Source organism: Carcharodon carcharias, chromosome 14, assembly GCF_017639515.1.
Source record: "Carcharodon carcharias isolate sCarCar2 chromosome 14, sCarCar2.pri, whole genome shotgun sequence".
Taxonomy (NCBI): domain Eukaryota; kingdom Metazoa; phylum Chordata; class Chondrichthyes; order Lamniformes; family Lamnidae; genus Carcharodon; species Carcharodon carcharias.
Genome location: NC_054480.1, coordinates 7,352,858 through 7,411,091, shown reverse-complemented (window position 1 = coordinate 7,411,091; position 58,234 = coordinate 7,352,858). Strand labels below are relative to the sequence as shown.

General features: G+C 46.8%; 2 protein-coding genes across 5 annotated transcripts in view; one reads left to right on the top strand and one right to left on the bottom strand.

The window, feature by feature from the left end:
- Positions 1 to 6,088: 6,088 nt before the first annotated feature.
- On the top strand, positions 6,089 to 43,903 carry tomm34 (translocase of outer mitochondrial membrane 34). The gene is made up of 7 exons (XM_041205424.1): positions 6,089 to 6,311; positions 16,234 to 16,333; positions 18,107 to 18,259; positions 18,674 to 18,831; positions 25,490 to 25,637; positions 27,277 to 27,403; positions 41,543 to 43,903. Exons 1-7 carry the CDS (start codon positions 6,170 to 6,172, stop codon positions 41,645 to 41,647), a joined length of 933 nt encoding a protein of 310 aa, XP_041061358.1. The 5' UTR covers positions 6,089 to 6,169; the 3' UTR covers positions 41,648 to 43,903.
- Positions 43,904 to 48,790: 4,887 nt separating this feature from the next.
- LOC121287113 (embryonic polyadenylate-binding protein-like) overlaps positions 48,791 to 58,234 on the bottom strand; it is a 104,830-nt gene continuing 95,386 nt past the window's right edge. For 2 of the 4 annotated variants that reach the window (XM_041204668.1, XM_041204670.1), the window contains 3 exons: positions 54,567 to 54,697; positions 49,784 to 49,865; positions 48,791 to 48,861 (listed from right to left, as the gene is read on the bottom strand). In XM_041204668.1, the coding sequence (XP_041060602.1) occupies positions 49,788 to 49,865; positions 54,567 to 54,697 (209 nt within the window). In that variant the 3' untranslated portion in view covers positions 48,791 to 48,861; positions 49,784 to 49,787. Of the gene's footprint in view, positions 48,862 to 49,783; positions 49,866 to 54,566; positions 54,698 to 58,234 lie in introns of those variants that run through there. The other 2 variants (XM_041204669.1, XR_005945150.1) reach the window with 2 other exon arrangements.

The window sequence follows — 58,234 nt, the reverse complement described above, 5'->3', positions numbered from 1 at the left end:
AAATAAAAATATATCCATTCCCCGGATCTGGGTGTTAGTGGCAAGGCCAGCATTGATCACCCAGACCTCACTACCTTTGAGAAAATGGTGAGCTGCCTTCTTGACCTGCTGCAGCTCCAGGATTTTGACCCAGTGTTCCCAGTCAGGATGGTGTGTGTCTCAAGAGGGAATAATAATAATCATCATCTTTTAACACTTAATTTTTATAACCTTGTGATGGTATGTGGCTCAGCTGGTATCACTCTTGCCTGTGAGTTACAAGGTTCTGGGTTCAAGTCCCACACCAGGGCTTGGTTACCAAAATCTAGGCTGACGGCCCTGTACTAAGGGAATGCTACAAGGTTGTAAGTGCTCTCTTTCAGATGAGACCCTAAACTGAGGTGCCATCTCAGAGAGATAGTAAAAGATCCAACATGACACTATTTTGTAGAGCAAGGGAGTTATCCCCAGTGTCTTTACCAATATTTATCCCTCGGTCAACAACCCCATCTCTGACCCTTCCCTTCCTTGACCTCTCTGTCTCAATTTCTGGTGATAGACTGTCCACCAATATTCATTACAAGCCTACCAACTCCCACAGCTACCTCGACTACTGCTCCTCACACCCCGCTTCCTGTAAGGACTCCATCCCATTCTCTCAGTTCCTTCACCTCCATCGCATCTGTTCCGATGATGCTACCTTCAAAAACAGTTCCTCTGACATGTCTTCCTTCTTCCTTAACCAAGGTTTTCCACCTACGGTCGTCGACAGGGCCCTCAACTGTGTCCGGCCCGTCTCCCACGCATCCGCCCTCACGCCTTCTCCTCCCTCCCAGAAACATGATAGGGTCCCCCTTGTCATCACTTATCACCCCACCAGCCTCCGCATTCAAAGGATCATCCTCCGCCAACTCCAGCATGATTCCACCACCAAGCACATCTTCCCTTCACCCTCCCCCACCCCCCAGACGGCATTCCGTAGGGATAGTTCCCTCCAGGACACCCTGGTCCACTCCTCCATCACCTCCTACTCCTCAACCCCCTCCTATGGCACCACCCCATGCCCACGCAAAAGATGCAGCACCTGCCCCTTCACTTCCTCTCTCCTCACCGTCCAAGGGCCCAAACACTCCTTTCAAATGAAGCAGCATTTCACTTGCATTTCCCCCAATTTAGTCTACTGCATTCGTTGCTCCCAATGCAGTCTCCTCTACATTGGAGAGACCAAACGTAAACTGGGCGACCGCTTTGCAGAACACTTGCGGTCTGTCCTCAAGAAAGACCCAAACCTCCCTGTCGCTTGCCATTTTAACACTCCACCCTGCTCTCTTGCCCATATGTCTGTCCTTGGCCTGCTGCATTGTTCCAGTGAAGCCCAACGCAATCTGGAGGAACAGCACCTCATCTTCCGACTAGGCACTTTACAGCCATCCGGACTGAATATTGATTCAACAACTTTAGATCTTGCACTCACTCCTCCATCCCCACCCCCTTTCCGTTTCTTCCCCCTTCCTTTTGTTTTTTCCAATAATTTATATAGATTTTTCTTTTCCCATCTATTTCCACTATTTTTAAATCTTTTATGCCCTGCTAGTCTTTCCACCCCACCCCCACTAGAGCTGTACCTTGAGTGCCCTGCCATCCATTCTTAATTAGCACATTCGTTTAGATAATATCACCACCTTGTTCTTTTGTCTGTGACATCTTTTGATGATCTGCTCCTATCACTGCTTGCTTGTCCCTACAACCACACCACCCCCTCCCACTTCTCTCCCCACCAACCCTCCCAGCTTAAACCAGCTTATATTTCACCCCTCTCCTAATATTCACTCAGTTCTGTTGAAGGGTCATGAGGACTCGAAACGTCAACTCTTTTCTTCTCCGCCGATGCTGCCAGACCTGCTGAGTTTTTCCAGGTAATTCTGTTTTTGTTTTGGATTTCCAGCATCCGCAGTTTTTTGATTTTATCACAAAAGAACTGATGATCTGGTCATTATCACATTGCTGTTTGTGGGAGCTTGCTGTGCACAAATTGGCTGCTGCGTTTCCTACATTATGACAGTGACTACACTTCAAGAGTACTTTATTGGCGTAAAGTGTTTTTGAGGCGTTCGGTGGTCATGAAAAGCACTATATTAATGCAAGTATTTTTGGTATTGCACTAAAGTGTCAGCCTAAATTATGTGTGTTGACTACAGTAGAGAAATAAAATGGGTGCAGTCTAATAATTCAATGGAGTCTTCTTTGTTCTTTCACCAAAGATCGAATTTGCCTCCGATATGACTTGGTAGGGACACACTGCACTGTGTCTTTTCACTCCAATGTATCTCATACACCTCATGGAATCAGTTTCACATCCTGTAAACCATCTTTTAAATCCACATTACAAAACTTTATTTTAAAACTTGATTGATCTAGGTGAGGGATATGAAAAATTTGAACCCCTATTGGCAGTATCCAATACTCTTGAGCCCATTTAGACCCAAAGTAAACCCCCCCCTCCAATCTAAGCAACATGTTGTAACTCCCTACCTCAGAACAGCACAACCCTTACAGAAGGGCTTCTTTGAGAAAGTAAATCGGTAGGTAACCATGGAACATAGGCTTGTGTTCATTCGGAGCAGGAGGAGGTCATTCAGCCTCTTGCGTCTGTTCCACATTCAATGAGATGATGGTTGATTTGTATCGTAACTCTTTGGTTCTGTAACCCTTCATACCCAGCCTAACAAAAATCTATCATTCTCAGTCGTGAGATTTTGGTAAAAGAACAAGAGGCTGGGGTGAGGGGTGGGGCAATGAGAAAAATGTTTTTTTATGCAGCAAGTTGTTGAGAACTGGAATCCACTGCTTGAAAGGGTGGTGGAAGCAGATTTTAAGAGTAACTTTCAAAAGGGAATTGTATAAATACTTTAAAAGTAAAAATTTGCTGGGCTATGGGGTAAGAGCAGAGGGAGTGGGACTGATTGGATAGTTCTTTCAAAGAGCCAGCACAGACATGATGGGTTGATGGGTTGAATGGCCTCATTTTGTGCTCTATCATTCAATCATAATTTCCCACAGCTGACTTCTTCATGCCTTTTCAAATGAGACTGCAATTTTAAGGGAAGTTAAAGGTATATTTGTGCTAGCCGTTCAAAAATAACACAATCATGACCCACTGGCGCAACAATGACTCCCTTCTTACACCCACCTTTACTCTCAATTTGTAAGAAGCTATTTACTTGAATTGACTGGAGATTTATTATCTTGTACATCGACCTTAGACTCTATTCCTGTGTACTTTTGATAAGTTACATAGCCTCTGAAAGTATCAATATCAGATTTACAGGAAAATGAAACTGAATCTGTTTCGTTTCATGTTTGTTTCAAAAGTAAAATGTTAGGTTTCAGATTCCAACTGAGGGATTTTGTAAGTTACAATTTGTTGTGGAAATGAGGAAACACCACTTCTCACAGGACAGCGATAGTGGAGCCATGTTAGAGATATAGGACCCAGGATAATAAAGAGATTTATAGCAACAATCTGCATTTATATAGTAAAGCAACCTAAGGTGGAGGAAAGCAACCTAAGGTGCTTCACAGGAATATCATAGAAGTAGGTATTAGAAGGGTCAACGTTTGGTCAAAAGAGATAAGTTTTGAGAATAGCCTTAAAACAGGACTGGGAGGCACAGTGCTTTAGAGGGGACTTCCAGAGTTTAGCGTCCAGGTGGCTGAAGGTAGGGCTGGACTGAAGGGAACAGTGGATGTTTAAGAGGCTAAAGTTGAGGAGTTGAGGCAGATTAAAGCATGGGAACACCACCACCTGCAAGTTCCCCTCCAAGTCACACATCATCCTGACTTGGAAATGTATCATTGTTTTTCACTGCCATTGGTTGAAGATCCTGGAACTCTCTTTCTAACAGCACAGTTGGTGTACAGCCAGCGCATGGACTGCAACAGTTCAAGAAGGCAGTTCATCACTACCTTCTCAAGGCACTTAGGAATGGACAATAAATGCAGGCCTAGCCAGCACTGCTCATATCGCAAGATCGAATAAAAAATACTGCATCCCTCACCCCTACGTGGCTTCTGTTTGAAACATGTACCCAACATCTGTCATGGTTCCTGTGGCAGTTCAACAACCAGCACTGAGTCTCCAACAGGGCGGGATGGCAGGTTTCCCTTCCTACTTGCACAGGTCCAGTTATCACCTACATTCCCAATAAAAACTTGCAATTATATGGTGACTTTTATGTAGTAAAACCTCAGAGGTGCTTCACAAGGGAAATTATCAGACACAATCTGAGCCACCTAAGAAGGTATTAGGACAGATCACCAAAAACTATGGGACTACTCTGAAGATGAGCAGAAGAAATCCACCTTACGCTCTGGCCAAAATGTATCTCTTAACAAACATCCCAGGAGTAAGACGATCTGCTCATTATCACAATGCTGTTTGTGGGAGCTTGCTGTGTGCAAATTGGCTGCGTTGGTTCCGACATTACACCAGTGGCCACACTTCAGAAGTACTTCAGTGGGTGTGATTAACCCTTTGGGATGTCCCGAGGTTGGGAAAGGCGCCACAGAAAATGCGCAGGCAGCGGATCCAGGGAGCGCGAGGGCGCCCCCCGCTGGCGGAAGGGTGCAGTGACAGCGTGACGTGTTTACACGGGAAATCCCCATTGTAACCCAAGAAGGTAAAGGGCAGGGAGTGGGTTAATGTTAGTGATTGAAATGTAAAAACCGGGATTTTCCTTCCTCCATCTCCGGGATTAATCAGCTTGATTCTGGGTAGCCCGCCCCGCCCGCCAGCCAGCCCGCCCCGCAATCCTCCGCCGCTCCGCTTCCCGCTCTCCTCTCCGCCCCGCCCCCCGGGCCCGGCTCTGCCCCCGTGCCCCGCCCCCCCACCCCCCCCCCCCCCCGTCGGTCCACGGGCCCCGCCCCCATCCCCGGGCCCCACCCCTCCCCCGTCCTCCGCTCTCTATTCACCGTCCCCCAGGCCCCGCCCCCGGTTCCCCGGGCCCCGCCCCCCGCCACAGGCCCCGCCCCCCCGTCCCCAGGGCCCCGCCCCTTCGACCCACAGGCCCCGCCCCCGTTCCCCGCTCTCTATCCCCCGTCCCCCTGGCCCCGCCCCCCCGTCCCACAGGCCCCGCCCCCGTTCCGCGCTCTCTATCCCCCGTCCCCCTGGCCCCGCCCCCCCGTTCCACAGGCCCCGCCCCCGTTCCCCGCTCTCTATCCCCCGCCCCCCCGTCCCACAGGCCCCGCCCCCGTACCGCGCTCTCTATCCCCCGTCCACCTGGCCCCGCCCCCCCGTCCCACAGGCCGCGCCCCCGTTCCCCGCTCTCTATCCCCCGCCCCCCGTCCCACAGGCCCCGCCCCCGTTCCCCGCTCTCTATCCCCCGTCCACCTGGCCCCGCCCCCCCGTCCCACAGGCCCCGCCCCCGTTCCGCGCTCTCTATCCCCCGTCCCCCTGGCCCCGCCCCCCCGTCCCACAGGCCCCGCCCCCGTTCCGCGCTCTCTATCCCCCGTCCACCTGGCCACGCCCCCACGTCCCACAGGCCCCGCCCCCGTTCCGCGCTCTCTATCCCCCGTCCACCTGGCCCCGCCCCCCCCGTCCCACAGGCCCCGCCCCCGTTCCGCGCTCTCTATCCCCCGTCCCCCTGGCCCCGCCCCCCCGTCCCACAGGCCCCGCCCCCGTTCCCCGCTCTCTATCCCCCGTCCACCTGGCCACGCCCCCCCGTCCCACAGGCCCCGCCCCCGTTCCGCGCTCTCTATCCCCCGTCCACCTGGCCCCGCCCCCCCGTCCCACAGGCCCCGCCCCCGTTCCGCGCTCTCTATCCCCCGTCCACCTGGCCCCGGCCCCCCGTCCCACAGGCCCCGCCCCCGTTCCCCGCTCTCTATCCCCCGTCCACCTGGCCACGCCCCCCCGTCCCACAGGCCCCGCCCCCGTTCCGCGCTCTCTATCCCCCGTCCACCTGGCCACGCCCCCCCGTCCCACAGGCCCCGCCCCCGTTCCGCGCTCTCTATCCCCCGTCCACCTGGCCCCGCCCCCCCGTCCCACAGGCCCCGCCCCCGTTCCGCGCTCTCTATCCCCCGTCCACCTGGCCCCGCCCCCCCGTCCCACAGGCCCCGCCCCCGTTCCCCGCTCTCTATCCCCCGTCCACCTGGCCCCGCTCTCCGTCCCTCGTTCCTCCGGGCCCCGCTCTCCATGTCGGGCCGCAGCCGAGGATCGGCCTCTCCGGCCGCCGCGCTGCAGTTGAAAAACGCCGGTAACGAGCTCTTCCGGCACGGCCAGTTCGCACAGGCCGCGGACCGGTACTCGGAGGCGATCAGCGGCCTGAGGCAGTCAGGTAACCCCGGGGAGGGGGGGGGGAGGGGGGGGGAGCGGGCTTTCGGGGAGGAATAGGGCAGGGGGTAATGGGGGTGGGGCTTTAGGGGAGGAATGGGGCAGGGGGTAATGGGGGTGGGGCTTTAGGGGAGGAATGGGGCAGGGGGGTAATGGGGGTGGGGCTTTAGGGGAGGAATGGGGCGGGGGTAATGGGGGTGGGGGTTTAGGGGAGGAATGGGGCAGGGGGTAATGGGGTGGGGGTTTAGGGGAGGAATGGGGCAGGGGGTAATGGGGGTGGGGCTTTAGGGGAGGATTGGGGCAGGGGGTAATGGGGGTGGGGGTTTAGGGGAGGAATGGGGCAGGGGGTAATGGGGGTGGGGCTTTAGGGGAGGATTGGGGCAGGGGGTAATGGGGGTGGGGGTTTAGGGGAGGAATAGGGCAGGGGGTAATGGGGGTGGGGCTTTAGGGGAGGATTGGGGCAGGGGGGTAATGGGGGTGGGGCTTTAGGGGAGGATTGGGGTAGGGGGTAATGGGGGTGGGGGTTTAGGGGAGGAATGGGGCGGGGGTAATGGGGGTGGGGGTTTAGGGGAGGATTGGGGCAGGGGGTAATGGGGGTGGGGCTTTAGGGGAGGATTGGGGCAGGGGGTAATGGGGGTGGGGCTTTAGGGGAGGATTGGGGCAGGGGGGTAATGGGGGTGGGGCTTTAGGGGAGGATTGGGGCAGGGGGTAATGGGGGTGGGGGTTTAGGGGAGGAATGGGGCGGGGGTAATGGGGGTGGGGGTTTAGGGGCGGAATGGGGCAGGGGGTAATGGGGGTGGGGCTTTCGGGGAGGAATAGGGCAGGGGGTAATGGGGGTGGGGCTTTAGGGGAGGATTGGGGCAGGGGGTAATGGGGGTGGGGGTTTAGGGGAGGAATGGGGCAGGGGGGTAATGGGGGTGGGGGTTTAGGGGAGGAATGGGGCAGGGGGTAATGGGGGTGGGGCTTTAGGGGAGGATTGGGGCAGGGGCTAATGGGGGTGGGGGTTTAGGGGAGGAATGGGTCAGGGGTAATGGGGGTGGGGGTTTAGGGGCGGAATGGGGCAGGGGGGTAATGGGGGTGGGGCTTTAGGGGAGGATTGGGGCAGGGGGTAATGGGGGTGGGGCTTTAGGGGAGGATTGGGGCAGGGGGTAATGGGGGTGGGGGTTTAGGGGAGGAATAGGGCAGGGGGGTAATGGGGTGGTGCTTTAGGGGAGGAATAGGGCAGGGGGGTAATGGGGGTGGGGGTTTAGGGGAGGAATGGGGCAGGGGGTAATGGGGGTGGGGGTTTAGGGGAGGATTGGGGCAGGGGGGTAATGGGGGTGGGGGTTTAGGGGAGGATTGGGGCAGGGGGGTAATGGGGGTGGGGCTTTAGGGGAGGAATGGGGCAGGGGGTAATGGGGGTGGGGCTTTAGGGGAGGATTGGGGCAGGGGGGTAATGGGGGTGGGGCGTTAGGGGAGGATTGGGGCAGGGGGGTAATGGGGGTGGGGCTTTAGGGGAGGAATGGGGCAGGGGGTAATGGGGGTGGGGGTTTAGGGGAGGAATAGGGCAGGGGGGTAATGGTGTGGTGCTTTAGGGGAGGAATAGGGCAGGGGGGTAATGGGGTGGGGCTTTAGGGGAGGAGTAGGGCAGGGGGGTAATGGGGTCGGGCTTTAGGGGAGGATTGGGGCAGGGGGGTAATGGGGGTGGGGCTTTAGGGGAGGATTGGGGCAGGGGGGTAATGGGGGTGGGGGTTTAGGGGAGGAATGGGGCAGGGGGTAATGGGGGCGGGGGTTTAGGGGAGGAATGGGGCAGGGGGTAATGGGGGTGGGGCTTTAGGGGAGGAATGGGGCAGGGGGTAATGGAGGTGGGGCTTTAGGCGAGGATTGGGGCAGGGGGTAATGGGGGTGGGGGTTTAGGGGAGGAATGGGGCAGGGGGTAATGGGGGCGGGGGTTTAGGGGAGGAATGGGGCAGGGGGTAATGGGGGTGGGGCTTTAGGGGAGGAATGGGGCAGGGGGTAATGGAGGTGGGGCTTTAGGCGAGGATTGGGGCAGGGGGTAATGGGGGTGGGGGTTTAGGGGAGGAATGGGGCAGGGGGTAATGGGGGTGGGGGTTTGGGGGAGGATTGGGGCAGGGGGGTAATGGGGGTGGGGGTTTGGGGGAGGAATGGGGCAGGGGGGTAATGGGGGTGGGGGTTTAGGGGAGGAATGGGGCAGGGGGTAATGGGGGTGGGGGTTTAGGGGCAGAATGGGGCAGGGGGTAATGGGGGTGGGGCTTTAGGGGAGGATTGGGGCAGGGGGGTAATGGGGGTGGGGGTTTAGGGGAGGAATGGGGCAGGGGGTAATGGTGGTGGGGCTTTAAGGGAGAATTGGGGCAGGGGGGTAATGGGGGTGGGGGTTTGGGGGAGGAATGGAGCAGGGGGGTAATGGGGGTGGGGCTTTAGGGGAGGATTGGGGCAGGGGTGTAATGGGGGTGGGGGTTTAGGGGAGGAAAGGGGCAGGGGGTAATGGGGTGGGGCTTTAGGGGAGGAATGGGGAAGGGGGTAATGGGGTGGGGCTTTAGGGGAGGATTGGGGCAGGGGGGTAATGGGGGTGGGGGTTTAGGGGACGAATGGGGCAGGGGGTAATGGGGGTGGGGGTTTAGGGGAGGAATGGGGCTGGGGTAATGGGGGTGGGGCTTTAGGGGAGGAATGGGGCAGGAGGTAATGGAGGTGGGGCTTTAGGGGAGGATTGGGGCAGGGGGTAATGGAAGGTGGGGCTTTAGGGGAGGATTGGGGCAGGGGGGTAATGGGGGTGGGGGTTTAGGGGAGGAATGGGGCAGGGGGTAATGGGGGTGGGGGTTTAGGGGAGGAATGGGGCAGGGGGTAATGGGGGTGGGGGGTTAGGGGAGGAATGGGGCAGGGGGTAATGGGGGTGGGGCTTTAGGGGAGGAATGGGGCGGGGTAATGGGGGTGGGGCTTTAGGCGAGGATTGGGGCAGGGGGTAATGGGGGTGGGGGTTTAGGGGAGGAATGGGGCAGGGGGTAATGGGGGTGGGGGTTTAGGGGAGGAATGGGGCAGGGGGTAATGGGGGTGGGGGGTTAGGGGAGGAATGGGGCAGGGGGTAATGGGGGTGGGGCTTTAGGGGAGGAATGGGGCGGGGTAATGGGGGTGGGGCTTTAGGCGAGGATTGGGGCAGGGGGTAATGGGGGTGGGGCTTTAGGGGAGGAATGGGGCAGGGGGTAATGGGGGTGGGGCTTTAGGGGAGGAATGGGGCAGGGGGTAATGGGGGTGGGGCTTTAGGGGAGGAATGGGGCAGGGGGTAATGGGGGTGGGGCTTTAGGGGAGGAATGGGGCAGGGGCTAATGGGGGTGGGGGTTTAGGGGAGGAATGGGGCAGGGGGTAATGGGGGTGGGGGTTTAGGGGAGGAATGGGGCAGGGGGTAATGGGGGTGGGGGTTTAGGGGAGGATTGGGGCAGGGGGTAATGGGGGTGGGGGTTTAGGGGAGGAATGGGGCAGGGGGTAATGGGGTGGGGCTTTAGGGGAGGAATGGGGCAGGGGGTAATGGGGGTGGGGGTTTAGGGGAGGAATGGGGCAGGGGGTAATGGGGGTGGCGGTTTAGGGGAGGATTGGGGCAGGGGGTAATGGGGGTGGGGGTTTAGGGGAGGATTGGGGCAGGGGGTAATGGGGGTGGGGGTTTAGGGGAGGATTGGGGCAGGGGGTAATGTGGGTGGGGGTTTAGGGGAGGAATGGGGCTGGGGGTAATGGGGGTGGGGGTTTAGGGGAGGAATGGGGCAGGGGGTAATGGGAGTGGGGGTTTAGGGGAGGAATGGGGCAGGGTGTAATGGGGGTGGGGCTTTAGGGGAGGAATGGGGCAGGGGGTAATGGGGGTGGGGCTTTAGGGGATGATTGGGGCAGGGGGTAATGGGGGTGGGGCTTTAGGGGAGGAATGGGGCAGGGGGTAATGGGGGTGGGGCTTTAGGGGAGGAATGGGGCAGGGGCTAATGGGGGTGGGGGTTTAGGGGAGGAATGGGGCAGGGGGTAATGGGGGTGGGGGTTTAGGGGAGGAATGGGGCAGGGGGTAATGGGGGTGGGGGTTTAGGGGAGGAATGGGGCAGGGGGTAATGGGGTGGGGCTTTAGGGGAGGAATGGGGCAGGGGGTAATGGGGGTGGGGGTTTAGGGGAGGAATGGGGCAGAGGGTAATGGGGGTGGCGGTTTAGGGGAGGATTGGGGCAGGGGGTAATGGGGGTGGGGGTTTAGGGGAGGATTGGGGCAGGGGGTAATGTGGGTGGGGGTTTAGGGGAGGAATGGGGCGGGGGGTAATGGGGGTGGGGGTTTAGGGGAGGAATGGGGCAGGGGGTAATGGGAGTGGGGGTTTAGGGGAGGAATGGGGCAGGGTGTAATGGGGGTGGGGCTTTAGGGGAGGAATGGGGCAGGGGGTAATGGGGGTGGGGCTTTAGGGGAGGAATGGGGCAGGGGGTAATGGGGGTGGGGCTTTAGGGGAGGAATGGGGCAGGGGGTAATGGGGGTGGGGCTTTAGGGGAGGAATGGGGCTGGGGGTAATGGGGGTGGGGCTTTAGGGGAGGAATGGGGCAGGGGGTAATGGGGGTGGGACTTTAGGGGTGGAATGGGGCAGGGGGTAATGGGGGTGGGGCTTTAGGGGAGGAATGGGGCAGGGGGTAATGGGGTTGGGGGTTTAGGGGAGGAATGGGAGTGGGCTTTAGGGGAGGAATGGGGCAGGGGGTAATGGGGGGTGGGGGTTTAGGGGAGGAATGGGACAGTGGGTAATGGGGGGTGGGGGTTTAGGGGAGGAATGGGAGTGGGCTTTAGGGGAGGAATGGGGCAGGGGGTAATGGGCGGTGGGGGTTTAGGGGAGGAATGGGACAGGGGGTAATGGGGAGTGGGGGTTTCTGGGGAGGAATGTGGCAGGGAGTAATGGGGTGGGGGCTTTTGGGGGAAAATGGGGCAGAGGGTAATTGGGGGTCAATGGGGAGTGGGGGTTTCTGAAGGAGAATGGGGCAGGAATAATGGGGGTGGGGGTTTCTGGGTGGGTGGGGCAGGAATAATGTGGGTGGGGGTTTCTGGGGGGGTGGGACAGAGGGTAATGGGGCAAGGGTTTATGAGGGAGAATGGGTCAGGCTGTAATAGGGGGTGGGGGTTTCTAGGGAGAACGGGTAAAGAGGGTTTGGGTTATGGGGAAGAATGTGGGTGGGTGTAATGGGGTTGGGGGTTATGGAGGAGGGGGTGAACAAGGATAGGTTTAGGAAGTAACTTGGGAGGGAAAGATGCTAACTGCAGATTATGGAGTCGAATCCAGTCAGCACCTTCAGCAGGAGAAGCAAGATTGGGACTGGATGGGGGGATAATGGGGGATTGGGTAGAGAAGGGAGACTGGTTTGTGGGGGGTTGGTGGCAGGGCAGTCTGGGATTTATTGGATTTTGCACTCAGTGGGCTGGCAAAGGCATGATGGCCCAAATGACCACTTCTTGGAGTATCAGAATCTTACAGACAGATGGAGGTCATTCGGCCCATCATGATTGTGGTGGTTTTCCCTACTCTCCCAGCCTTTTCCCTATAGCCCTGCACTTTGCCCTTTTGTGTGCTCTAAAATTGTACAGCCTTACAACAAGATTTAAGGCTCTGGTTCAGTCTATTTGATCGCTTTTTGTCCTGCTGAAGGTGCTGACTGTGTTCGATGTCACAAACTGCACCTTTCCCCCAACTATATCAGCCTGATTGCTACACATCAAGCATTAATGTTGAATGCTGGCTAGTTCTAATTTACCGAACATGATCTAGTCCCCACTTAACGTCTGCACACGTTGCACTTCCTGGAAAGGAAAAGAAGGAGTTGCATTTCACAATCTCAGGACATCATAGAAATCTTTACAGTCAATGAAGTATTTTTTTTTTGAAGTGTCGTCACTGTTTTGCGTAGAAAATGTGGTCAACAAGATTCCCACAAACAGTAATGAGGTTATCAGCTGTTAAAAGCAAAATACTGCGAATGCTGGACATCTGAAATAAAAAAGCTGAAAGTGCTGGACAATCTCAGGTCTGGCAGCATCTGTGAAGACAGAAATAGAATTAATTTTCTGTGTCTGTATGACGCTTCGTCAGAGCCGATAACCTGTGTTTAGTTAAAAACAAAAAACTGCGGACGCTGGAAATCCAAAACAAAAACAGAATTACCTGGAAAAACTCAGCAGGTCTGGCAGCATTGGTGGAGAAGAAAAGAGTTGATGTTTCGAGTCCTCATGACCCTTCGACAGAACTGTCTGTCGAAGGGTCATGAGGACTCGAAACGTCAACTCTTTTCTTCTCCGCCGATGCTGCCAGACCTGCTGAGTTTTTCCAGGTAATTCTGTTTTTGTTTTGGATTTCCAGCGTCCGCAGTTTTTTGTTTTTAACTAAACACAGGTTATCGGCTCTGACGAAGCGTCATACAGACACAGAAAATTAATTCTATTTCTGTCTGTCGAAGGGTCATGAGGACTCGAAACGTCAACTCTTTTCTTCTCCGCCGATGCTGCCAGACCTGCTGAGTTTTTCCAGGTAATTCTGTTTTTGAACCTGTGTTTAGTTGTTGTTTGAGGGATAAATGGTAGCCTTGGCTCACCAGGGAGAACTCACCTGCTTTGAATATTGCCACGGACCAGTTTACTATCTACTGCATTTGCGGCTTCTCTACATTGGAGAGAGCAAACGCAGACTGGGTGACCGCTTTGTGGAACACCTTCGGTCTGTCCGCAAGCATGACCCAGACCTCCCTGTCGCTTGCCATTTCAACACACCACCCTGCTCTCATGCCCACATGTCCGTCCTTGGCCTGCTGCTTTGTTCCAGTGAAGCTCAACGCAAACTGGAGGAACAGCACCTCATCTTCTGACTAGGCACTTTACAGCCTTCTGGACTGAATATTGAGTTCAACAGCTTCAGATCATGAACTCTCTCCTCTTGCTTCACCCCTTTTTAAATCCCTTTTTAAAATTTATTTTAATTTACCTATTTTTATTTTTATTCATTGGTTCATCCCCCTTTTTAACCCCCTTTTATCCCTTTCTCTCCAACCACCACCCCCTCTCCCCACCCCACCCCCCCCCAAAAGGGCCACGTGTTACTTGTTCCATGTTGTTCTTTCACAGATTGCTGACCCATGTTCTGCTATTAACACATTCTGCTTTCTTACCTTTATGCCACTATCAGCACCTCCTTTAGCCCTTACCATTACCATTAACATCCCTTTGCCCTTTTGTTCATGACATCTCTCCTTAGCCCCCACCTATCACTGGACTTCTATCCAGCTTCACCTACTCCACCCCCCTTAAACAGTATAAATTTAATCACATTTCTACTTCTCTTTAGCTTTGAAGAAGAGTCATACGGACTTGAAACGTTAACTCTGTTTCTCTCTCCACCGATACTGTCAGACCTGCTGAGTTTTTCCAGCATTTTCTGTTTTAGTTTCTGGTTTACTACTTCTGGTCTTTCCTTCCTAATCCCCTCCCCTTTTTCTCTCCCTATGCCCTTTCTGCCTAAATTGACCTTTGTAAGGTCATATTGGATAAGTATCTTGTAGAGAAATGCATAATCATACATGAGTGTAACAGCAGCAGCAGCAACAAAGGTGGATTAGTTGGGCTTATGGCTGCTTCCAGCTTTGAAATATTCTGCGTTAGATCCTTTTGCTGTCACACCTCCGCAGACCCACACCCCACCTCCCCCCACCCCACCCTCAGGTCCCCTCAGCTTCTAAGGTGATGTCAGTTTTTGAGGCACTGTCAAATGAGCCTACGTTCAAGAACTCTGGTGCCACAACCCACAGACGTGTTTTATTTCTGACATTTGTGTAGCTGTGGTTCAATGGATGAACAGTATTATTTTATGATTTATGTAAAGTTATAAATTAGCACAACGAGTGGTTCAGGTCTGCAATGCACTGTCTGGAAGTGTGGTGGAGGCAGGTTCAATCAAGGCATTCGAGGGCATTAGATGACTATGTGAATAGAAACAATGTGCAGGGGTACGGGGAAAAGGCAGGGCAATGGCACTAGGTCATAATGCTCATTTGGAGAGAGAGTTTAGACACGATGGGCCGAATGGCCCCCTCTGTGCCCTTAAAATTCAATGATTCCGCTGATAGTTTTTCTGATATAGCCTAGTGCTCCTGCTGAATAATGTACTGTTACTAGTTCAATATCAGAAACACTAATAAACTGCATCAAGTTTACAGCACTGAAACAGGACACTCAGCCCAACTAGTCTATGCCAGTGTTTATGGCATCCTCCAGTTCCTCTTCATCTGACCCCAACAGCATAGTCTTTTATTCCTTTCTGCCTCATGTGTTTATCTAGCTTCCCCTTAAATGCACCCATGCTATGCATCCCAATTACTCCCTGTGGTAGTGAGTTCTACATTCTCACCACTCTGAGTAAAGACATTTCTCTAGAATTCCCTATTGGATTTATTATCTTAAATTTATAACCCCTAGCTTTGGACTACCCCACATTAGCTAAGCTATGAGGAAAGATTGGATATGCTGGGGTTGTTATTGTTTGGAACATGGGAGACTGAGGGAAGATTTTATTGAGGTTAAAACATTATAAGGGGCCCGGACAGAGTGGTAGGAAAGACTTATTTTTATTTGCAGGGAGGTCAATAACCAGGGGGTAGAGATTTAAAGTGATTGGCAGAAGGATTCGAGGGGGGTTGATGTCTAATATTTTCAGAGGGAGGTGGGGGTCTACAACTCACTGACCAAAAGAGAGGGAGAAACCTTCACTGCATTTAAAAAAATACTTAGCTATGCACTTGAAGTGTTGTAACTGACAGGGTTATTGAGCAAGAGCTGAAAACTGGGAATGAGCTGAATAGCTCTTTTACAGCTGGCACAAACACAATGGGCTGAATGGCCTCCCTTTTTGTCTTAAATTTTATGTGTTTCTATCAATTCCTCTACAATTACCCTTTTGAATCCTTTCGGAATTTTATGAGGTCACCTTGCAGACTTCTGTGTTCTAGAGCTGAGCCCAACTAGTTAAAACAGAGGATAAGAGACAGAGGGTTACTGATTCGTGAACTGGTCATTCATTCTGAAGATGCTGAACATTGTCCTAAATTGCAAGAACAAAGATTGATTTTTTTTTCTATATATCAGGTTGCCAATGGACTTCCAATTGTCTCTTAACCCCCCTTCCTCAGCCCCCAAATTGCAAATTCCATCTTCCTCCCCTGAAACTGCTGACTCCTTTTGCTTCACAAACATTCCTCTGCTCCCCTTAGCTGGTCACACAGTTGGTGTATATGTGTGTGTGCGTATGTGTGTGCCTGCATGTGAGCGTGTTTTGCTCTTTACATACCTGGCTCAGTGGATGGCACCCTTGCCTCGGAGTCAGAAGGTTCCAGGACTTGAACACAAAAATCAAGGCTGACTTGGGTGCAGTACTGATGGAGTGCTGCACTGTTGGAGGCACTGTTGGCTTTTGGATGAGATGTTAAACCCCTCAAGTGGATGTAAAAATCCTTTGGCACTGTTTCGAAAACAGCAAGGGAGTTATCCCTGGTGTCCTGACCAATAGTTACCCCTCAATCAGCACCACTAAAACAGGTTATCCGGTCATTATCATTATGTTTATGGGAGCTTCCTGTGCTCAAATTTGGCTTCCCCACTTCCTACATTACAATAATGACTACACTTCGTAAGTAGTTCAGTGACTGTAAAGCACATTGGGACGTTTTGAAGTTATGAAAGGCATTATATAAATGCAAGTTCCTTCTTGTATCTGGGTGTTTGGAAAAAATAATATAATTTACTTGAGAAACTGCAAGTCTGTTAGTACCTCCTCTTTCATAAGTCCTTTCTCTTTCCACAGCTCAGCAATTGATTTGTCGGTTATGTGAGGTGTTTTAAATAGACTTTGGGTGCATATTAATCATAAGGATATGCTTTCCCTTCTCTGATTAACCAGGTACAAAATGCACTGAGGACTTGAGCGTGCTGCATTCTAATCGAGCGGCCTGTTATCTGAAGATTGGAAACTGCAGCGAATGTATAAAGGATTGTACTGTGTATGTATCTGAGCTAGCGGCACCACACACAAAAATTTGGTTGGGATTTGCCTCATTCATGCCTTTTCTATCCCTAGACTTGGCTGGGTCTCCCACGTTCTACACTCCATAAACTTGAGGTTATGCAAAACTCTGTTGCCTGTGTCTTAACTTGAACCAATTACTGTACCCCTATCACCCCCGTGCTTGCTGACCTACAGTGGCTACTGCTCAAGCAATGTTTTCATTTTAAAATTCTCAGCCTTGCTTTCAGATCCCTCCATGGTCTCATCTCTGTCATCTCCTCCAGCTCCTCAACCCTCAGAGGTAGTTATGCTCCTCGAATTCTGGCCTCTTGTGCATCCCAGATTTTAATCGTTCCGCCATTGCCAGCTGCACCTTCAGCTGCCTGGGCCCTGAGTTCTGGAATTCCCTCCCCAGACCTCTCCACCTCAATTTTTCCTTTAAGACGCTTAACTCTTTGACAAAGTTAATATCTCCTTATGTGGTTTGGCTGTGTACTTTGTTTTATGACGTTCCTGTGAAGTGCCTTTAAATAGCATTTATACAGCACCTTTATGTTAAAAGGTGCTATATAAATACAAGTTTATAGAAATGTAAAAACTACATATAACTGTGAGTATATGTAAATAAGCAGAAGGCATAAAGATCTGCGATCTAGGAATCAATAGCACTAGGTTCCCTACAATTGCTTTCAGTGACCCAGGGCTAGGAAAATATATCAGCGAGTGTTTGAACTAAATTCAGTTGTGATGGCCCTTTTTATCCAGATAGCCTGGCAAAATTCATTAATTAAACACATGAAAAGTGCTCATTTGTGCCAGATACCGGGGGTGTCCTGTGCCTGTGATACTGTACTTGAGTGCGTCAGGAGAAGAGGTATAAAAAATTGGGGTGGAAATAATATAATGGATGGTGTCTGAGAGTGAAGTCGGAGTTCTAACGTAATAAGGGATATGGGGCAAAGGAGCATTATATGGTCGCAAATTGGCCATGAGTATGTTCAATGGCAGAACAGATTTGAGGGACTGAAGGGCCTCCTCCTGTTGCTATAAGCTTTGCTGCCATATTGATTCCAGCTGATCTGCTTCTGTTTCTCAGGGAACTGAAGTTCGGTGCCTAATGCAAATCTGCAATAAAAACATGTACCATTACTACACTAAATATAAAAATGTGTTTTTATATTATGCAACCAACACAATGAGTGTCTCAATCATTACATCCCTCTCTGCTCCATCCTGGATGGGGGTCCAAGTCAGTGACTGATGTAATGACACACAGACTTGATAGACTTTTTTTTTGTTTCAAAAGATGTTTTTTTAATGTAACCTGATGTTCCACTGGACACTAACTTGTGTCCCTTGGTATTTGAACCCATCACAAACCGAACAGTTTGCCTTCGTCACCTTTGTGACTCATCCATGGCAACTTGTGATCAAGATTATCAAAAAAGTTTAGGTAAATTGTGTTTTTTTTTGTTCAAGGTAGAGCAGACTACAAAGTGACTAAATTCCTCAACCTTCATTGCTCAGCTATACTCCTCCAGCGGTAGTTATTTCAGCTGGAGTCTGATCAATGCCTTGGTGCAACGTACCAGCTCGGTGAATCTGTGGGTCTGCTCATGGGCTACATATTCAATTCAATTGGGAATGGTTTGTGAGTTTTTTCACCTCTCTGCCTCCCTCCTCCTCAAATGTGCACTTGCGTTACTTTTTTCTATGCTGTTACTGCAGGTAGATCGGTTAACCCTCCCCTGTGGCTCACTCTTTCCAGGTCATTGGAGCTTGTCCCCTTCGTGCTGAAGCCCCTCCTACGTCGTGCTGCTGCTTACGAGACCCTGGAGCGATACTCACTGGCTTACGTCGACTACAAAACTGCAGTGCAGTTGGATAGCAGTGTTCAGGTCGCCCAAGATGGTATGAACAGGTAAGAGTGGCCAAAGGTCATCCTGCAGTCTGCGTTCGTAATGTGCAGGAAGCAGGGAAACAAAGGCCAATATTTCTAGCAGGTGTTTTGCAGGTAAAGCTTTTACCCAACTGTATTCGGATTCATTTTATGACTTTTCCAGCAGTTGCAGTTTTGAGCAGGTTGATTTACCAATCTTGCCAAATAAAACACTGAGTTAGAGCCCTGTAATTTGATGCCAGTTAGTGCCAGAATGCCATTGCTGCACCGAAAAGGTTAATGATTCAAAGGTAATAATCCCCTGGTTCCCCCTCTGCACCGCCGCGCCCCCCCCACTACCTCACACACAAACCGCATCCCAGATCAATGTATCAATAAACTCAGGACTTTGAACATTTTGATCTGATTTAGTTTGTTTTCTTCTGACCATTGCAGAATGAGGAAAGTTTTGATCGAGAGGGATGGCAGTAACTGGCGTGATAATCTCCCTCCGACGCCATCAGTGCCCCTCTCGGTTCAGCGTAGATGGGAACCCAGTGCCGCTGGGAATGCAGGAGAGCAAAGGTGCAAGCCGGAGAAAGCAGGAGACGCAGGTGAGAGGGTCAGCTCCTGTTATTTCCACCCTCTCCCACAATCTCGGTGAACAGCTCACTGTCACACCCACACAAGGAGGGTTACAAATAAGCTCCTGTTACCAATCCCCAACTACCAGCGAAAGCATCTATTGCCACAAATCAGTTGGCAGATGCAGACACGCGTTCAACCTTCACCCTCCCCTCTGGTAAACCAGTGAAAGAGTTGGGGATTGATGAATTAGAAACTGGCCTTTCACCACTGGGACCCAAGCCTCAAATCTTTAGGCTACAGAATCAGGCCCCTGACTTCATGCACCCGATTCTGGCTGCCCAGTTTCCTGTGTTGCAGTTCTGGTAGGCACAAGGAGATCACACTGTTGGTATTTTTTTTATTCGTTCATGGTATGTGGGCTTCGCTGGCTGGGCCAGCATTTATTGCCCATCTCTAATTGCCCTTGAGAAGGTGGTGGTGAGCTGCCTTCTTGAGCCGCTGCAGTCCATGTGATGTAGGTACACCCACAGTGCTGTTAGGGAGGGAGTTCCAGGATTTTGACACAGCGACAGTGAAGGAACGGCGATATATTTCCAAGTCAGGATGGTGAGTGACTTGGAGGGGAACTTCCAGGTGGTGGTGTTCCCATCTATCTGCTCAGTGAATAAAGCCACAAGATTCCACAGATTTTGAACAAACAAAAATAAACTTTACTGTGCAAGATCAGGAAGATAAAACAATTTACATTATCTAACTGATGTTCTAATGTTCAGAATTACTATGAGGTACATGTGAACCAACAGGCAGACTGTGGTCCAACACACAACACTGCACAATAAATGGTACATGTGACCAAGACAGATTCCACAGATTTCTCAACAACCCACCTGGACATCGGATTTGTCCTTCTAGACGGTAGTGGTTGTGGGTTTGAAAGATGCTGTCTAAGGAGCTTTGGCGTGTGGTATGCATGTGTTTCACTGAAAATGAGGAGTTAGAGGTTTTAAGGAGGGTGTGGGGCAGTTAATAATGTGTAGGACAGTTAACAGTGTGTAGTGGTGCTGTAGGAAGGGGTGAAAGGGATATTTGGTATAAGGAGAATGTGGGAGTGTTAAAGGAGAGGTTTGACTGTTAAATCCCTGATAGTTAGTTAGTGGAGCATGAAGCATTCTCACTGTGGTAAAATCAAGAACTCATCACAGTCATCTTACTCAGACTGTTCTTTCTCAGGAGCTGAAGGCAGTGGAACCCCTTGTTAATAGATAGAGTGGACGTGGAAAGATGTTTCCATTAGTAGGAGAGACTAGGACCCGAGGGCACAGCCTCAGAGTAAAGGGAAGACCTTTTAGAACAGAGATGAGGAGAAACTTCTTTAGCCAGAGAGTGGTGAATCTATGGAATTCATTGCCACAGAAGACTGTGGAGGCCAGGTCATTGAGTGTATTTAAGACCGAGATAGATAGGTTCTTGATTGGTAAGGGGATCAAAGGTTACGGGGAGAAGGCGGGAGAATGGGGTTGAGAAACTTATCAGCCATGATTGAATGGCGGAGCAGACTCGATGGGCCGAATGGCCTTATTTCTGCTCCTATGTCATATGGTCTTATGGTCTTAATGTTGGAATCATGCTGCAATGGATTCCACGCTTTTGTTTTAATTGAGAGCAGCTGTCCCCAATTGGGGAAAGATTAGGGGATTATTCCAAGTACATTTTTGAGAAGTTTTTCTTGGGGGTGACCTGAAGCTTCTCCTGCACATGCTGGAATACAGGTTTCTTCACTCACTTGGTAAAAAACACAGTTTAAACCAGGTATGGGGTGAAGGATAAGGGAGTCTGTGTCTGTACTCTGAGGTCTTGTGAATAAGCCTGGATTAAGGAACAGACTGGCTCCAGATTCAGCATGAACAGTGACTTTGCCACTCCTCGCCACCCTTAGGCTCCACTGCACCACACAAGGTGCAGGGAGGTGCTGACCAACACATTCGCTAAAGGACATGGAACAAGTGCTGGCCTTAGCAGCAATGACGACATTCTGTGAATGAATAATGAAAAAAAGAGGAGCTTACCAGAACTGTGTAGTGATTGGAAGGCTTGTGGCGCATTGGGTAATGTCCTTGCCTCTGAGCCAGAAGCTGCTGGCTCAAGAAAGAGAATGAAGCTGGAGCCAATCTTTACTCAGATTTATTCATGGTGAGAAACATTACAAGAATATATTTCCTCACTCAGCCACATCAGCGTCAGTAATCATCTCTTTATATGTGCTTATGTAACAACCCCATCAAAGACCTCCATCTGCATATGGTTTTTTATTCATTCATGGGATGTGGTCTTCGCTGGCTGGGCCAGCATTTATTGCCCATCCCTAGTTGCCCTTGAGAAGGTGGTGGTGAGCTGCCTTCTTGAACCGCTGCAGTCCATGTAGGTACACACACAGTGCAGTTAGGGAGAGAGTTCCAGGATTTTGACCCAGCAACAGTGAAGGAACGGCGATATACTTCCAAGTCAGGATGGTGAGTAACTTGGAGGGGAACTTCCAGGTGGTGGTGTTCCCATCTATCTGCTGTTCTTGTCTTTTAGATGGTAGTGGTTTGGGGTTTGGAAAATGCTGTCTAAGGAGCCTTGGTGAATTCCTGCAGTGCATCTTGTAGAAGGTACACACTGCTGCTACTGTGCGTCGGTGGTGGAGGGAGTGAATGTTTGTGGATTTGGTGCCAATTAAGTGGGCTGCTTTGTCCTGGACGGTGTCAAGCTTCTTGAGTGTCTTGGGAGCTGCATTCATCCAGGCAAGTGAGGAGCATTCCATCACACTCCTGGCTTGTGCCTTGTAGATGATGGACAGGTTTGCAGAGTCAAGAGGTGAGTTACTCATCACAAGATTCCTAGCCTCTGACCTGCTCTTGTAGCCACGGTATTTATATGGCTAGTCCATTTCAGTTTCTGGTCAATGGTAACCCCCAGGATGTTGATAGTGGGGGATTCAGTGATGGTAATGCCATTGAACCTCTAGGTCTATAGCACAGAAAAAGGCCCTTTGGCCCATCCACTCTGTGCCATTCAAACAAGTACCTAATTATTCTAATCCCATTTTCCAGCACTAGGCCCATAGCCCTGTATGCCATGGCATCGCAGGTGCACATCCAAATACTTGTTAAATGTTATGAGGGTTTCTGCCTCTACCAACCTTTCAGGCAGTGAGTTCCAGATCCCCACCACCCTCTGGGTGAAAAGACTCTTCCTCACATTCCCTCTAAACCTCCTGCCCCTTACCTTAAATATGTGCCCCCTGGTTATTGATCCCTCCACCAAGGGGAAAAGTTCCTTCCTGTCTACCCAATCTATGCCCCTCATAATTTGATACACCTCAATCATGTTCCCCCTCAATCTCCTCTGCTCCAGGGAAAATAACCCCAGTCTATCCAATCTCTCCTCATAACCAAAACTCTCCAGCCCAGGCAACATCCTGGTAAATCTACTCTGCTCGTCAAGGGGCAATGGTTAGATTTCCTCTTGTTGGAGATGGTCATTGCCTGGCACTTGTTTGGGGCGGTAGTTACTTGCCACTTGTTAGCCCAAGCCTGGATATTGCTGCATTTGGACATGGACTGCTCCAGTGTCTGAGGAGTAGCGAATGGTGCTGAACATTGTGCAATCACCAGTGAACGTCCCCACTTCTAACCTTATGATGGAAAGGAGGTTATTGATGAAGCAGCTGAAGATGGTTGGGCCGAGGACACTACCCTGAGGAACTCCTGTAGTGATATCCTAGAACTGAGATGATTGACCTCCAGCCACCTCAACCATTTTCCTTTGTGCTAGGTATGACTCCAACCAGCAGAGAGTTTGCTCCCTGATTCCCATTGACTCCAGTTTTGCTAGGGCTCCTTGATGCCACATTCGGTCAAAATGTGGCCTTGATGTCAAGGGCAGTCACTCTCACCCCACCTTGGGAGTTCAGCTCTTTTGTCCATGTTTGAACCAAGGCTGTAATGAGGTCAGGAGCTGAGTGGCCCTGGCAGAACCCAAACTGGGCATCAGTGAGCAGGTTATTGCTAAGCAAATGCTGCTTGATAGCACTGTTGATGACCCCTTCCGTTACTTTATTGATGATCGAGAGTGGGCTGATAGGGCGGTAATTGGACAGGTTGATTTGTCCTGCTTTTAGTGTACAGGACATACCTAGGCAATTTTCCACATAGCCGGATAGATGCCAGTAGCTGATGCTAGTGCTGGGATCCCCCATCATTGAAAATGTGGAAGCCTCCTCATCCAGTGATTTGTTTAATTGTCCACCACCATTCATGACTGGATGTGGCAGGACTGCAGAGCTTAGATCTCATCTGTTGGTTGTGGGAACGCTTAGCTCTATCTATCACTTGCTGCTTACGCTGTTTGGCACACAAGTAGTCCTGTGTTATAGCTTCACCAGGTTGACACCTCATTTTCTGGTATGCCCTCTTGCACCCTTCATTGAACCGGGGTTGATAACCTGGCTTGATGGTAATGGTAGAATGGGGGATATGCTGGGCCATGAGGTTATAGGTTGTGTTTGAGTACAATTCTGCTGCTGCTGGTGGCCCACAGCGCCTCATGGATACCCAGTCCTGAGTTACTAGGTCTGTTTGAAACCTATCCCATTTAGCACGGTGGTAGTGCCAGACAACATGATGGAGGGTATCCTCAATGTGAAGGCGGGACATCATCTCCACAAGAACAGTGCAGTGGTCCCTCCTACCAATACTGTCATGGACAGATGCATCTGCGGCAGGCAGGTTGGTGAAGATGAGGCCAAGTATGTTTTTCCTTCTTAGCTCCCTCACCACCTGCTAGACCCAGTCTAGCAGCTATGTCCTTTAGGACTTGGCCAGCTCAGTTAGTAGTGTTCCTACTGAGCCACTCTTGGTGATGGACATTGAAGTCCCCCACCCAGAGTACATTCTGTGCCCTTGCCACCCTTAATGCTTCTTCCAAGTGGTGTTCAACATGGAGGAGCACTGATTCATCAACTGAGGGAGGGCAATCAGCCTCAGCAGGAGGTCATCAGCAGGAGGTTTCCTTGCCCATGTTTGACCTGATGCCATGAGACTTCATGGGGTCCTGAGTCAAAGTTGAGAACTCCCAGGTCAACTCCCTCCTGAATGTATACCACTGTGCCACCACTTCTGCTGGATGTGACCTGCCGGTGGGACAGGACATACCCAGGGATGGTGATGGCGTTTTAAGGGACATCATCTGTAAGGTATGATTCCGTGAGGATGACTATGTCAGGCTGTTGCTTGACAAGTCTGTGAGACAGCTCTCCCAATTTTGGCACTAGCCCCCAGTTAACCACAATTAATATTAACAAAGTGTAAGGAAGGCTAAAGGAGTTTAGGTGGGGGTTATTGCATTGTAGGGCAGTTGTGGTAGGGTTACTGAAGTTTGGGAGGATTAACGAGTTGAGCTGAAATTTTTGGCATCTAAAGCAACCAGGATCTGAAGTCTGCACTTGAATATGGGCTGAAGATCTATTGACCTATCAGGAGTGCAAGCTGTTATGTAAACTCCCTTACCTCATTGGGAAGCAGGAGATTGGGAATTCCAAGCCCTGACAGACCTCGGGGTTTTCACACTTGCGCAGACTGGGAGCTGGCTGCATATGTGCAGATCTACATTTTGAAGCTCTTTGGGCCCAAAGTGCCTTTACATAGAGAAACATGGCACCAAACCCGGATCGTGTGACAAGAACCAGAACACCATTGAAAGCAAATGCTCCTGATAGGGGAGAAGGAGAGGTCCCAGAGAGAGAGAGAGAGAGGGGACAGGGAGAGGTCCAAAAAGAAGAGGCCCAGACGGGACAGGAAGAGGTCCCAGTTAAGTTTCAAAGACAGGAGACGAGAAAGAGGGTCCAAGCAGGAAAAGGGCTGCAGTTAGCAGACTAAGTGAAGAGAACTTGGGAGAACCCCTGAAGGTCCAAGAAGACTGCAGAATATTGGCAACTCTGCACTGCAGACTACTGGGACAAAGGTACCTCTTTGGAGTAGTGGGTGTTTGGCTCGGCACGGCTGAAGAGCTAAAGTTGTGCTTGTGAGTTGGTGCTTTGGGAATCCAGGGGAACGGAATCTCGGGATACAAGATGGAAACCCTGCTAGTTGGGCTGTTTTGGATAGCAACTTTTAGAGAGAATTCCAAGGTGAGATCTTTGAAGGTAAAGACTGGAATCCCTTGTGAGAGGGACAGAATTTCATGAGGTTCGTTGACTCTCAGTGTTTACGGATGTCTGGGTGGGTTGTTGAGAAATCTGTGGAATCTGTCTTGGTCACATCTGCCATTTATTGTGCAGTTTGGTGTGCTTTACCACAGTTTGCCTGCTGGTTCACATAGTAATCCTGAACGTTAGAATATAAGTTAGATAATGTAAATTGTTTTGTCTTCCCAATCTTTTTTGTAATGTTTATTTGTTTGTTCAAAACCCGTGGAATCTTGTGGTTTTCTTCACTGTGCAAGTGTCTTGAATCTCAAACTTTGTCTGCTTTAAACAAATATTATTGGCCCCTGAATGAATCTTACCAAAAACTTGGGGGATCTGGTCCAGGATGATAATAAAGTACATTGAAAATCCCCATGGTAGAATAGCAAACTTAAGATATAGCACTGGGATACTGACTGTTTATTTCAGTACCTTACACTGCTGCATTGTGTTTTCAGGTTCTAGCAGTCATGGACTCGAGCGAGCCAAGTCTCTGAAGGAAGAAGGGAATGAGTTGGTGAGGAAAGGAGAGCACAGAAAAGCAGTGGAGAAATACAGTGCGAGCCTGAAGCTGAACAACAAGGAGTATACGACCTACACCAACAGGTACACAAGCAGCACGGCCTGACTATTAGCCTAGATTTCCAATCCAGTAATGCAGTCACTACACTTCATCTTCTTGAATTAAGGTCCAACCCACAGTGCCACAATCTCCACCCCGGGTAGAGCAAGGCAGCCCCCGAGCCCTCCCCATCCAGAACAGGGATCAAACCCTGTGCTGTTGGTACCATTCTGATCCATGCAGGTACCATTCTGATCCATGTCGGCTGTCCAGCCAACTGAGCCGAGTTGACCCCAAGGAGTCTGAGTTGCTCTGGCAACATGCACTTTGACATGCATGTTGTAACCTGGGGCTATGGATAGTGATTGTAGAGGCTCCGATTTCCTTCCATCACATGGCTGACTGGGAATGCATCCCACTCTTACCACCTGCCATCGGTGTATGTTGGAAGGATTTGCAAGTTGATACATAACCTGTTTGCCGTGTTAAACATGCCTTCCTTGGCCATCAAGTCCTAGAGTGGGACTTGAACGCAGAGCTTCTGACTCAGTGGCAGGCTGTGGGACATTACCCACTGTGCCACAAAACCTTTTAACCAGTAAACAACTGTGCCTCGTTTCTGGCAAGCTCCTCTTTTTCATTCACAGAACGTTGGCATCGCTGACGAGGCCAGCATTTATTCCCCATCTCTTAGAGAAGGGATTGGTCAGCACCTCTCTGCCCTCTGTGCGGTGCAGCAGAGACTGAGGGTGGAAAGGGCTTCCACAGACATTAGTTCCTGAGCAAGAACAGTCTGAGTAAGATGCACTGTGATGAGGGCTTGATTATTACACGGTGGGAATGCATGGAAAATGAGGCATGTGTAGGACAGTTGTATTGAACCACATGGACTACAGCACCATCACCACCTCAGGGGAACTTAGGGATGGGCAACAAATGCTGGCCTTTAACCAGTAAAGCTCACACCTCATGAAAGAATTTTTTTTAAAAATTGAGTGTATGGATTAAGACCTTGGTCGGGCCTCAGCGAGAATGCTCTGCCCCAGTGTTGGTCTTCTCAAAGGGCAAATGCTGTTGAGGCTTTGGCAATGATGTGGTCGAGGGTTTCACAAGATTAATTCCCACTCTAAAACACCCTTAGTCACTCTGAGGGGCTGAACAAACTGAGTCGCTATACTTTAGGGAGTGTAGACTCGAAACTAATTTGATTGAAGTTTATAAAATAATGAATAGTTTATGTGGCCCAATTATTTCAACTTATGAGATTAGGAGGACCATGTTAGGCAGTTATTCTTTTCCCAGAGAGCAGGGGACCTGTCATGTGGAGAAGGCTGATTTATGTGTTGTTGCCCATCGCAGGAGATTGCAGGATTCTGGGTGGACTGAGGACTGTGTGTTCTCTGATCCTCTGTGGGATAAGCTGGATGAATCAGTCAGTCTTTTCTTGTCCTGTCATTTGCATTAGTAATTTTTCTTGGTCAAACAACAGATTGAAAAGCTCCTTTCCTTCCCCAGCCCAACATTTAGTTTCTTCCTCTGGACCATGTGACCTTCCCTTCTTAGAAATCCCAAATAAAAATGAGGAATTGGGAGTTTGTGTAGTAGATGCCCGTAGTTCTCTCTTTGCTTAAGCACGGCCAGTGTGTTGTTGACTGACCCAGACTATGTTGCACTCCTCGGCAGAGCCCTGTGTTACCTGCACCTGATGCAGTACCCTGAAGCGATGCAGGACTGTACAGCAGCATTGGGTCTGGATCCCAACAATCTGAAGGCATTGTACCGGCGGGCGCTAGCTCGGAAGGGGATGAAGGTAAGCAAAATACAGCAACTTAATGTGGACCTTTAAACGTTTTTAAAAGGTGCATAAATTTTCCATGGCATTGGTTGCTATCACTTGATGAATAGTAGACGTATCTAGTGCAAGGAAGTTGCTTAGTGTTGTTGAAGGCCAAACATCTCAGCCTCAGGGAATGGTTAGCAGGAGTTTCTCAGAGCAGTGTCCTGGCCTCAGTCATCATTAATGACCTTCCCTCCATCATAAGGTCAGAAGTGAGGGTGTTCGCTGATGATTGCATAATGTTTAACATCACTCGGGACCCTTAATATATTGTAGCAGTATGAGCCCACACATAGCAGGATGGGGATAACTTTCAGGCTTGGGCAAGCAAGTGGCAAGTCACATTCCCAACACACAAGTGCCAGCAAAGACCATAGTAAACAAAAGAGAATCTAACCATCTTCCCTTGACATTGAATGGCATTACCATCATTGATCCCCCAACTATCAACATCCTGGGGGTTACCTTTGACCAGAAACTGAACTGGACTAGCCATATAAATACTGTGGCTTCAAGAGGAGGTTAGAGGTTGGGAAATCCAGGTGAGGTGAGTAACTCACCTCCTGACTCCCCAAAGCCTGGCCACCATTTACAAGACACAAGTCAGGAGTACGATGGAAAACTCCTCTTGCCTGGATGAGTGCAGCCAAACAACACTTGAGAAGCTCAACAGCATCCAGGGCAAAGCAGCTCGCTTGATTGGCACCCCATCCACCAATTAATCGTTCTCTCCCTCCACAACAGCGTAGTGTGTCTGCAATGTGCACCATGTACAAGATACATTGTGGTGGTGGCATAATGATATTGTCACTGGACAGGACTAGTAATCCAGGGACCCAGGGTATTATTCTGAGGACCCGGGTTCAAATCCCACCAAGGCAGATGGTGAAATTTGAATCCAATAAAAATCTGGAATTAAATCTCTGATGATGACCATGAAACTATTGCCGATTGTCGTAAAAACTCATCTGGTTCACTAACGTCCATCAGAGAAGGAAATCTGCTGTCCTTACCTGGTCTGGCGTACATGTGACTCCAGATCCACACCAATGTGGTTGACTCATAAATGAAACTCAATGAGGGCAATTAGGGATGGGCGATAAATGCTGGCCTAGCCAGCGATACCAACGCCCCATGAATGAATAAAAAAAAAACCTTCCAAACCTGCAACCTCTTCTATTTAGAATAAGAAGGGCTGCAGACACACAGGAACATCACCACCTGCAAGACCCTCATCAACTCACTCACCATCCTGACTTGGAAATATATCGCTGTTCCTTCACTGTCACTGGGTTAAAATCCTGGAACTCCCTTCCTAACAGCACTGTTGGTGTATCTACACCACATGGACTGCAACGGCTCAAGAAGGCAGCTCACCACCACCTTCTCAAGGGCAATTAGGGATGGGCAATAAATCCTGGTTTTGTCAGTGACACCCATATCCTACAAATGAACATTTTTTTAAAAAAGTGATGGGAGAAAAACTTTAGAGACTGTTGCACTTCACTGCTGTGGCAGAGGAGTGGTTGAAATTGTTATATTAAGTCTACAGGACAGAATTGCCCACACCAATGGCAATGTTCCACATGAGAATTCTCCTGCACTTCTGCATGTTATCCTATCAGCTTTTCCTTTATTCCAGTCTACATCATGTTACCCAGCTTCCCCTTTATATGTATCTCTGCCATTTGCCTCACCCACTCCTCATGGTAGTGAGCTTCACATTCTCACCACTGTCTTGGTGGAAACGTTTCTCCTGAATTTCTTACTGGGATTCTGAATGTTAAATATTGATGAACATTAGTAGGAATTGTGACCACAGGAAATTGGACGGGAAGTGTGTGTGAATACAGAAGATTCATTAATGGTACACTCTTGTGGCATTGTGGACAGTGATTCAGAGAATGTAGTTTCTCCTTTTTCCATCTCTGCTGTCTGCATCTTGCTATTTCTCTTTCTGTACCCCTCTAGTTCATTCTGCGCCTCTCCTCCTCTCCCTCCCTGCTGATTCTCACTGTTCAATTTTTCCTTTCCTTCCCTCTCTTCTGGGTTGGAAGAAGGATGTGATTGCACTGGAGACGGTGCAGAGGAGATTTACCAGGATGATGCCTGGGCTGGAGGGTCTGAGCTATGAGGAAAGATTGGATAGGCTGGGGTTGTTTTCCTTGGAGCAACGAAGGTTGAGAGGGGACCTGATAAGAGATGTATAAGATTATGAGGGGCATAGATAGGGTGGATAGGAAGACACTTTTTCCATTAGTGGAGGGGTCAATAATCAGGGGGCATAGATTTAAGATAAGAGGTAGAAGGCTAAGAGGGGAATTGAGGAGAAATTTTTTCACCCAGACGGTGGTGGGAATCTGGAACTCACTGTCTGAAAGGGTACTCTTGAGTCAGAAACCCTCAACATTTAAGTATTTGGACAGTCACTTGCATTGACATAGCCTCCAGGGCTATGGGCCAAGTGCTGGAAAATGGGATTAGTGTAGTCAGATCTTTGTTGACCGGTGCTGACACAATGGGCCAAATGGCCTCCTTCTGTGCTGTAAACGTCCATGAGTCTATGGTTGATGATGTCATAGGGAGAGGACAAAACCCTCGGTGGTTGTCTTCTCATCTCATTCCCCTCTCTGGAACTCATGCTTGTTCCAATCTTCACACTCGCACTGCCCCTTTTCTATTACCCCACATCCTCACTCTCATCACTAGCCTTACCTCTTTCTCTTTGAACTACACACAAAAACCCTTTATCCTTCCTGTTTGTTGTTGCGCTGTCACCCAATCATAACCCTACATGAGCCCTTTCACACCCAGGGGCAGGTGCAGGTGGTGAGAGACCTGCTGGTTTCATCCCGATCTCCATTCCAATTTATTTCTCTGAGGTTAACTTTTTTTTCCAAAGAGAATAAATTAATATCATGGTATACACCACAGGAGGCCATTCAGCCCATCGTACCTGTGCTGACTCTTTGAAAGAGCTACCTAATTAGTTCCACTCTCTCTACTCTTAGACAGTAACTCCTGCTTAGGCCTAACCTGGGATTTAATGAAGGCTTGGTGTAAAGCCCTTGCTCTTGTACTATATTTATAAAGCCAAGGATTCTGCTTTTTTTTATTCACCTTCAAAGACCTGTGTATGCACACTCTCTGGCTTGGGTCTTGTTTGCAAATGGCATCCCAAAGATCTACCCGAGATTCCTGGTCGCAGCCAGACCCTGGATCTGGGCCCAGTTTAATTTGTGGTCCATGCACAGCGCTCCCTGTTGAAGCTATGGCAGAGTGAGCAGGGGTCCCACAGATTTCCAGCACCCCCAAGCTCACTAATATCCTGATGTTTCAAGCCAGCAGCATAGCGAAAACCTTGCCAGGATCAATTTTTGCCAGTTGTTTGGGAAAAGTGAGAATGGGCTCAGTTAATTCAAAGTAAACAGTCCAACTGCCAAAACCTTTTTTTTTACATAACTTAAGCTCTTGGTGCCCAAAATAATCTTACTGTTCCCCACCTTGAGGGCATTAATGTCCTTTGTCTAATTAGGTGCCTTTAACTGCCGCAGGTGAAAATCTGTTCATACTGCAGTAATGACTCCATTGAGATTTGTACTGTCTCCATAATGAGACTCTCCATCTTAGTTACCCTTCTCAACATTCAATTTTATTAGAAAGACTGGTATTTATATAGTGACCCCAGGACATCTCAAAGCACCTTGCAGCCAGTGTTGTACTTTATGAAGTGTAGTTTGCTGTTGTAATGTGGAAAACACAGCAGCCAATTGTTGTACAGCAAGCTACCCAAAACTGCAACATAATAATGACCACATAATCTGTTTTTAGTGATGTTACATATGAACATATGAACTAGGAGCTAGAGTAGGCCATTCGGCCCCTCGAGCCAGCTCCGCCATTCAATAAGGTCATGGCTGATCCAATTATGGTCTCAACTCCACTTTCTTGTCTGTCCCCCATACCTTTTGACTCCTTTGTCAATCAAGAATCTATCTAACTCAGCCTTAAAAATATTCAATGACCCAGCCTCCACCACTCTCTGGGAAAGAGAGCTCTACAGAATCACGACCTTCTGAGAGGAAAGATTTCTTCTCATCTCCATCTTAGATGGGAGACCTCTTATTTTTAAACTGTGACCCCTAGTTCTAGTCTCTCCCATAAGGGGAAACATCCTTTCAGCATCCACCCTGTCAAGTTCGCTCGGGGTCTTAAATGTTTCAATAAAATCACCTCTCAATCTTTTAAACTCCAATGGATACAGACCCAGCCTGTCCAACCTTTCCTCATAATATAACCCCCACATCCCAGGTATCATCGCGTGAACCCTCTCTGAACTGCTTCTAATGCAATTATGTCCTTTCTTAAATGATGTGGTCTCATCGGTACCTTGTACAACTGTAGCAAAACTTCCCTACTTTTATATTCCATTCCCCTTGCAACAAACAACAATATTCTGTTTGACTTCCTAGTTATTTGCTGTATCTGCATACTAGCTTTTTATGATTCATGTACCAAGAACTCTCTGTACCTGAGTTCTGCAATCTCTCTCCATTTAAATAATATGCTGCTTTTTTAAATTCTTCCTGGCCAAATGGACAAGTTCACATTTTCATACATTATACTCCATTTGCCAAATTTTTGCCTACTCACTTAACTTATCTCTATCCTTTTGTAGACTCCTTATGTCCTCTCACAACTTAATTTCCTACCTATCTTTGTGTCATCAAATTTAGCAACCATGCATTCGATCCAGTCATCCAAGTCATTACTATAGATTGTAAATAGATGAGGCCCCAACACTGGTCCCTTTGGCAGCCCACTCATTATATCTCGCCAATCTGAAAATGACCCACTTATGCCTACTTCTGTTTCCTGTTACCTAACCAATCCTCTATCCATGCTAATATGTTACCCCTGCTACACCATGAGTTTTTATTTTGCATAGTGACGTTTGGTGTGGCACCTTGTCAAATGCCTTCTGGAAATCGAAGTTCACTACACCCACAGGTTCCCCTTTATCCACTTCCTCAAAGAACTCTAGTCAAACACAATTTCCCCTTCACAAAACCATGTTGGCTCTGCCTGATTACACTGAGATTTTCTAAGAGCCCTGCTATATAACCTCTTTAATGATAGATTCCCACAATTTCCCTATGACAGATGTTAAACTAACTGACCTGTAGTTTCCTGATTTCTGCCTCCCTATATTGAATAGAGCAGTTACATTCACTATTTTCTAATCTGATGGGATCCTTCTAGAATATAGGGAATTTTGGAAAATTAAAACCAATGCATCTACTACCTCAGCCGCTACTTCTTTTAAGACCCTCCAGGTCCTGGGGACTTGTCAGCTTTTAATTCTAATTATTTTCTCAGTGCCCTTTCCCTGATGATTGTAATTGTTTAAAGTTCTTCCCTCCCTTTCACCTCTTGATTCTCAATTATTTCAGGGATGTTATTTGTGTCCCATACAGTGAAGGCAGATGCAAAATATCTCTTCAATTCACCAATTTCCTTATTTTCCATTATTAATTCCAGAACTCACTGTAGAGAACCAATGTTCAATTTACTTACTCTTGTTTCTTTTTAAAATACCTGTAGAAACTCTATCTGTTTTCTTTCTAGCTAGCTTTCACTCATACTCCTCTCTCATTATTTTTTAGTCATTCTTTGCTGTTTTTTACATTCTGTCCAATCTTCTAACCTGTCACTAATCTTGGCGGAATTGTAGGCTTTTTATTTCAATTTTTTACTATCCTTAACTTCCTGAGTTAGCCACGGATGGTATGTCCTTCCCCTAGAGCCCCTCTTTCTCACTGGAATGTATTTTTGCTGAGACTTCTGAAATATCTCCTTAAATGTCTGCCACAGCATCTCTCCTGTCCTATCCTTTAACCTAATTTCCCAGTTCACTTGAGCCAGTGCTGTCTTCCTACCCTCATAAGTGCCCTTATTTAAGTTCAGAACACTAGTCTTAGATCCACTCTTCTTTCCTTCAAACTGAATGCAAAATTCAGTCATGTTATGGTCACTGCTACCTAGGTGTGCCATTACTATGAGGCCACTAATTAATCCTGTCTCTTTGCACATTACCTGATCTAGAATAGCCTGCTACAAAAATAAAAATACCTGGAAAAACTCAGCAGGTCTGGCAGCATCTGCGGATTGGGAGCACAGTTAACGTTTTGAGTCCGAATGACCTTTCAACAGAACAGGGTCATTCGGACTCGCAACGTTAACTGTGCTCCTATCTGCAGATGCTGCCAGACCTGCTGAGTTTTTCCAGGTATTTTTGTTTTTGTTTTGGATTTCCAGCATCTGCAGTTTTTTGCTTATAGAATAGCCTGCTTTCTGATTGGCACTAGCACATACTGCTCTAAGAAATTGTCTCAAAAACACTCTTGAACTCATCTTCCAGGCTACCTTTTTCAATCTGATTCGCCCAAACTATATGTGGATTAAAATCACACATGATAATCGCTATACCTTTCTTACAAGCCCCCATTATTTCTTCCTGTATACTCCATCGTACAGCATGGTTACTGTTAGTGTCTACAAACTACTCCTACAAGTGACTTTCTACCTTTACTATTTCTTATCTCTACCCAAACTGATTCTACATCTTGATCTTTAAAACTAAGATCACCTCTCTGTATTGTACTGTCATCCTTAATTAACAAAGCTACCCTCCCACAATATCCTAACTTCCTGTCCTTCCGAAATGTTGACTGAGGGATAATTATTAGCCCAGAACAGTGGGGAAAGTCCCCTGCTCCTCTTCAAAATAGTGATTGTGAAACCTTTTACGTAACATCCAAGACGGTAGTCAGTTTAAAGTCTCATCTGAAAGGCAGCACCTCCAAATGTGCACCATTGGGACAGTACTGCATCAGGAGAGTCAGCCTGGATTATAGGCTCAGGTGTCTGGAGTGGGACTTGAACCCACAACCTTCTGACTTGAGGTCAGAGTGCTACCTGCTGAGCCACAGCTGAAACCTACACCAGTAGAGTTGGGAGATTGAAAACAGTGTGAGTGGTGAGACAGTCGGGAGATTGAAAACAATATGAGTGGAGAGACAGTCGGGAGTGTGACAACAGCGCGAGAGAGGTGAGACAGTCGGGAGTGTGACAACAGCGCGAGAGAGGTGAGACAGTCGGGAGTGTGACAACAGCGCGAGAGAGGTGAGGCAGTCAGGAGTGTGACAACAGCGCGAGAGAGGTGAGACAGTCGGGAGTGTGACAACAGCGCGAGAGAGGTGAGGCAGTCGGGAGTGTGACAACAGCGCGAGAGAGGTGAGGCAGTCGGGAGTGTGACAACAGCGCGAGAGAGGTGAGGCAGTCAGGAGTGTGACAACAGCGCGAGAGAGGTGAGACAGTCGGGAGTGTGACAACAGCGCGAGAGAGGTGAGGCAGTCGGGAGTGTGACAACAGCGCGAGAGAGGTGAGGCAGTCGGGAGTGTGACAACAGCGCGAGAGAGGTGAGACAGTCGGGAGTGTGACAACAGCGCGAGAGAGGTGAGACAGTCGGGAGTGTGACAACAGCGTGAGTGGTGAGACAGTCGTGAGTGTGACAACAGCGCGAGAGAGGTGAGACAGTCGGGAGTGTGACAACAGCGTCAGTGGTGAGACAGTCGGGAGTGTGACAACAGCGCGAGAGAGGTGAGGCAGTCGGGAGTGTGACAACAGCGTGAGTGGTGAGACAGTCGGGAGTGTGACAACAGCGCGAGAGTGGAGAGACAGTCGGGAGTGTGACAACAGCGCGAGAGTGGAGAGACAGTCAGTAGTGTGACAACAGCGCGAGAGTGGTGAGACAGTCGGGAGTGTGACAACAGCGTGAGTGGTGAGACAGTCGGGAGTGTGACAACAGCGGGAGAGAGGTGAGACAGTCGGGAGTGTGACAACAGCGTGAGTGGTGAGACAGTCGGGAGTGTGACAACAGCGGGAGAGAGGTGAGGCAGTCGGGAGTGTGACAACAGCGTGAGTGGTGAGACAGTCGGGAGTGTGACAACAGTGGGAGAGAGGTGAGACAGTCGGGAGTGTGACAACAGCGTGAGTGGTGAGACAGTCGGGAGTGTGACAACAGCGCGAGAGAGGTGAGGCAGTCGGGAGTGTGACAACAGCGCGAGTGGTGAGACAGTCGGGAGTGTGACAACAGCGCGAGAGAGGTGAGGCAGTCGGGAGTGTGACAACAGCGCGAGAGAGGTGAGACAGTCGGGAGTGTGACAACAGCGCGAGAGAGGTGAGGCAGTCAGGAGTGTGACAACAGCGCGAGAGAGGTGAGACAGTCAGGAGTGTGACAACAGTGCGAGAGAGGAGAGGCAGTCGGGAGTGTGAACAGCGCGAGAGGAGAGACAGTCGGGAGATTGAAAATAGCGCGAGAGGAGAGGCAGTTGGGAGATTAAAAACCGCGCGAGAGGAGAGGCAGTTGGGAGATTAAAATCAGCGCGAGAGGAGAGACAGTCGGGAGATTGAAAATAGCGCGAGAGGAGAGGCGGTCGGGAATGTGACAACAGCGCGAGAGGAGAGGCAGTTGGGAGATTAAAAACAGCGCGAGAGGAGAGACAGTTGGGAGATTAAAAACAGCGCGAGAGGAGAGACAGTTGGGAGATTGAAAACAGCAAGAGGAGAGACAGTCGGGAGTGTGAACAGCGCGAGAGGAGAGACAGTTGGGAGATTAAAAACAGCGCGAGAGGAGAGACAGTTGGGAGATTAAAAACAGCGCGAGAGGAGAGACAGTCGGGAGATTGAAAACAGAGCAAGAGGAGAGACAGTCGGGAGTGTGAACAGCGTGAGAGGAGAGACAGTTGGGAGATTGAAAATAGCGCAAGAGGAGAGGCAGTCGGGAGATTGAAAATAGCACGAACCAATAAATACATACATGTATAATTATGAAACAGATAACTTTTAGTTGTATTTGTGGGTGATACTAGCATTAATAAGCTCAGTAAATTGTAGTATACATAAGAATTATTCTAAACTAATTAAGAAAATACTTTAAATAAATAATTACTGGTACACGCTTTAAAGGTTAAGATATGTCAATACAGCTTGGCCATGTGGAATGTGCATCCTGTGGGGTGTGGGAAGTCGTTTAGGCACAAAGTGCCCTTGATGACTACACCTGCAGGAAGCGTCACCAGCTGCAGAAACTTGAGCTCCGAGTTGTGGGGCTTGAGTGGCAGCTGGAGTCACTGTGGTGCACCCACAGGCTGAGGATTATGTGTATAACATGGTTAGAGGGTTGGTCACACTGCAACTAAGAAGTACACAGGCAGAGAGGGAATGGGTGACCGCCAGAGTATCTATGAGGAACAGGCATGTAGTGCAGGATCCCCTGAGGCTATTTCGCTCTCTAACCATTTTTCCATATTGGGCACTGATGAGCGAGATGGTTTGTCAGAGGACTGGCAAGAGCCAAGTTCCTGGCAACACAGATGGCTTAGCTGCACAGGAAGGGAGAAGGAAGAGTGGAAGTGCTATAGTAGTAGGGGATTCCAAAGGGGAGCAGACATGCGCTTCTGTAGCCATAGACATGACTCCATTCAGTATGTTCCTTCCTTGGTGCCAGGGTCAAGGATGTCACAGAATGGCTGCAGGACATTCTTTTCAGGGAGGATAAACAGCCAGAGGTCATGGTCCACATTGGGACCAATGACATAGGCAGGAAAAGGGATGAGGTCCTCAAAACAGATTTTAAGGAGTTAGGAAGGGAATTAAAAAGCAGGACCTCAAAAGCAGTAACTCCCAGCGCCACATGCTAGTGAGCATAGGAATAGGAATATGGAACAGTTCAACATGTGGCTGGAGAAATGGAATAGGAGAGAGGGCTTTAGATTTCTGAGGCACTGGGACTGGTTCTGAGGCAGCTGGAACCTGTACAAGAAGGACGGGTTACATCTTAACAGGACTGGGACTAATGTCCTTGCGGGGAGGTTTGCTGGTGCTGTTGGGAAGGGTTTAAACTGGATTGGCAGGGTGATGGGAACCTGAGGGGAAATTCAGAGCAGAGAGGAGAAAAACCGGCAGTGGGAAGTAGAGAAGTATTAACTGATAAGGAGGAGATAGCAGAGAGTAGTATCAAGGTTAAAGAATACTTGGAGAGTTTGATAGAATTAAGGTAGGCAGTAGTAAGCCATTAGATGGGGCCAGAATAAGGGAAAGAGGAAAAAAAGCCTAAATCAGGGTTAATGTGCATATATGTGAATGCACAGAGCGTGGTTAATAAGATTGGTGAACTGCAGGCACAGGTTGACAAATGGAATTATATTATTGCTATAACAGAGACTTGGGTCAAAGAGGGGAAGGACTGGGCGTTAAATATTCCTGGGTACAAGGTGTTTATGGGGAAACTGGAAAGGAAGAAAAGGGTTTGGGGCGGAGAGTGTAACATTGATTAAAGATGGCATCACAGTACTGGAGAGAGAGGATGTTCCAGAGGGGTCAAGGACAGAATCTCTCTGGCTAGAGGTAAGGAATGAAAATGGTGCAATAACATTGATTGGTGCAGTATGTAGACCACCAACTAGCGGAAGGGATGTGGTGAAACAAATCTGCAAAGAAATTAGAGGTACAATAAATAAAGAGTAATTATAATGGGGGACTTCAATTATCCAAATATAGACTGGGATGGGAACACTGCAAAGGGACATGGGGCAAGAGTTCCTGGTATGTGTTCAAGATCATTTCTGCAGCAGTACGTTTCCGGCCCAATGAGAGGGCAGGCACTGTTGGGCCTGGTTCTGGGGAATGAGTTGGCCCAAGTGGATCAAATATCAGTGGGGGAGCCTCCAGGTGACAGTGATCATTGTATCATAAGGTTTCGGTTGGCTATGGAAAAGAACAGTCCAGAGCAGGGATAATTAATTGGGGGAAAGCCAACCTCGATGGGATGAGAATGCACCTGAGGCAAGTGAGTTGGAATCAAGTGTTGGCAGAAAAGACTGCAACTGAACAATGGGCCACCTTCAAAGGAACGATATTGCAGGCAATGTCGAGATGTAATCCCATGAAGGGGAAAGGTGGGAGAAATAAATCCAGATAACCCTGGATAATGAGAGAGATAGAGGTGAAGATGAAAAGGAAGAAGTGCGTGTACGACAAAAGTCAGGTAGAAAATATAATGGAGAATCAGGCTAAATAAAGAAGGACCAGAGGTGAAATGAAGAAACTAATAAGAAAAGCAAGGAGAGAGCATGCATAGAGACTGGCAGCTAACATAAAAGCAAATCCAAAGGTCTTCTATAAGCATGTGAATAATAAAAGGGTGGAAAAAGATTAGAGCTGATTAGGGACAGAAAAGGGGACTTGCATGTGGAGGTAGAAGAAATAGTGGAGGTATTGAACGAGTACTTTGCATCTGTCTTTACAAAGGAAGAAGATGCTACCCAGGCCGAGGTGAGAGAGGAGGTAACTGGTACACTAGAAGAATTTGCAATTGAGAAGGTGGAGGTATTAGAAAGGCTATCTTAAAAATAGATAAGGTACCAGGACCGGGTGGGATGCATCCAAGGGTACTGAGGGAAGTGAGAGTGGAAATTGTAGAGGCACTAGTGATAACCTTCCAGTCTTCGTTAGACATTGGAGAGGTACCAGAGGATTGTGAATGTTACACCCTTGTTCAAAAAGGGGTGCAAGGATAATGCCAGCAACTACAGATCAGTCAGTTTGACCTCAGTGGCAAGGAAACTTATGGAAACTATAGTTTGGGATAAAATCAAGAGTCACTTAGACATGTGAAGGATAATTAAGGAAAGCCAACATGTATTCATTAAGGGAAAATCATGTTTAACTAACTTGCTGGAGTTTTTTGAGGTGTTAGCAGAGAAAGTTGATAAGGGCAATGCTGTTGATGTGGTGTATATGGATTTTCAAAAGGCATTAGATACAGTGCCACACAACAGACTTGTGAGCAAATATCTAGGTCTTGAAGTAAAAGGGAAAGTAGGCACTTGGATAAGAAATTGGCTGAGTGACAGGAAACCGAGAGTAGTGATAAATGGTTGTTCTTCAGATTGTTGAGAAATTTGTAGTGGAGTTCCTCAGGGGTCAGTGTTGGGACCCTTGCTCTTTCTGATATATGTTAATGATTTAGATTGTGGTGTGTAGGGGATGATTTCAAAATTTGCAGATGGTACGAAGATTGGAAATGATGTCAACTGTGATGAGGATAGTATTGAACTTCAAAAGGACATAGACATGTTGGTGGATTGGACAGACAAGTGGCAGATGAAGTTCAATGTAGAGAAGTGTGAGGTGATCCATTTTGGCAGGAAAGATATGGTGAGACAGTATAAAATAAAGGGAGAGCCTCTAAAGGTAGGTGCAGGAACAGAGGGACCTTGGTGTAAATGTACATAAGTTATCAAAGATGTCAGGGCGTGTTGACAGAGCAGTTAATAAAACATATACTATCTTAGGTTTTATTGATAGGGGCATTGAGTACAAGAGTTAAGGAGGTCATACTGAACTTGGATAAGATACTAGTTTGGCCTCATGTGGAATACTGTGTCCAGTTCTGGGTGCCATACTTGAGGAAGGATGTGAAGACATTGGAATGAGTACAGAGGAGATTCACAAGAATGATTTGAGGGATGAAGAACTGTAGCTCTGAGGGTAGACTGGAGAGGTGGGACTCTCTTGGAGAAAAGAAGGCTCAGAGGAGACTTGATAGAGGTATTCAAGATCCTCAGGGGTATGGACAGGGTAAATAGTGAGAAACTGTTCCTACTTAAGAGAGCATCAAGAATTAGAGGGCACAGATTCAAAATAATTGGCAAAAGGAATAAATGTGACGTAAGGCAAAGAATTTTCATCCAGAGGGTGGTTGGAGTCTGGAACAAACTTCCTGAGAGGGTGGTGGAGGCAGGTTCGATCGAGGTATTCAAAAGGGAATCGGATTGCTACCTGAAAAGAGAGAATGTGCAAGGTTATGGGGATAAGGCAGGGGAGTGGGACTAGGTGGAATGCTCTTTCAGAGAGCCAGTGCAGACTCGATGGGCCAGATGGCCTCCTTTCACTGTAACGATTCTGTGATTGTTCATTAGTAACTGGTTAACCTAAGACACTGAATTTTCCACTTTGGATGTAATCAGGAAATTGTGCCTGAGTTATGCATAAAATTGCATTGGTTAGCTCAAGAATAAAATGTATTTATAGACATAAAAGCTTGCATGAACCATTGCAATCAGGCAGTGTGATGAAACATAGTTTATTTTTTCTTTTCTTTCTATTTAAAAAGTATTCCATAAGACCATAAGACAAAGGAGCAGAAATTAGGCCAATCGGCCCATCGAGTCCGCTCCGCCATTCAATCATGGCTGATAAGTTTCTCAACCCCATTCTCCCGCCTTCTCCCCGTAACCTTTGATCCCCTTACCAATCAAGAACCTATCTATCTCACTCTTAAATACACTCAATGACCTGGCCTCCACAGCCTTCTGTGGCAATGAATTCCATAGATTCACCACTCTCCGGCTAAAGAAGTTTCTCCTCATCTCTGTTCTAAAAGGTCTTCCCTTTACTCTGAGGCTGTGCCCTCGGGTCCTAGTCTCTCCTACTAATGGAAACATCTTCCCCATGCCCACTTTATCCAGGACCTGATGTATTTAAGAGTGGTATCCCAATGCAGTTTGATTAATACGTCTGCAAGTGGGTTTATCACTTAAAAACAAGCTTTTTGATAGGAGTCCAACCCTCCACCTGTGAGTAAACTGATTCAAAATAATTGAAAATAACTTCAAACTATAACGAACCATTTAATGGTTTCATTGAGTGACCCTAGTTAGTTTCTTCAAATAATTATTATTTGCTATGTAAAACATAGCTACTGGTGCCTGTGCGTCTAAGAATATGAGCACAGTTTGTTGCGCCGCCTTGAATCAGTGCTGTTAGCAGAATCTCTCAATTTTAACCCGCGATTATGGCCAGTTTTGCATCCAGATTGTGCTGAATCTGGGCGCAAAACTGGCAGAAACTTTGCCCCACAATGGTTAAAGCAACACATTCAGCAATACTCGATCTTCGTGTCCGTTTTATGGTTGCATTGTTTGAATCGCTGTGATGGCATGCTGGTCAAAAATAGCTTGCTAAATGTTGGTTTTATTTCTTTAGGATTACAGCGGTAGCGTTGCTGATCTTCAGAAGATGCTTAAACTGGAGCCAAGCAACTTTCCTGGCCAGCGCCTCCTGGAGGAAGTCCAGAAGCTCGTTAAATAAAAGCTGGTTCTTGTGGGGTCTTCAGACTTAAAACCTTCTCAAATCAGCTCTGAATATTTGCATATGAGAAAGGGGCTTAGGCAGGTTTTGAGCCCCTGTATATTTATGCATTTTTCTTTTCGCTTTTCAAGGGCTTTACGGGTTGTTAACCTCAATACCAAAGAGCACTATGTGAGAGTATTTGAATTAAACAGTCTACAGCTCGACTTGACTCCTATTCCTACACAGTAAACCGATTGAAAATAGAAACCATTCCTATGCAGTGAGAACCCTCTTTAGTTATTGACTTAGCAACAGGAACCTCCACCACAAATAGTCTCTGCAGATTGCATAGCTCAATATAAAAAATAGAGAAAGCAATAATCTGCTTGCAACATAATGCTGTAGTGGAATATGTGTAATTTTAATTTTTCTTTGGGTGAGTTTATTTTGTGCTAGCTGTATTTGCAAGATTGCGCTTTTAACCCTTTGAGTTCCATTTCGTTGTTCTCATTTTCCATGCCCTCCCCCATTGCCCACATTTCCTGATGATTTTGACTCCTTGCTGGGATCCAATTGTGCATCCACTTCCAGAATTCTGTGGACAGAGAACAAAGAGATGTCACATGTAAAACTGACCATGTCCTCATTGACCCTCCCGCGCGCGCGCGCGCACACACACACACGCAGTTTCAGATGCGGTGAAGTGGGGTCTCCCTGCTGTCGCTTCAACTGAGGCTTATTAACTTGAGACCAACCCAGCATTGAAACCTCTGCCTTTAAAGGATCTTTTGTGTGGGTTGCTTTTGTGTGGAGGAGGAGAAGAGGAAATAGGGGAACAAGGACATCTCTGATCTTTCCTAACTTGGTTCAAGGTTGTTCTCTTCACTTCCCAGTACTTCCTCCTCATCTTGATTAACCCCTTCACCCAGATGCTTTGCTTGACTGCTGACTACTCTTGGGTTGTCTGTGCACTGAGAATATTCCTGACAGGGAATCAATACTTTATTGGATTTTTTGAATTTAATTGGAGCACATGTATTTGAAAACATTGGCATCTTTGCTGAAGTAAGATGCTGAAATATAGAAACAGGAGGCCATTCAGCCCTTGACCCTATTCTGTTATTCAATGAGATGGTGGTTGATCTATGACCAAACTTTATACCTACCTAACCTTTGGTTAGCAAAAAATCCATCAATCCCAGTTATAAAATAAACAATTGCTCCAACATCAACTATTGTTTGTGGATGAGATTTACAAACCTCTGCCACCCTTCTGTGTGTAAAAGTGTTTTTTAATTTCACTCTGTCTGGCTGTAGTCTTAAACTCCCCAACCAGAAACCTAGCTACATGTGCTGTAGAGAGGTAAGAGAAACACATACTGCTGTCCACAAACCCTGAAAATGTAGAATTTACTAGAACATTAGTCACCAACTCCTTGGTCTGGAACTCTAAAATCTAAGGGTTCTGCATGAGTTCAGTGCATTTTTTTTTTAAGATAGCCAGTCTCGTCAGACAGTTGTAATAATGAGAGATTCATGTTATTTTGACCAAGTAGTTTACTCTCAGACATGAACAGGGAATGATGCCGAAAGAACAAAATGTTTCGCAAAGACCCAGTACATTCATTCTCCTGCATGACTGCACACAGCTTACTGTTGCTGCTAGGACAAAATCTGGAAGTAAACTGGTTAAAAACATCCTTGCTGCTGAAGTGGTTTGTATAAAATATATAGCTTTTGGTGTTGTATCGTAGTATTGCAGATTTTGATAAGTTTTTGAATTAGAGGAATCATTGATTGCAGCTTTAGTTTATTTCTGTTGTCCAACAGACTTTTCCACTAACAATTCAGTATTTCGGATCAGGAATTTTCTTTTTTTATTACACAAAATTGAGGGTACGTTGGTGACCACTGCAGCTGAAGGAGTAGCATACAGAATATTAAGGAGCGTAAATTGAGCAAATTCAACAAGTTAACACTCTAAAGGGGGTTCCATATGTTGTCAGCATATTTAATGAGAAAAGCTTTTCAAAATCTTTCAGCAAAATACAGACTTGTTTTGATCATTTATCTCTAGTCTTTAACCTCTTTCTTAACAGAAACAATACAAAAACTATGTGTCTGGACTATGAATAACCCACCTGTCTTTGTGTCTAGTCCCATAGGGCCTAATGTTTAACTCCATAACTCATGCTATGCGCGTGGTTTTGTTTGAATGTTGTATTGCACTGTAAATCTCTTGGACTCAGGTATTAAACTGTTAAGGTAATGACAGTAGGTGTCCTTTTTATTTTGCTAGAGTGGAGACATTGCCAGAGTTTATCAGCCTGTGAACCTCAGCAGGATGAAACAAATAATTGCATTGGGAACTGCTCAGATACATCAAAAAAAATAACCAATTGTCTCATCAGCCTTAGCTCTTAGAACTATAGAAAATAGGAGCAGGAATAGGCCATTCAGCCCTTCAAGCCTGCTCTCCTGTTCAACATGATTATGGCTGATGCTGTCTCAACGCCATGCTCTCGCTCTGCCTCCAATAGCCCTCGACTCCTTTGGTGTCTAGAAATATATCTATTTTCTTAAATATATTCAGTGACTTGGCCTCCACGGTCCTCTGTGGTAGAGAATTCTACAGGTTCACCACCCTGAGTGAAGAAATTTCTCCTCATCTTGGTCCGAAATGGACCATCCCATATGCTGAGACTGTGACCCCTTGTTCTAGACCCCCCCCAAACAGAGGAAACATCATCCCGGCTTCCAGTTTGTCCAGCCCTGTCAGAGTTTTATACATTTCAATGAGATCCCCTCATTCTTCTAAACTCCAGTGAATACAGGTCTAGTTGACCCAATCTCTCTTCATACGACAATCCTACCATCCCAGGAATCAGTCTGGTGAACATTCACTGCGCTTCCTCTATGGCAAGTATATCCTTTCTTAGGTAAGGAGACCAAAACTGCACACAAATACTCCAGATGTGGCCTCACCAAGGCCCTGTACAGCTGCAGTAAGACATCCTTGCTCCTGTACTCAAGTCCTCCCATAATGAAGGCCAACATATCATTTGCCTCCTTAACTACTTGCTGCACCTGCCTACTTGCTTTCAGTGATTGGTGTACAGGACACCCTTTGTACATCAACATTTCACCATTTAAATAATACTTTGCCATTCTGTTTTTCCTACCGAAGTGGATAACTTCACACTTATGCACATTATACTGCATCTGCCATATATTTGCCCACTCACTCAACCTGTCTAAATCACCTTGAAGCCTCTTAACCCCCTCCTCACCACTGACATTCCCACCAAGTTTTGTGTTGTTAGCAAACTTGGAAATATTACATTTGGTTACCTCTTAAATTATTGATGTATTTTGTGAATAGCTGGGGCCCAAGCACTGATCACTGCAGTACCCTGCTAGTCACTGCCTGCCACTCCAAAAAAGGCCCATTTAGCCCTGTACTTTGCTTCTTGTTAGATAACCAATCCTCTATCTATGCAATGTTGCCTCCTGCATCATGTGCTCTTGTGTAGTAACCTTTGATGTGGCACCTTATCAAATGCCTTTTGGAAATCCAGATACACTACATCCACTGGTTCTCCCTTATCTATTCTACTAATTACATCCTTGAAAAACCCCAGTAGGTTTGTCAAACATGATTTCCCTTTCATAAATCCATGTTGACATTTACTAAGTGTGTTATCACATCCTTTATAATTGACCCTAGCATTTTCCCTACTACTGGTCTGTAATTCCCCATCTTCTACCTCCCTCCCTTTTTTTAAAATAGTGGAGTTACATTCACCATCATCAGCCGGGACTGTTCCAGAATCCATAGAATTTTGGAAGATGGCAACTAAATCATTCCCTTTTCCATGGCCACCTCCTTTATTACCCTGGGATGTAGATTATCAGGCCCTGGGGATGTATTGACTTCAATCCCATTAATTTCTCCAGCACTGTTTTTATAGTAATACTAATTTCCTTCAATTCCTCCTTCTCACTAGACCCTTGGTTCCCTAGTATTTCCGGAAATTTATTTGTGTCTTCCTCAGCGAAGACAGAATTAAAGTTGTTGTTTAATTGCTCTGCCATTTCCTTATTCTCTATTATAAATTCTCATGTTTTGGATTGTAAGGGACCTACATTTGTCTTCACTAATCTTTTTCTTTTTACACACTTATAAAAGTGGACTATAAAAGCTTATGTACTCTTGTTTTTGAGTCTGAAGGTTAATGGGTTCAAGTCCCACTGTAATACCTTGAGCACATAATCCAGACAAACTTCCATTGCAATTTTCAGGAGTGTTTCACTAGAGCCACATCCATTCACTCCAACCACCTGCACACAACGGCTGCACTACGCACCATCTATCCAGCAACTTGTCAAGGCTCCTTCAACAGCAGCTTCCAAACTTGTGATCTCTACCACCTGGAGGGATAAGGGCAGCAGACACATAGGAACACCTACTTGCAAGTTGCCTCCCAAAATGCACATCATCCTGACTCAACTAATTGAAGGAATGGTGATATAGTTGAGTGCTGAGAGGGGACAAGGCCTCAGTTTAACAAAAAAAAATTGTATCCAAGGTCAAGCTAAAAGTAACTCAATATTTATCATTTGCAGCTTAACTCTGGACACTAAATGGATGTCAACCACCAATGCACCTGAGGGAAATGAGGGATGGGCAATAAATGGCAGAGATGCCAACAATGCCCTATTGACATGAATAAAATGGAGGGTGAATTTCTCCAGATCAATTTTCATTGCTTTGGTGGAGACTCTACACCTATGAATGGAGTTTCTGAAGCTTAGCAGGAAATGAAATTCACCTCTAAGTCACACACACCAGCCAAAATCAGAACTCCTGCCCACTGAGCACCATCGGCACAAAGATTACCTTGGTTCAAGAAGGCCTTTCATCATCCAAGGGCCAGGGTTGCCAAGAAGAAAAAACACTGCTTGGGATCATGGCCTACCATCTGGAGAATTTAATGTGCTGATTTATTTAGAAGCGGAATAAATCTAAGGGACTTCCAATCTTTTTTCCCCCACTTAGCCTAATAACCCCCTCAGTACCTCAAAACTCACGCAGACCAATACACTCCAGTAACTGAAGCGTAACCTCCCTACTTTAGTATTCAATGCCCCTCGCAATAAATGATAACATTCTATCAGCTTTCCTAATTACTTGCTGTTCTTACATACCAGCCTTTTGGGATTCATCCACTAGGGGACCCAGATCCCTCTGCATCTCAAGAGTTCTGCAATCTCTCACCATTTAGATAATGTGCTTCTATTTCATTCTTCCTGTCAAAATGGACAATTTCACATTTTCCCATATTAAACTCCATCTGCCAAATCTTTGCCCACTCACTTAACCTTTCTATATCTGTGGTCTCATGCCCTCTTCACAAATTACTTTCCTACCTATCTTTGTCACATCAACAAATTTGGAAACCATCCCTTCATCCAAGTCATTGATATAAATTGTAAACAGTTGCGATCTCAGCACTGATCCCTGTGGCACAGCACTCGTTACATCTTGCCAATCTAAAAAAGACCCATTTATACCTACTCTCTGCTTCCTGTTAGCCAGCCAAACATCTATGCCAATACATTACCCCCTATACCATGAACTTTTATTTTCCCACAATAATCTCTGATGTGGCATTTTATCAAATGTCTTCTGGAAACCTAAGTACAGCACATCCACCTTTATCCACAGCACGTTACTTCCTCAAAGAAATCCAATAGATTGATTAAACTCGAGTTCCCTTTCACAAAACCCTCACCTTTTTTCTGTTTCATCGTATTCTCCATCTCCCTTGTCATTCAAGGAACCCTGGTTTTGATTCCCTTACTTTTCAACCTTACTGGAATGTACCTATCCTGTACCCGAAACATCTCAAAGATCATACATTGTTGCATTACTTTTCCTGTCAATCCTTGGTTCCATTTTACCCCGGCTAGATCCCCTCTTAGCCCATTGAAGTTGGCCCTCTTCCAATTTAGATGTTTACTTTAGATTGCTCCTTGTTCTTATCCATCGCTAATCTAAACCTTATGATATAAATGATCATTCCTACTCGAGTGTTCCCCCAGAGACTTGGCCTAGCCCATTCCACAGCACCAGATCCAGCAATGCCTCCTTCCTAGTTGGACTGAGAACACACTAGTCAAGGAAGTTCTCCGGAACATAATTCGGGAATTCCTTTAACGTTGAAGTGGGGTAATGAAATAAGTCAATATTAAAACTAATTAAGATGTGCATTAACAGCTTTAAAAGTAGACAAATGTAGTTATTAGCATTAATAGCTTTAAGTGTAGTCGTAAGAGCTCCAAGCATGATGGTAAATATAGCCAACACAGGCATGATGGTATGGTACTGTGGGAACTTAATAACCTTCATAGGATGGGTAAACAAATATTAGAGTGTTAAGAGCATAGACTGGGGGTGTTAGAACCAAGGCATTTCTCAGCCTCCCAGTGGGATAGTGAGACATCTGTTCATTGGATATGTAACTGGAGATTGTGTTAGTGTATTTATATCTTTTCACAATCATTTCAAAAAACTGCCTACGTGGACCTTGTATTCTGAAAGATCCTTGGAAAAAGTAACCAAGATGATCTCTCCCAACCTTTGCTTGGATAAACAGTTTGTTTACTGGAGCACTCAGACTCGAATTGTCTCATCTTTTTATCAAAACATTATTCCAATCGATATGTCAGGAAATAGTTTGTGTGTACACAAAATTCCACAACATCAGTTGCACTAACCAGTGCAAAAGTGTGTGTGTCTAAAAGATCAAATTCAGTTACCACGTTCTGGGAGAAAAATGGTGTCTCCTTCACCCAGAAAAGTAAATAGTCCAAGCACAGACTCCAAACTTCCTCTTTAGGTATTTTTTTTTTTCCTTATAGTCAGACCCTCCAGCATCTGAGCATATTCACAGTTTAAAATTACTCTGAAACTTTGATTCTGGGTCAGGAGGGACAACAAAACAGCAAAGCCACCACAATCCATTTTCAATTAACTTTAATAAAGCATGAAGCACACATAGGACAGGACAGAGCAGAAGACAGTCTCAACACACAACTGATCAGTAATGTGGGCAGAACCTTTATCTCCAGCCCACATCCAATCAGTTTGTTCACCAACTAAACTTTAATCATATGACCAAATATCTTTTCTTCGTGAAACAATTTCCTTGTAGTTATTCATGTTCGTCCTGCAAGAAATGGGAAACTCAATCAACCACATCAGTTCTTTCGTTAACAAACTGCCTCCCGCAAGTACGGGAGTCAAACTCGATAACCCATATTTTCACCACCACCCCCTCACCCAGCTTGCGCTATCAGCTTAACTTGTTCTCTGGATATGAGAGATACTGACTCAGCTACATTTATTGACCCAAGGGCCTTAAGGGTCAACCATGTAACATGGGACTGGAGTCACATAGACCCAGGGCGGGTAAGGATGGCAGGTTTCCTTCCCTGAAGGACATTAGTGAACCAGTTGGGTTTTTACAATAATCTGACACCTTTCATAGGTCACATTGTGGTTTGGTCTCCGCATTTTTATTAAAATAGGCTAAGAGAAGCAATTAGGAAAAGGCACAAAGAAAATGACTAGGGCTAATACTAGAACTGAAAGGCTGTTCCCCTCTGGAAAGACTGAACAGGCTGGGTATAATTCCCCAGAAAAATTCAAGACTGAGGGCTGATGTAATAGAATAAATCAGATTATGAAGGGGAGATGTAGAAAAGACAATCCCTCTTGCAAGAAAGTCCAAAACTAGATGTCATAAGTATAAAGATAACCGCTAATAAGTTCAGGAGAAACTTCCTTAACCCAGAGGGAGAGAGTGTGGTGAGAATGTGGAATTCACAACCATATGGAATGATTGAAGGGAGCAGCATCGAGGCATTTAAGGGGAGACTATATAAACAGGAGAATGAAAGGGATGGAAGGATATGTTGTGAGGGTGAGATGGAAGAGGAGGGCAGGTTCATGTGCAGCATAAACACTGGTATAGAACAGTTCAACTGAATGGCCTGTTTCTGTGCTGTAAATTCAATATATTATCTAGTGAACTAAGCACAAGCCAAAATCTCATGTGCTTTCCCATTGTGATAAACTGTGGACATCACCTGCTTAGGCAGCTGTGTTCCCTTTTTTCTGCGCTGTATCTTTAGCTTGGTGAGCTTGAAGCACAGCAACAGCTTCCTCGACCTGGAAGAACCCAAAACACAACAGATTCTTCAAGCTGCAGCAGATTGGAGGACAAGATTCTCCATTCAATCCTCTTTGCAAAGCGAGATGGCTGGCAGGGTGCACAGAAGATGGAAGCAATGCAGAGCCTCAAGGCCCTCACATTGGTTTAGTTGCACTTGTAGTTGAGGTCCTAATAAAAGGCATTGTTTCCCATAAGTGATGAAGGATGGATGGGGTGGTAGAGGAGCAGGAATTCAGCTGGAGTTCCTGCTCCTCATCTTTAGTCAAAGTCCTCTGCTGAATTGTGTAAAAACATACCAGGTCCAGGCTGAATACAAGAAAAAAAAAACAACCTCAGGACATCCCAAAGTGCCTTAGAGACGCTGAAGGAATTGGAGTGTCGTCACTACAGAGAAATGAGGCAGCAAACTCCCCAAACAGCAATGTTGGTTGAGGATTAACTATTAGCCAGGACACCAGGAAGACATCACCTGTTATTCTTTGAACTAGTGCCACAAGATTATTTATGTCCACCTGAGGGGACAGATGGGGCTTCAGTTTAACATCGCATCTGAAAGACAGTATTTCTGACGGTGCAGCATTCCCTCAGTACTGCAATGGGAGTATCTCAGCCCATTGTATGCACTCGAGACCCTGGAGGGGGACTCGAACACACAACTTTCTGGCTCAAAGACGAGACTGCTAGCCACCTCAGGGTAATGTGTTGTTTTGAGACAATGAAAGTTCCCTTTATCTACAGGAGTTTGACCAAGTTGTATAGATCTCAAAACTCCAACTGACATCTCGTAACTCAGAAAAAGGCAAGATAGCAGCATGGCTGTTTCTGTGGTAAAGGACACCATGGCTTTGGAGCAGGAAACGTACATGCACAAAAAAATTCACAACAAAAAATCCTGTTAGCATAGACCTTCACTTAAATTGTCAATTTACATCTGTAGAAAACTTGGCTAACTTTGTATGTTGCTCATTAGGCTGTGAATCTCTGGATGTCCAGAAGCACACACCATACAGCTTCTGCCACCTCATCAAGGGCTCCACTGGATGGTCCACAAGAATTCAGCCATGTTTTTGTGGATTGGTCAAGTCATACAGACTAGTTAATGGGACCCAACACTCATGTGTAAAGCCAAATGCTGTGTTTTACCTACCCCAGGTATTCCGATTGTCATTGTTGACCTATCTGCGCTGTTCACTGAGAACATACAGCTGGACAACTAAGCAACAATTCTGCACAAAAGAAAATTACTTTGACGCTATACAATCAAATGGAAAGCTCTCTACTTTTTAAATCCCAGTTCTACTTTAACTTAAATTACACCAATTAGTTCAGAGACAGGATTTTTACATGACAGCCAAACTGACCTTTAAGCCTCGTCTGTCAAGGTGACCATTCAGCATTGCCCAATCTTTGAAGGAATCCTCTTCGCCAAATCCGAGAAAACCATCAAATCCTCTACAGTCAAGTACTGGCAGGGTTTTTATAATTCATTTATGGAATGTAGGTGTCACTGGCTGGGCCAGCATTTATTGCCCATCCCTAAATGTCCTTGAGAAGGTGGGGGTGAGCTGCCTTCTTGAACCGCTGCAGTCCATGTAGTGTAGGTACACCCACAGTGCTGTTAGGGAAGGAATTCCAGGATTTTGACCCAGCGACAATGAAGGAACGGCGAAATATTTCTAAGTCAGGATAGTGAGTGGCTTGGAGGGGAACATCCAGATGGTGGTGGTCCCATCTATCTGCTGCCCTTGTCCTTCTAGATGGTAGCAGTCATGCGTTTGCAAGATGCTGTCTAAGGAGCCTTGGTGAGTTGCTGCAGTGCATCTTGTAGATGGGAAACACTGTCAATATTCAGTGGTGGTGGAGGGAGTGAATGTTTGTGGGTGGGATGCCAATCAAGGGGGCTGCTTTGTCCTGGATGGTGTCAAGCTTCGAGTGTTGTGAGAGCTGCACTCATCCAGGCAAGTGGGGAGTATTCCATCACATTCTTGACTTGTGCCTTGTAGATGGTGGACAGGCTTTGAGGATCAGGAGGTGAGTTACTGCAGAATTCCCAGCTTCTGGCCTGCTCTTGTAGCCACAGTATTTCTATGGCTAGTTGTTCAGTTCAGCTTCTGGTCAATGGTAACTCCTGGGATATTCAAGTCCAGTATGTTGTTTTGAATCCCCAGAACAAGCTCCACTTCCTAACCACTGGCTTCAACCCTCTCTTGGGCAACTATTTGAAACTGAACTAGACTATTGACAACCTTGGGTGTCATATTTGACCCCAAGATGATCTTTTGACCATGTGCCCACACCATTAAGAACACCTATTTCCACCTCTGTAACAAAGCCTAATTCCAACCTGCCTCAGCTCTTCTGTTGCCAAAATCCTTGTCCAGACCGGACTATTCGAACACAGTCCTGGCTGGCCTCCCCCATTCAATCAACTAAACTGGAGGTCATCCAAAACTCTGACTGTGACCCAAATCTTGTTCACCTATCGCTCCTGTGCTCACTGTCCTGCATCATTCCTAGTCAAGCAACATCTTGATTTTAAAATTTTCATTCTGGTTTTCAAATTCCTCCCAGTACCTTCAAAAGGAAAATATCTTTTTTTTTCCCCTAATATTACTGTAGGATATTTTAAAGCAGGCATGTGTGTATGCGTGCGTGTGCCTAGTTTAATTAAACTGCAAACAGTCAGACTGTAAGGTTTGAATCATCACAAGGGAATAAGTGCAAGCAGGCATTTTTGAAATGGAGGTGGGGTACGCTAGGATGAAGTTTCAGCAGACACACTGAATGGAATTTGCATTTTTAGATAAGTTAAGAGGTTGTTTTATTTTTAAAAAGGGACACAAGATGTTTACAGGTGACAAGATAAATAAGACAAAGTTATTAAGTTTATTTTTCCACAAATAAGTGCTGGCCATAATGACAACGTGAAAGATTTTTATATTCTTAGAAAAGTAGCTTCTAATGGAAGGTTGAAACAGTGGAATTTACAGATCAAAAGGGAGAAAATATATTTCAAGAAAGATGGAAAGCTGTGTGGGGTGTGGCTGTGTGAGATCTTGAAAGGCGCACTGTGAGAAACATACCTATTGGAAAAGCCTCTAGCCACTCGAGAAATTTGCTGTTTCAGTAACCAAGGTATTGTTAAAAAACCTTTGGAGTTCCATTATTGGGTGAGGAGAAAGCTGTGAAATACCTCCCTTATTGCAACGGTGGGTGCTTGTGGTAATATTGCTGGATGTTTTATTAGATTAAGAATCTATTTGCAGTGTTGACCAAAAGGGGTGTGTTGGGAGTCTAGATGAATAAAAATTTTGAGAATGGTTATAAAACTAAAATGTAACTATAGTCTTGTGTGCTTATGTTTTTTGATAATAAATGTTTTAATTAAGTCTTTAAAATCGAAGGTGGTAGTGAACTCATTGCTTCTGACTTCAGTGCACAAACCTTCTAATAATAAATACAAATTGCAAAATTGTTGTGATAAAGTGGCTAAAGTTTCCTTTTGGGATTTAGTCAGCCTGGCAAACACAGTCGGCCATATCGTAACAACCTCTAATCTTCTCTAGCCTCTCAAACACAAGATCTCTTGTGCTCCTCCAATTCTGGCCTCTTGAGCATCCCTGGACTTTAAAGGCAGCTGTGCCTTTAACCACCTAGGACCCAAGCTCTGGTATTCCCTTCCTAAACATATCTGCCTCTCTCCCCTCCTTTGACTTAGCTATAGGTCATCAGCCCTAATACCTTATGTGGCTCAGTGTAACTTTGTTTAATGATGCTTCTGTGAAGTGTCCTGGCATGTTTTATCAGGAAGACCAGCTGTTTTATGGTCCTTGAAATGGTTAGCGTCTTGGCAAGATTCGACCAGCTGGGCAAACTAATACTTTTGCAGGATAGTCACTATTGGCCAGGACTCTGCTTCAAAATAAAGGCAAAGGGATGTTTTACATCTGTCCGAGAGGGAAGACAGGGCTTTAGTTTCACATCTCCTCTGAAAAACAGCAACTCTGACAGTGCAGCATTCCCTCAGTACTGCCCTGGGAATGCCAGCCTAGATTTTGCAATCAAGTCTCTGGAGTGGGGCTTGAACCCACGACCTTCTGACTGAAAAGGCAAGAGAGCTTTCCACTTGAGTCTGGCACCCATGACTGTCAGCGTTCACTGGCAGGGAAACAGCAATCCCACTGAGGAACTTGCCAAAGATCTGACCTAGAGAACGAGTTGGAACTTTTAAAAAATATGACGACTTCGAAAACTGCCATGCTCCCAACAGGGAGCACGTGAAGCCTACAGAAAGCAGAAGGAGCCCAGCTGGTCTTCATAATAAAAAGGGAGAGAAATTCCCCAAATAAAGCGGTTGCTATTTTGTGGCCCTTGCACACCCGTTATAACAACCGGGACCATCTTTTTTTCTTTGCAGATCCAATTTTAATTAATTCTTTAAAAGGAAAACTGCAAAAATTTGTGGCGAAACCCAGAGGGAAAATAAACATTTGGCCCAGTGCTCCTATTTCCTAGTGTTTATGGATTGGGGAATTCACCAACACACATCACAGGACAAAAACCATGTACCTATGCCCAGAGACAAGAACTGAGCTTTAATGATTGAACCCACCCCTAAATGCCTGCTGTGCCATCCTGTACCCCAGCGAGCAACACCCCGCCCCCCAACACACACACACACAAAAAAAGAATCCTACCTTGGAGTGAAGGGATTCTTGCGATTCCAACATGTGCAGGAGTTCGGAGTTATCAATCTCTAGCAGCATTCCTGTGATTTTGCCAGCCAATGTCGGGTGCATGTCTTGGATTAGTGGATACAGCCGCTCACCTGCGTGAAACAGAAAACCTCTGAGCCTTCCTCAGCTGATGACCAGCGCTGTCAGAAACAGAAAGGCCTGGAAATACTCAGCAGTCTGATAGCATCTATTTTGCTCTTGTCTTAATGACCAGAGTTGTCGTTTTAAACATTACCTTCATCAAAAAAAAAGTCAACACTTAGAAATTATTGCAAGGTTTAAAAAAAAATAATTCAGAATCCAATCTAAACCAAAGGGCCGCCAGTCGAAAGCTGTACCAAGAAGGAAATCCAAAATTAGGAGTAGTGATGTCAACACTTGGAAGGTTGGAGTTAGGTACGGAAGTGGATAAACTTCAGGCCCATCTATCTGAAACATATAAAATTCTTTAGGAGCTTGACAAGATAGACTGAGAAAATATTTTCCACGGCTCAGAATAAGTCTTGGCCAATCCAATGAGATGAGGAGAAATTTCTCCACTTAGCAGAGTGCAAAGTCTTTGCAATTCTCTACCCCAGAGAGTTATGGATGCTCAGAGTATATTCAAGGCCAAGGTCAATAGACCTAGGGGTGCTAAGTGAATTAAGGGACCTGTGGACAGTGCTGGAAGTGCAGCCACGATCTTCCTCAATGACAAAACAGGCTTGAGGGGGTCAAATGGCTTCCTCCATTCCTATTGATGGAATCATATCTACAATGTGTCTTCTTTTAAGATTTAGAAAGACATTTCATCATTTGGAAACTGACCAGGACTATATATTTATTTTAATTTAAAAAAAAAGTACATCTTGCACCGGAGCAAGCATGCCTTTCCAAGAAATCACATGACATCAGCTATCTGACCAGCCTGGCAATTGTGGGGGGAGAGCTGTTTGTTTATTTGAACTGCAATCACTTTAATTGATATGGGGAGGGGAGGAAATGGTTCTAAAGGCAAAGGCCTGGTGATTTACTGGAAATCACCTGACAGAGGAACTGGATGCTTTGAAGTTTGCACATGTGCACATGTGCGCACAGACAGCTGGGGGTTGCTAAGACTTCTCTACAGATGGAAGATGTAATCCTGACTGGTTTACAAAAAAAAAGTAACCAAGACTAAGCTAATAGGATTGGCAGATACTTTGGAGTTGGAATTAACCGGAGGGACGAGGGAAACAGGCATCGTTGAGGTAATAGCGCGGCATTTGAAATAGGAAGGGATACAAGAGACTTGTTCTCCAGGGGGTAATTCAATTGAGTTAGCTGGGATTTAGCTGCAAATGAAGCAACTTGAACAGGAAAAGGAAACGAGAGAGCTTGAATTAGAAAGGAAAGAAAAAGAGCAGAGGAAATAAGATGAAAAAGCTTGAACTTGAACTCCAGGAGGAAAGAAGTTAGCAATGGAGGAAAGAGAAGGAATGAGAAAGGGAATAGCCCATGAGGTTTATGCATCAGCTTCATAAGAGGTTTCTGTGGATTATGATGCAGTGAAGACAGCTATTCTTAGTGAGTATGAGTTGAACGCAGAGGCATACAGGCAGAGATTTCAAAACATAAAGGAAGCAGCCTGGGCAGACCTAAGGTAAAGAGGGTACGAGGGGGTAAAGCAAAGTAACTTTGGCAGTTAACTATAGGTAGATGCCATGTTTGAAGCTCTTAAGGAAATAATTCTTCTGGAAGAATTTTAAAATTCATTTCCTCCAGCAGTTAGAACCCATGTTGAAGACCAGAGGGCTGCAACAGCAGAAATGGCTGAGGGTTATGAGCTGGTCCATAAATCCAACCCTTTTTCCGTCACGCCCACAAACCCACCAAGGAAAGAAGGTGGGAGGGTGAAAAGGAGGTAAGTAGCCAGAGAAGAGAAGGGTCAGCTGGGAATTCCCCAGAAACTCCTCAGGCCAGAAAGAAGGTGCTGAGGGTGGAAGCGAGATTTGAAAGCCTAAGTGATTCCATTGTAACAAGGTGGGACATGTTTGTGCAGATTGCTGGAAGTTGCATTGGAAATCCATGGGACTTATTGGGTTATGCAGGGACGATTCAGGAAAAGGAGTCTTGATTGAAAATACAACAGATCAAGTTGTAGCATTAACAACCCAAGTGTGAACACTGCTGAGAGTTCAGGAGAGGTGAATAAGATGCATGAGAGTTATAAAGAGTTTTTGTCCAGAGGAAAAATAACCCCTTATCCCTCAAATGAGGTAACTAAACCTACATTTATAATCGGGAGATACAGGAGCCACTCAAACACTTCTGCTGGGGAAAGGCACAATCTTTCCCCGCACCCCCCCCCAGACAGCACATTAAAAGCCAAGGTTTTAATAAATTATATTGGCAGGGGTTATATAACCATACCTTTGTACTGGGTGCACTTGCAACATGACCTAATGTCTGGGACAGTGACAGTAGGGTTGTCCAGAAGTTACCCATAGATGGAGTTGATCTAATCCTGGGAAATGATTTAGCTGGGGCAAAGGTAGTAGCTTCTCCCACAATTATGGAAAGCCCAAGTGAGGTTCAAGAGATGAAACAGCTACAGCAAAAGGTTCTAGGAACTTTTCCTTCGTGTGTGTTGAACCTGCTGGAGGCGCTTCATATTTTGAACTTGATTTTTTGAACTGAGAAGGGGGAACAGTTGCTCAGCTCTCGCTCTCCCTGCTTTGTTTGAAATATAGTGTGGTTATCAGTATCCAGCTAGGAATCCTCATCGCAGAGGAACTTGTCTGTATTTGGAAACCAAAGAGGCTGAGACAAGAAGGATTGATCCGGCTCAGTTTTCCTCCATGCTATAGCTCTGCTGGTGAGAATTTCAAGACATGTACTGGGATAGCATGTCCTCACATGAGGGAGCACCAGATCAACAGCATCAAAGCCCTGTGAACTTTATCTTTTTATAAAGGTTTTTCTTCAATTGCCCATCTCTGCAGAGACCCTATTTGTTTGTAGTGTGCACGTGTGCTAGGGAATTTTAAAAAGGGTTAGATAGTTATACTTAACCAGTATGTTAACCAGTTCTTGCAACCTGTTTTAAAAGGGAAGTTTTGATTTATAATAAATCAATCATTCAGAGTTCATTGAAAGAATCCTGGTTACCCCAAGTCTCTTTTATTCTGGGTCTAACAGTAGCGAAGGTAAATAATTGGCCATTTTGGTGAGTGAATTAAACATTTACACTAATGGTACAACCTATGCAGTAGTGGGACTAGATAAACTGCACATCCTTTCCATCTCAGTAGTAACATTATTTCCTATGTTCTTGTGGGAGAGCTGCCAACTCTGAAGTCCATGGCTACCTGAGCCATTGGACATTGGACAATGCCTCTCGGCTTCCTTACCAGACAAGTGAACAGCAAAAGAACAAAAAAAGACTAGAGCTCTCATTAAGCTTGGTGACAAATTCCCCAGGTCACTTGGCAGGGGCAAGAGGTGGAAATCAGCTTGAGAACACAGCCAGCGCTCATACAGAAAGATAACCATTGGGAGAGATAAACAAGGTCAATTAGTTTCCATGGAACCTCATCTCAACAAATCATTGCTACCGAGGAGGAAAGGGAAAGGAGTAGATTTTAAATATTGCTCACTCTCGTCAAATG

Coding starts and splice junctions, on each gene's coding strand:
- tomm34 (XM_041205424.1), top strand. CDS start 6,170: ATGTCGGGCCGCAGCCGAGGATCGGCCTCTCCGGCCGCCGCGCTGCAG. Junction 16,334..18,106: donor TGTATAAAGGATTGTACTGT/GTATGTATCTGA, acceptor CACTCTTTCCAG/GTCATTGGAGCTTGTCCCCT. Junction 27,404..41,542: donor TAGCTCGGAAGGGGATGAAG/GTAAGCAAAATA, acceptor TTATTTCTTTAG/GATTACAGCGGTAGCGTTGC.